This window comes from Hemiscyllium ocellatum, chromosome 17 (genome assembly GCF_020745735.1).
Source record: "Hemiscyllium ocellatum isolate sHemOce1 chromosome 17, sHemOce1.pat.X.cur, whole genome shotgun sequence".
Classification (NCBI taxonomy): Eukaryota; Metazoa; Chordata; class Chondrichthyes; order Orectolobiformes; family Hemiscylliidae; genus Hemiscyllium; species Hemiscyllium ocellatum.
The window spans coordinates 28,635,677-28,707,765 of NC_083417.1; the positions used below are offsets into that span (position 1 = coordinate 28,635,677).

The window sequence follows — 72,089 nt, forward strand, 5'->3', positions numbered from 1 at the left end:
AAGTCTTGCTGTCTTGTTTGCTTGCAGCAATGGTTCAATAGAAAGCTGCATATTAATGACGGGATTTACAGTTAATAAAGTCATTAACAAGGAATAATCCCAACACTGCCTAATGAGAATCTTGGCTTGATGTGAGGAATTTAGTCAAAAAAAATGTATATCATTCCTGAAGTTGAGGTGGGCCTCACAGAACTTGTGCAATTCTTCCACAGTTCTCATCAGAGCCTGTATACAGGCCTGCACAAGTGTTCATTCTAGGTGTCTTAACTCAATATGTCACTGTTTTGATGCAATTTAACTGAAGCATATCATTAGTTGGGCTTTGGATAAGACAAAGATTCAGGCATGTGAATAAGAATTAATTATTTATGACTTGTTAATTAAAATATACATTTACAATATACAACAACTGCTTTGACACCCAGTTCAATTAGTTCACAATCATTCATGTGTTTCTGGATTTAAAATTCAAGGAAATAGCCCTACTTTTAGCATCATTACTCATGGAATTTGCATAATAACGTTCCATTCATAACAATGTTAATGTTATGACCTCTTTCTAATTATCTCCTTGTCTCACAACATGACCTCATCATGTATAGTATTTCCTATGACACACCATTAGAAGGAGTCTCTGGGATATTAAGATACAGGACACATTTCTCATGAATAAGTTATTGCATCTTTTTACCCATAACAGTATTACAGTTATGAAAACATGTAAGCATCAAATATCACATGACTGATCAAGAAAAATTGGGGAATGAATTAGTATCCACACATGGGACAAATTTTCAATGAACTGCATGTTAGTTAACTGGCATATCACCGATGAGAATATCTAGGTAAAAATCACACAATGTGTGATTCCTGAAGAAGGGCTTATGCCTGAAACGTCGATTCTCCTGTTCCTTTGATGCTGCCTGACCTGCTGCGTTTTTCCAGCAACATATTTTTAAGCAAAAATCACACAACACCAGGTTATAGTCCAACAGCTTTAATTGGAAGCACACTAGTTTTCGGAGCGTTGCTCCTTCATCAGGTGATTGTGGAGGGCTCAATCCTAACACACAGAATTTATAGCAAAAATTTACAGTGTGATGTAACTGAAATTATACATTGAAAAATTGATTGTCTGTTAAACCTTTCATCTGTTGGAATACCATGATAATTTCACTTCTTTCATGTGTAAATCACGAAACCTTTGTTTTAAAAAGTTGCATTCTTGGGTTAGCTGTTCACAATGGTGATAACTAGACAATATGTTGAAGGTGTTCTCTGTCTATGCCATGATGTTTAGATTGATTCTAATCCAAAAAGTAAAAGATCGGAGTTCTACATGAATGCATACAGTTTTTGAGCAAAGTACAATGTAACCCTTAAAGTACAAATTCACCCCACAAAATATATGCGTGCATGTGGGTCTTTGTGTGTGTGTGTGTGTGTGTGTGTGTGTGTGTGTGTGTGTGTGTGTGTGTGTGTGTAGTGCAATGGTGATCACTATAATGTGACATGAACCCAAGGTCCCAGTTGAGGCCCTCCCTATGGGTACCAAGCTTAGCTATCAGCCTCTGTTCGGCCACTTTTCTCTGCTGCCTCTCCCGAAGTCCATCTTAGAGGATTGTCACCCGAAGGTCAGAGGCTGAATGTCCTGAACCACTGAAGTGGGAGGGGACACTCCTGATTGTCGTGCGATGCCCATTCATCCGTTGTCATAGTCTTTGCTCGGTTTCCCCAATGTACCATGCCTCCGGGCATCCTTGCCTGCGACGTATAAGATAGACAATGTCGGCTGAGTTACGTGAGTACCTGCCATGTACAAGGTGGGAGGTGTCCCCATGCGTAATAGTGGTATCTATGTCCACACTCTGACACGTCTTGCAGCGCCCACCATGACAGGGTTGTATGGAGTGGTCCTGAGAGCCGGGCAGCTTGCTACGAACAACGATCTGTTTGAGGTTTGGCGGTTGTTTAAAGGCAAGTAGTGGAGGTGTGGGGAAGGTCTTGGTGAGGTGCTCATCTTCATTGATAATGTGTTGCATGTCACGAAGAACATGGCGTAATTTTTCAGCTCCTGGGAAATACTGAACAAGGAAGGGTACCCTGTCAGTTGCAGCATGTGTCTGTCTCCTGAGGACGTCATTACGGTTCCTTGCTGTGGCACGTCAGAACTGGCGGTCGATGAGTTGGGCATTGTACCCCGTTCTTGTGAGGGCATCCCTGAGTACTTCCAAGTGTCCATCACATTGCTCCTCATCTGAGCAGATCCGGTGTACACGTAGGGCTTGTCCATAGGGATGGCTATTTTAATATGTTTTGGGTGGAAGCTGGAGAAGTGTAGCATTATGAGGTTTTCTGTAGGTTTGCGGTAGAGTGTGTTACATATTCCTTTATAAGAGAATATATAGTTGATTACAAGATCCCTAGCTGGGACAGGAGGATTATTCGAAGCAGGTCACACCTTGAGTCTTAATACTGACATAAATGGTTTTGGCAAGTGTTTGTAATCCTGCTAGGTTCCTTCCCTGAACTTTAAAAGTCAGAGGCAATTTGATGACCCATCTAACAGAGGTATGCTGAAAAGTTTGCAACAATATTAAAGTATAACTGAAGCCCAAAACAGCTGGTTGCAGCTCATTTGCCTGTCATGCACCCACTTCCCATTGACTACGATGGAAAAAAAATGATATCTATTTGATATAGTATCCAACTAATCCGAAGTCAACAAATTTGAATAGGAATGAACATCTTAATTATTAATATTAGTTAGAATGACAAATCACCTTATGGGCAGTGTTGATTTGGATGCATTAGTTTTGGAGCGCCACTCCTTCATTAGGTGGCTGATGGAGGAGCGACAGTCTGAAAGCTTGTACTTCCAAATAAGCCTGTTGGACTATAACCTGGTATTGTGTGATTTTTAACTTTGTTCACTCCAGTCCAATACTGGCATCTCCAAGTCATGCCCACTTATGGGCAGCAAATCAGATCAATTATAACTAAGATGGAAGAGAGGATTAATAGTCTATTATAATAATTTACAATTTGTGTCTGTCTGGAATAGTTTGATTGTGAAATTTTACAGCTGTTGACAATTGGGTAGAGAGATATTTTAATGTTTTACTGCAATAATACATTACATTTGTATTGAGCATAAAAACATTTGGGAGACATTTTAACATCTTCTGATTAATTGTAAGCAGACAGCTCAAACGTCAGAAGAGCAGTTCATCAAGCTGTGTCTTTTGAGACCAGCCCTCAAAAAAGAACTTTACTTTTTTGCGATCTTTACTTTATGTCACTGCTGCTTTGAGGTGTAGCTGCTCTGATACAGTGTTGAGATTAGAATGGTGCTGGAAAAACACAGCTGGTCAGGCAGCATTCGAGGATGCATTGTTGACTAGACTGCAAGTGGAGCTGGCAATTGTCGCTCACTGCAGTGGTGAATGGACAGCAGTAATAAGGGAATGGGGGAATGGTATGGAGGGGACAGCATGGGTGGGAGAATGAATGAGCAGGATAGAATGGGTAAAGCAGATGACAAAGGAAGAAGGATGGTAAAAGAATGATGTGGAAAGAATGAGAAGATATGGCATGGAAGTGATAGCATGGGAAGGATGGACGAGCAAAAACAAAACGATCTACTTTTGAAATTAAGATACTAATCTCGCTGCTTGGAAAGCCAGCTTGGCACAATGGGATGAAAGATTTCCTGCTGCACCAATTCTGTGATTCTGTGCAAACCTTTCATGGGTCTCTGCTAGTCTATAATAACAAAAATAATAGCTTTTTTCTGATTAGTTGATTTGATGGACAGAGGCTGGTGCATGGGCTTTGGTTACTGGGTTCCAGCTTTCCCAGCTGTTTTACTCCATGCTGCATGGAGGATAGTGTGGCATCGATAGAAGGAGCAGCATGGGGTAAAACAGCATGTTGTGGTGGGTGGGGTGTTTACATAAAAAACATGAATGGCATGGGATGGGGATTTAAAGTGGTGCAATGTCATAAATATACTAATTTCACTACAAATATTTTTCAGGGCTCTGCTAGCTAACAATTAATAAAGTTGATCAAATCTGAAATGGGTATTCAAAATAATGAGGTGTCTCGATGATGTAGATAGAAAAACTGTTCCCATTGCCATAGGGTCAGGAACATCAGGACACCAACTTATACTGAGTGGCAGTAGAAGCAAAATAGTCGCATGGAAAAGCTTTTGAATGGAGTAAGTGATTAGGGTTTTGAATGTACTGCCAAATAGTGTAGTGGAGGCCATCTCAATTGAGACTTTTAAAACATAATTGCTTAATTAACTCAAGGAATAAGAAGATTGTATTTACTGTGGACAAGGACATGAAGTTATAGAATGTAGGGAAATAGATGGTGACATCTTGAAAATGTCTATATAATAGAGGAGGAAGTGCTGGATGTCTTGAAAAGCATAAAAGTGGATAAATCCCCAGGACCTGATCAGGTGCACCCTAGAACTCCGTGGGAAGCTAGAGAAGTGATTGCTGGGCCTCTTACTGAAATATTTGTATCATCGATAGTCACAGGTGAGGTGCCAGAAGACTGGAGGTTGGCTTACGTGGTGCCACTGTTTAAGAAGGGTGGTTTACATAGCTGATTGGGTCTTGTCTGATCCACAATCAATCTGGCTGGACATCGAGGCCTCTCAAGTAAAATACCCACTTATTAACCTCTTATTTTCAGACAAGAGGAAAATCATTACAGATCACTGTAAAAACCCCATAATACTAAACACAATTAAGGCTTGGAATATAATGCGGCAAAATGAGGGTAATTTACATAAAACATCCCCCTATGCACCGATAGTAGGAGCATGGGGATTCCAACCGGGGTTTACAGATGCCACTTTTAAACTCTGGAGATCCAGGGGTATCTCATGTTTAGGGGACCTATTTAAAGATGGGGTCCTGATGTCTTTTGAACAGCTGCGTCAGAAATTCAGATTACCTAATGGAGACCTCTTTCGATACTTCCAAATGAGAAATTATATACAGAAGAAGACTACGTTAATAGATAGTCTTTATAAATCAGATAGAGAATGTAATGTCCTACAACCAGTGGGGATATCCTCCGTCAGTACTATTTATCATTTACTACATGATGAAGTATCGGGAGATATGGACAATCTGCTTAAAACATGGGATCAGGATTTGGGTCTAGAAATCTCTATAGAAATGTGGAATGATATTTGGGAAAATGCTAGAAGAATTACTTTCTGTAACAGAACCCAGGCTATCCAACTGAAGATACTTCATAGGGCCCATATAGCACCGGCTCGATTGGCAAAATTTAAGGCAGGAGCATCTCTAATGTGTCCCAAATGCAAAATAGAGATGGACACTCTTGTACATTGCCTATGGACTTGTCATAAGATCTGTAGATATTGGACTAAAGTAGTAAGTACCCTGACAGAAATTTTAGGAACGGAAATTAGAGTGGACCCTATATTTCTCCTTTTGGGCTTTTCGAACATTTCCTCCCTGGATATGCACGGGGAGAGACTATTTTCTATTCTCTCTTTCTGTGCAAGGAAAAATATTTTGGTGAACTGGGTGGCTGAGGGCCCCCCTGGACTTTCAAATTGGCACAGATTAATTATGGAATGTATTCCCCTTGACCTCCTTACAAATATGGTGCACCGAAAGACTGAATTATTTCATAAAATATGGCAGGCCTTCTTGAATTATATAAATGCAGATATTTCAGCCATCCTAACAAGGGCTTTTATTTAATGAAGATTACAAACCTGGCTGCTCTGGGGCCCCTTAGGAGAGGAATCCCGCACGAATACGGGTTTTATTACATTTTATGTTAATACATTCCGAGCATGTAAGAGACTTAAGTATACACTCTGGTTAGTTGTAGGTTAGATTAGTAGAAAGTTGAGTTTTGTTTTTTTTATTTTGGTATTTTTTTTTCCTTTGTTAAATTTTGACTATTGTATATTTGATTTAATTGTACATCAATGTTTGTATTTGAGAGTTTTGTTTATTTTTGTAAGCTTGTAAAAATGTTAAATTTCTAATAAAAATATCTTAAAAAAAAAGAAGGGTGGTAAGGACAAGCCAGGGAACTATAGACCAGTGAACCTAATGTCGGTGATTGGGAAGTTGTTGGAGGGACTCCTGAAGGACAGGGTGTACATGCATTTGGAAAGGCAAGGACTGATTAGGGATAGTCAACATGGCTTTGTGCATGGGAAATCATGTCTCACCAATTTGATTGAGTTTTTTGAAGAAGTAACAAAGAGGATTGATGAGGGCAGAGCAGTAAATGTGATCTATATGGACTTCAATAAGGTGTTTGACAAGGTTCCCCATGGGAGACTAATTAGGAAGGTTAGATCTCATGGATTACAGGTAGAACTAGCCATTTGAAGACAGAACTGGCTCAAAGGGAGAAGACAGACGGTGGTGATGGAAGGTGATTTTTTAGACTGGAGGCCTGTGGCCTGTGGCCAGTGGAGTGCCACAAGGATCGGTGCTGGGTCCTCTACTTTTCGTCATTTATATAAATGATTTGGATGTGAACATAAGGGGTACAGTTAGTAAGTTTGCAGATGACACCAAAATTGGGGGTGTAGTGGACAGCAAAGAAGGTTACCTCAGATTACAACAGGATCTTGACCAGATGGGCCAATGGACTGAGTAGTGGCAGATGGAGTTTAATTTAGATAAATGTGAGGTGCTGCATTTTGGGAAAGCAAATCTTAGCAGGACTTATACACTTAATGGTAAGGTCCTAGGGAGTGTTGCTGAACAAAGAGACCTTGGAGTGCAGGTTCATAGCTCCTTGAAAGTGGAGTCACAGGTAGATAGGATAGTGAAGAAGGAGTTTGGTATGCTTTCCTTTATTGGTCAGAGTATTGAGTTGAGAAGTCATGTTGCGGCTGTACAGGACATTGTTTAGGCCGCTGTTGGAATATTGCGTGCAATTCTGGTCTCCTTCCTATCGGAAAGATGTTGTGAAACTTGAAAGGGTTCAGAAAAGATTTACAAGGATGTTGCCAGGATTTGAGCTGGAGGTACAGGCTAAACAGGCTGGGGCTGGTTTCCCTGGAGCGTCGGAGGCTGAGGGGTGACCTCATAGAGGCTTTTAAAATCATGAGGGGCATGGATAGGATAAATAGACAAAGTCTTTTCCCTGGGATGGGGGAGTCCAGAACTAGAGGGCATAGGTTTAGGGTGAGAGGGGAAAGATATAAAAGAGACCAAAGGGGCAACCTTTTCACACAGAGGGTGGTACATGTACAGAATGAGCTGCCAGAGGAAGTGGTGGAGGCTGGTACAATTGCAACATTTAAGAGGCATCTGGATGGGTATATGAATAGGAAGGGTTTGGAGGGATATGAGCCGGGTGCTCGCAGATAGGACTAGATTGGGTTGGGATATCTGGTCGGCATGGACGGGTTGGACTGAAGGGTCTGTTTCTGTGCTGTACATCTCTATGACTCTATGGTGCTATTGGCATTAGACACAGGAATGGGACTAGCTGATTTGTTCTTGCAGTGAGCTGAAAGAGATACAAAGGGCTGAATAGCCTTTTTTGTGTAGTAGCCATTCTATGATTCTATATCTGGTCTCACCTACAATATCTCTCTTTTTATTTCATCCTTTTCTCTTTAACACTCTTTCATGACTGAAACTATTGTGAAATTATAATTCATACAAATAAAACATGACAGTACTTTTATTTGAATCGGAAATATACAGCAAAGTAGTGAAAAAGTTAGAGTAATGTGACCAAACTCTCTTTAAGGAATGCATGGTACATGTAGAATATGTAGCTACTTCATGGTATCCATTTCACTGCCCTGGACTTTTCTGTTTTTAAGTCACACATGTTTTTAGATCCAATATATAATTATCCTGTGAGACTGTGTATCTAGTCTGTTTTTTTTCAAGCCACAATGTTTATAAACTGGCATGACCTGAGACCATTTTGGAAACTAAAGAGTACTATTTTCTTTAATTCACAGCTGATTGTAAATCCCTGTCTATTTTTCAAGGTCAAGACCTACCTTATCCATGATATTTTTAGTCACCTTTCTGATTTCTCCTTTCCAACCCTGGCATCCTTTCCTTTAACTTATTTGCGAATTGAAATGTCACATTCTTTCTTGTAATTCTTTCCAGTCACACTGTTCCAACTCATTGTGAATAACAATACTAGAGACCTACTAAAATATAAACAGAATGAAGGACTCTTGTGGTGTAGTGGTAGTGTTCTTATCTCTAAGCCAGCAGTTCTGCATTCAAGTCCCACCTTGTCAGTGGTATGTCATACATGTTCAAACATCTTAACTGAAAATGAATGTACATAGAATGATTCCAAACTCCCCGAGTCTAGCTCCAGTCCTGCTTTAGAACATGTGGAACAATTCAGCACAGTACAGGCTCTTCGGCCCTCGATGTTGCACCACCCCGTGATACCAATCTGAAGCCCATCTAACTTACACTATTCCATTCTTGTCCATATGCCTATCCAATGACCATTTAAATGCCCGTAAAGTTGGTGAGTCTACAATTGTTGCAGGTAGTGGATTCCAAGCTCCTATTACTCTTTGAGTAAAGAAACTACCTCTGATGTCTGTCCTATATCTATCGCCCCTCAGTTTGGAACTATGCTCCCTTGTGCTATCCATCACCATTCTCAGAAAAAGGCTCTCACTGTCCACCCTATCTAAACCTCTGATTATTTTATATGTCTCAATTAAGTCACCTCACAACCTTCTTCTCTCTAATGAAAGTAGCCTCAAGTCCCTTCACATATCTTAAGTCCTCCCTCCACACAGTAAATCTTCTTTAAACCCTTTCCAAAGCTTCCACATCCTTCCTATAATGCGGTAACCAGAACTGTATGCTATACTCCAAGTGTGGCTGTACCAGAGTTTTATACAGCTGCAGCATGACCCCATGGTTCTGAAACTCAATCCTTCTACTGATAAAAGCTAACATACTGTATGCCTTCTCAACAGTGCTATCAACCTGGATGGCAACTTTCAGGAATCTATGTACATGGACACCAAGCTCTTTCTGCTAATCTACACTACCAATACTCTGCATTTGGTTATTTCTTCCAAAGTGAATCACCTCACACTTTTCAGCATTAAGCTCCATTTGCCACCTCTTAGGCCATCTCTGAAGGTTATCTGTTCCTCTGTGATCTACAACATCCTTCAGCACTATCCACCAGTCCTCCAACCTTAGTGTCGTCTGCAAATTTACTAACCTATCCTTCTATGCCTTCATCTAGGTTGTTTTTAAAAATGACAAGCAGCAGTGGACCTAAAGCACATCCTTGCAGTACACCACTAGTAACTGAACTCCAGGATGAACATTTCCCATCAACCATTATCCTCTGTCTTCCTTCAGCTAGCCAATTTCTGATCCAAACCACTAAATCGCCCTCAATCCCATACCTCCTAATTTTGTGCAGTAGACCATGGGGAACCTTATCAAATGCCTTACTGAAATCCATATACACCACATCAATGGCTTTACCCTCATCCACCTGGTCACCTTCTCAATGAACTCAATAAGGTTTGTGAGGCACAACCTACCCTTCACAAAACCATGTTGACTATCCCTAATCAATTTATTCCTATTGAGATGATTATAAATCCTATCTCTTATAAATTTTTCCAAAACTTTACCACAACTGAAGTCTATAGAAAACTCCCAACAGGGTGACCTCTCCTTTTCCTGTTTCTTACCTCAGCCCATGCTACCTGAGTTGACAAGTCCTCAAACATCCTTTCTGCAGCCATATTACTGTTCTTGACTAACAATGGCACACCCCACCTCTTTTACCATCTTTTCTGTTCTTACTGAAACATTTAAATCCTGGAACCTGCAACAACCATTCCTGTCCCTGCTCTACCCATGTTTCTGAAATGGCCACAACATCAAAATCCCAGGTTCCGACCCATGCTGCAAGTTCACCCACCTTATTCCGGATGCTCCTGGCAATGAAATAGACACACTTGAAACCAACTTTTTGCTTGCTGGTAACTTCATGCAACCATGAAACCTTCTTTTGAACCTTCCTACTCTCAACCTCCTCTATACTTGAACTACAATTTTGGTTCCCATCCCCCTGCTGAATTAGTTTAAACCCACCTGAAGAGCATTAGCAAATATCCCCAGCCAGGATATTGGTACCCCTCTGGTTGAGGTGAAGACCATCCTGTTTGTAGAAGTCTCACCTTCCCCAGAAACAGCCCCAATTATCCAGGAATGCAAATCCTTCCCTCCTGCACCAACCCTGTAGCCACGTGTCCAACTTCTCTCTCTCCTTATTCCTCGCCTCGCTAGCACGTGGCTCGGGTAACAAACCAGAGATAACAACTCTATTTGTCCCAACTCTTAGCTTCCACCATAGCTCGCTGAAGTTTTGCCTTAAATCCCCATCTCTCTTCCTACCTCTGTTGTTGGTGCTTTGTGGATCATGACTTGGGGCTGCTCCTCCTCCCCCTCAAGGATCCTGAAAAAATAATCAGAAATATCACGAACCCTGGCAACACACCAACCGTGAGTCTCTCTCGTTCCCACAGAACCTCCTGTCTGTCCCCCTAACTATGGAGTTCCCAATGACTAACACTCTGTTCCTCTTCCTATTTCCCTTCTGAGCAACAGGGACAGACTCTGCATCAGAGACCTGTGCCTCATTGCTTACCCCTGCTGAGTTTCCCCTCCCAACAGTATTCAAAAAGGTATACTTGTTGAGGGGAATGGCCACAGGGGATCTCTGTACTGCCTGTAGTTTCCATTTCCGTCCCCTGATGGTAACCCATCTACCTTCATCTTTTACTGAGATGTGACTACCTCCCTGTAACTCCTCTCAATAACCCCCTCCACCTCCCGAACGATCCAAAGTTCATCCAGCTCCAGTTCCCTAACACAGCTTTTTGAGGAGCTGGAGTTGGGTGCACTTCCCGCAGATCCAGTCAGCAGGGACACTAGTGGTGACCCTTACCTCCCACATTCTGCAGGAGGAACATTCAACTGTCCTAAAGTCCATTCCCAGTAATCTAAATTTCCAATGAGCCTACTGAAAACTAAAAGAGAGGGGAAAAAAAGACTAGTCACCTTATCAATCCAGCGCACTGAACCTTTTTTTTTGTTTAGAGGAGGAGGATGGTTGGGAGACACCTCCCAAGTAGTGTTTCGGGTAAAGCAACTGCCCAAATATAAAGCCTCACTTACCCAGCAGTCCCATGTCCACTTTAGTAGTTCCAGAGACCATAAGAGCCAAGACTCAGTCCTTTCAAAGACAGCCTTTCAACTTGGTGTCATATATATTTGATCAGCTTCCATTAGGACACAGACCCTTCCATCTATGAACAGCAGTAAGTCACAATACTCAGTCATGTCAAATCTTGTACTTTTTACAATAACCACTTGGATGAAATGCTCAAATGTATGGACACCTTTCCTGATGGGGACTCAGACAATAATGATTCAGTGCAAAAAGCTGGATAAACTGCTAATACAACAAGGTGACTATGTCCAGGTAAACGGATTTTGGAAATCATAAGCAGACTTGTCAAACAAACAGCAACACATTGTTAGAAAGACGCTTTATATTTACTGTGGAATGACACATGGAGGCTAGGGAACTCTGAAAAATAAATATTGATGTCTTTAAAAAGTCCACATTGCAGAAGAAAAAGTGCTGGAGGTCTTAAAAACATAAAGGTGGACAAATCTCCGGGACCTGATCAATTAGAATGGGTGATTTCAAAACCAGGGGCATATTTTTAAGGTGAGAGCAGAAAGATTTAAAAAGACATGAGGGGCAATGTTTTTACACTGAGAGTAGTTTGCATGTGGAATGAACTTCCAGAGGAAGCTGTAGATGAGGGTACAGTTACAAGGCTTATAAGACATTGGATAAGTACATGAATGGCAAAGGTTTGGAGGGATATAGCGAAGGTGAGTTCTGCAGATGCTGGAGATCAGAGTCAAGTTTAGAGTGGTGCTGGAAAAGCACAGCAGGTCAGGCAGCATCTGAGGAGCAGGAAAATCGATGTTTCGGGGAAAACCCCTTCATCAGGAATTCTTTTGCCCGAAACATCTATTTTCCTGTTCCTCAGATGCTGCCTGACCTGCTGTGCTTTTCCAGCACCACTCTAATCTAGGCAGGTGGGACTAGTTTAGTTTAGTTTGGGATTATGGTCAGCATGAACTTACCGGACTGAAGGGCCTGTTTCCATGCTGTATGACTCTATGACTCTAAGTATATCCCAGGACATTATGGGAAGCTAAGGAAGAAATTGCAGGGCCCCCTAGCCGGAATATTTATATTATTTACAGCCACGGATGAGGTGCAGGAGGATTACAGGGTGACTAATCATAAAATCTTACAATCTTGACAGTATGGAAGCAGGCCATTCAGCCCATCAAATCCACATAACTCTCCAAAGAACATCCCACCCACTCTGTCCAATCCTGCCATGTTTTCCAAATGCTCAGGTATCAATTCTTTTAATAAAGATCTGGGTTACCTTCTCCATCCTTCAGTTATTGTCCTTAAGGGATGACATCTGGAAATCGAGTGGCCATATCAATGATAGTAAGGAATATACTGGTGTCCTACGTTTGCTTTCAGCAGAGGTCCCATATAATCCACCAACATATGACTAATGGCTCATCAGAAACTAGTATGGGAATTTAAAGAGGTTTGATTGTATCTTGTGGTTTTCCCACCATCTGACATGTGTGGTTCATTTTATAAAACTATACCAAGTCCTTGTGAAAACCTGGCCAGTAAAGGTGTCAATCACATGTGCATGAATGTTTCAGATTCTGAAGTGTGCTGCCATAGGAATTTCAAAGGTTAGTCTCCTTATTTCCAGAATATATTTAGAATTTGCCACCGTTTGGCGAAAGATCATCCACAGGTTTGTGAGGAGGTCTCCTCTTCCTCTTCTGAAACCCATTTTTGATGTAGTAGCATTCTCGAACTTCCTCAGTTTCAACTTCAATGTGAGATTTTTGGATTATTTTACTTACTTTAAATTGGCTTTCTGCACCTTGATCACAGAAATCTTATTGAATATTTTCTTCAGATGATCAGATAATCAAATATCTGTCTAGTGACAAGTCAACATCCAATGAGGAACAGGAAAGAAGGGCCCAAAAGAGACCACTGTCATGTGATATTAAGTATCTTTCAAAATGTTTAACCTAGTAAGAGTAAGATTTGGCAGAAGAGCTCATAGCTGTGATATGCTTATCCTGCTGTATGTGGGAAGCTAGGCATATTTCTAGTGCCCAGTATGTGGGAAGCTGGGCATGTGTGCAGGAAGTGTCTCCAGATGCAGCTTCTGGAGAACCAGGTTTTGGAGCTGGAGTGGCAGCTGGAGCACCTGTGCAGCTGAAAGAATCATGGATAGCACATATAGGGAGGTGATCACACTGCTGGCTAAGATTCCACAGGCAAAGGATGAGCATGCAGAAGAAGGGAACTAGGCAGGCAGTGCAGGAATCCTCCCTGGCCATTGCCCAGATAAACCACTTTGGATACTTTGAGAGAATGGCCTCTCAGGGGAAAACAGTAATAGCCAAATTGGTGACACCATAATTGGCTCTGCTGCACTGAGGAAGAGCAAAGATTATGGAAATGCAATTGTTGTTCTTCATCAGGATGGTCCCATGGCTGTCTGATTCAACTTCCCCTTTAACTCCTCTCACTTTCTTCAGATCAATGGTGTGACCATGGCATTTTTTTTGTGAGGCACGTAGAACCTTCCTTTTTCCAGTCCTGCTCAGGCCCCCTCCCATAACTCTTTCTCTGCTACATCAAATACATCATCAGCGCGGCTACCCCCTCTCATTCAGAATTGGAAAAGTTTATCAATTTTGCTTCCAACCTGCTCTCACCTTCATCTGGTCTATCTCTGACTCCTTCCTTCATTTCCTCGACATCTGAGTTTCAATTTCTGGGGACAGGCTGGCCATCAATATCCAATACAACAAGGCTAAAGGAATCAAGAGATATGGAGGGAGGGCAGGTTTGATGACCAGCCATGATCATACTGAATGGTAGAGCAGACTTAAGAGTAATAGAGATGTACAGCATGGAAATAGACCGTTCGGTCCAACCTGTCCATGCCAACCAGATATCCCTCCAAACACTTCCTATTCATATTCCCATCTCAATGCCTCTTAAACATTGTAATTGTACCAGCTCATTCCATACCTGTACCACCCTCTGCATGAAAATGTTGCCCCTTAGGTATCTTTTATATCTTTCCCCTCTCACCCTAAACCTATGCCCTCTAGTTCTGGACTCCCCAACCCCAAGGGACTTTGCCTATTTACCCAATCCATGCCCCTCATAATTTTGTGAACCTCTATAAGGTCACCCTCAGCCTCCAACGCTCCAGTGAAAACAGCCCCAGCCTGTTCAGCCTCTCTCTATAGCTCAAATTCTCCAACCCTGGCAACATCCTTGTAAATCGTTTCTGAACCCTTTCAAGTTTCACAACATCTTTCCGAAAGGAAGGAGACCGGAATTGCATGAAATATTCCAACAGTGGCCTAACCAATGTCCTGTACAGCCGCAACATGACCTCCCAACTCCTGTACTCAATACTCTGACCAATAAAAGAAAGCATACCAAATACATTCTTCATTATCCTATCTACCTGCGACTCCATTTTCAAGGAGCCATAAACCTGCACTCTAAGGTCTCTTTGTTCAGATGTACTGACAAATTTGGCAATGTTGGTCAGTTCTGAGAGTCCAAACAAAATGGAATAGTTAATTGCTTGAGCTATCCTTCTCCTGTGCTACTTGTCACTACAGGAGCAATCAGAACAGACAAGATTGGGTCCTCCCCTTTTTTTTCTTGAAAGGGGACAAGGAGTCCCATTTCTGATTATCTTCCTCACAGTAACTACCAGCTCCAATCTACATTTCTAATTCCTCCTCCTCCTCCTTCAAAGTGTGGGGGTGTGAAGGCACACATTCTGCCTCATTCAGCTGAGATCTGACACTAATTTCTCTATCTCTCTCAAACACTTCATCTGATCCCCTGGGCTGTTTTATGTTGTACATTCATAACCGTCTTCAAATCATTGCCATTGCTTTTTCAATGCCTTCTTTCTCCTCGTGATCTTGTGCAAATTCCGCCTCATATTTATCTTTCTGTCTCTAATTTCTCGCACTGTATCCCATACTGTTTCAGGCAGGTGAAATAATTCTCAGCTTTTTCTGTAAGCCTGTTTATCTCTTTTCGTAGATCATTTACCTCGGCTCGTAGCCTCATTTTTCTGCTGACTTTTTCTTTAATCCCACAATCTTTTGCAACTTTTTAAACTTCGTGTCTGGCAATTTCCCTTGGACCATTTCCAAAGGATTTCCCCTGCGGTATTTTCCTAGCCGCTGACGTGAGGAACACACTGTATTGCAGCCACTTCCCCATTAGATACATGTGGAAGAGTCCCCTCCGATCAAAACTCTCCAAGTTCCCAGGCCTTTGACATCCCCTTTGCTTCGTCATCCTGGGTTAACATTGCTTACTTAAGCCCAGACTCTAGTTCTCTCTGGGCTTGGGCAATCAGGTCAGACTGTCTGCCCACTCAATGGAGAGATCTAACCTCAAGCTCACTCACTGTCTCTGTCTGAGACAACAGTTAACCTGAGTACACTTTAACTTCACTCCGACATCGGAGCAGTAAAACTGCTTCTTATTGACACCGACCCAGGTCCGCCAAATTCTGTTGTCTAGTTACCACCCTCGACTATAATTATTAGCTCCACACAAAGAGAAAAAGAGTCATGTCTGCATCAACAAACAATCGACTTTACTGTTCGAACAGACGCACAATTCACACCGTTTGGTTATGAAAGGGTTAAAAGCAGGCATGTAATTCACACAAGACTAAAATTTGTACGCACACCCACTATGTTTCTCAGGTGTTTCCTGACCAACGAATTTAAAGGCTTCAAAGTTAAAAATCACACGACACCAGGTTATAGTCCGACAGGTTTAATTGGAAGCACTAGCTTTCGGAGCGCTGCTCTTTCATCAGGTGGTTAAAGGTTATTTAAAGATGTAATACCCTAGAATTGGAGCTCATGCTGGCTAGATTATTGGATAAAAGCAAATTACTGCTGATGCTGGAATCTGAAACCAAAAGAGCTTTGACAAAGGGTCAGTTAGACTCGAAATGTCAGTTCTTTTCTCTCCTTACAGATGCTGCCAGATCTGCTGAGATTTTCCAGCATTTTCTCTTTTGGCTTGGTCATCACCGGCTACTTGGTGGAATCTCCAAACATTCAAGTGTAGGGTCCTCCACTTCGGCAAGTTTCACTGCTGGCACAGTTGAAATTCTTCATCTTCATCCTTTTTCCTTAGCTTCCTGAACCTTGTCTTACTTCTTATTAGCTAGTGTGCTTCCAATTAAACCTGTTGGACTATAACCTGGTGTTGTGTGATTTTTAACATGGTTCATCTAGTGAGCCTGTGCCTTTTCATTTTAGGCTCACCCCAAGGACGCTGTTTGCATCCAGCGGAGATTCACACGGATGATCCCTGGAATGGCAGGTCTAACATACGAGGAACGGCTGAGGATCCTGGGATTGTATTCATTGGAGTTTAGAAGGTTAAGGAAGATCTAATAGAAACTTACAAGATAATACATGGCTTGGAAAGGTGGGCGCTAAGAAATTGTTTCCGTTAGGCGAGGAGACTAGGACCCGTGGGCACAGCCTTAGAATTAGAGGGGGTAAATTCAGAACAGAAATGTGGAGAAATTTCTTCAGCCAGAGAGTGGTGGACCTGTGGAATTCATTGCCGTGGAGTGCAGTGGAGGCTGGGACGCTAAATGGCTTCAAGGCAGAGATTGATAAATTCTTGATGTCACAAGGAATTAAGGGCTACGGGGAGAATGCTGGTAAGTGGATTTGAAATGACCATCAGCCATGATTAAATGGTGGAGTGGACTCGATGGGCTGAATGGCCTTACTTCCACTCCTATGTCTTATGGTCTTATTACTTCATTAATCTTCCACCATATCACACCTTATGCCATTCCTCTGAGATGACTCGCTCAAACTGGTTCCAGCCAGCACAAGACAGTGGCTGGGGCTTGGTTGACTTGAGTTCACAAGCAACTGTTTTTATGTGTGAGCAGCCTCTAGCCAACAATGTTTTTGTGCAGCATGATGTATGTGCAGCATATGAGACCTTGGAATGTCTTTGTGAATAGTGGCCCAATGGTGACACTTTTAAAGTTGCCTGAGATTACTTCTGCTTCATAGAGATACTGCATGCAATTAATTTATAACTATTAATGACATGGTCAAGTTTGCTTGTGGCTAGGGTTTATATCCCATAGTTGGTCACTGCATCCATTTTAGATCTACTTAACATTGCAGTTGAAGTTAACATGTTCTATGGACCCTTGGAGGGTCTCAAATCACTCAAAAGTAGAGCTTACAGCTTTTTCATAAGAAACCCATCCCGCCATAGACCTATCATTCAATGCTACATCTCCTAGCCTTACACGTGGAGTTGCCTCCATTCATGCTTATTAGCCCCTCTGCATCCCACCATACTGTCTCCAATCTCGCCAATGACTTTCCCAGATTCCCTCCAACAATGGCTCCTGAAACCTCTCTACATCTTTTATGAACAGGGTTTTCTGACTGATGGTGGCAACCCCCACCCCGACTGACCTGGAACAGAAGCCCTGACTGATGAGTGACCATTCTCCTTACCAATCTCTGTGCAGCTCCCAGACTGACTTATTTGGGATTTAGTTGCACTGGACCTGCAGAATTAATTATACTCAACTCACTTGACTGTAAAGACAACCTAGCTGCTTTAAGTTGCCACCTGACGGTGTACAAGCCCTTGACTGAGATCAAATGGTGCTTTAACTTACTGTGCCCTGACTGTCAACAGTTCCCCTTGACTGAGAATTCCACTCCCTAAACTTTGAGACATTTCTATTTGGCTGAAGCATATGCACTATATTGAATCCTAATGTAGCACAGTGTCATACAGCAACGTGCCCATCCCCTTGACTGATCAAGATAAGCTGCCTGGCTTTGTGTTTATGCTAAAAGTTATGACAAAACAGAAGCATTGTGAGCACCCATGTAAGCACAATCTGAGTAAATGCTAAGAAAGCAAAGAAAGAGCTTTGCGATACACCTTGCATGCAAAAGGGCTTGGCACAGCACGGCAATGAAGCATAGAGTTGCAATCCAAAATGCAGCATTTAAATGGGCAACTAAGTGAGTCAGAGATGTATCATGATAATGTGGTGAGCACAGTACCATATTGTCTGTACTGTAATCTTGGCAACTTGAAAATAATAATTAAACACTCAGAACAAATATTATGACATCAAGAAGGGAATATAAAAGTTTTTTTCTTTGTAATACTGGGAAGATGCAAGAATTTAAATGCCATCTCTACAAAATAGTTTACAGATCTATGCCTTTTTGTAAATTGTTGCTTTTCATAAGGCTTGAAGAAATATTAAGCAGCTTTTCTTCCTGATTTCTAACATTTGTTTGGAAATTTATTTTGGATATGTGTAATTCTCAGAGCCCAGTTAGACAATGGTTAGTTTGTTAATATTTGTCTCTGAGAGTGTATCATTATGTACATGCTTTGTTTTTCATTAAAATGAATTGCTTTTGAAATGTAGTCTCTGTGAGTGTGCAGACAAATACATCATGGTCCCTCAAATAATAATGGGCTGAATGAGTGGTGGTAGTCAAATGATGAAATTTGGTTAGGGCATTAGAAGAACTGAATAATTCATAGTGAATACTTCCAAAAGAACTACTGATATCTAATTCGAAAGATGATACCTCTAATGATGTAGCACTTCCTGAACAATAGACTGGGAGTCTGTATGTTATAAATCCTGAGTGGGTGTTTGAATCTATGATCTGGTCATTGCTTTAACAAAGCTAAACCAAGCTAGTACTGTGCTGTCCACATCATAGTGTCAGTCTCTGATTGGATCTGAGCTTCCTCAAGCCTGAAACCCAAAAACTGAACAACTTGGAATGAACTAAGAGAAATATGGCTCTCCCGTCTAAACATCTAAAATATGGCCCTCTCTCTCATTCAGCAGATCATCTCATAAAATAATTTTCCCTACTAAACATTTTTTTTGCTGTGTACAAGTGAAAAATATCAGGAAGAAAGAATCAAAAAATATATTCTGCACATACATAGCATGAAAATGCATTTCATGGATGCAATAAATTATTTTTGTGGTTTGTAGTTTTTGGTTTCTTCTGCTGTGATAAAGTCTATGAGGACATATAGTACTAAAAGGGTTGAGCATTATTTTTCTTCTAGTTTGTTGATCCACCTTTAATATAATCCATGTGCTTTACAGGAACATGACATGCAATGTTCAAACATAAATTATCAGCATCTACTATATAAAGTACACTAACACAGATTAAGAAACAGGAAAATTTACCTGATCTGAATCCATTTAATGGTGGCAGAATATGATATTTGCTCTTTTCTGATAACTGCATATCTTTCTATTCTGTTCCACTTGAAGCAAAATAAAAGTATTAAGTATTCAGTCACGAATAGTAACTTTTTTTTTAAAAAAAATTCTTTCACAAATATAGTTGTCACTGGCCAGGCCATAATTGTTGAGAAGGCAGTTGAGAGTCAACCATATTGCTGTGGATCTGGAGTCACATGTAGGCCAAACCAGGTAAGAATGGCAGGTTCCATCCTTAATGGACATTAATGAACTAGATGTGGTTTTCCTGACAACCTACTTCATGCTCATTATTCAACTTTTAATTCAAGACTTTTATTCAATTCAAGTTCCACCATCCACCATGATTGGATATGAACCCAGGTCCCCAGAACCCAGGTCTTCAGATTATTAGTCTAGCAATAATACCAGTAAGCCATCATCTCCCCTAGGAACTTTTAGGCAATGAGGAATCATAAACCTTTTTTAAAAAAGCAATAATCACAGACTCCCTACAGAGTGGAAACAGGTCCTTCGGCCAAACAAGTCTACACCGACCCTCCGAAGAGTAACCCACGCAGACCCATTCCCCTACATTTAACCCATGACTAACGCACCCATCCTACACATCCCTGAACACTCTGGACAGTTTAGCATGGCAAATTCACCTAACCTGCACATCTTTGGATTGTGGGAGGAAACCAAGCTCCCAGAGGAAATCCACACTGATGTGGGGAGAATGTGCAAACACCACACAGAGTCGCCCGAGGCTGGAATTACACCCGGGTCCCTGGCGCTGTGATCCAGCAGTGCTTACCACTGAGCCACCAGGCTGCCCAATAATGCTTGGCTGGTTACAGGAAAACCAGCATAATGACGGTTTACTCTTGTGTTTAACTGTTTTCTAGTTATTCCTACGTCAAGTTACAAAATCATGATATTTTAGAAAAATGTTACATCCCTACCCATTTTCCAAATACACAGGCAAGATAAGCTTCATCCCAGTATAAAAGGAAGTAGCAGTAGAGATAATGATGCATCGGCAGATATCATTCCTAATTCAAAAGATTCTGGAAACAATTCTGCTGACTGGAAAGTACCAAATATAACCACTATTTAAGAAGTGATGAAGAAAGCAAGTAGCAACTACAGGCCTGTTTGGTTTGGCATGCATGGCAGGGAAAATATTATAGGGAGGAGAAAGTGAGGACTGCAGATGCTGGAGCTCAGAGTCAAGAATGTAGTGCTAGAAAAGCACAGCAAGTCAGGCAGCATCTGAGAAGCAGGAGAATTTATGTTTTAGGCATATGCCCTTCATCAGGAATGATGAAGCCCTTCCTGATGAAGGGCTTATGTCCAAAACATCGATTCTCCTGCTCCTCGGATGCTGCCTGACCTGCTGTGCTTTTCCAGCACTACATTCTGGGAAAAAATTGCAATCTATCAAAAATATATGATAATCAGTGATAGAAAAAAAATGGCAAAATTGGGTAAAGTAAACATGGATTTATGAAACCGGGGAACTATGTTTGACAACTTATTGTAATTTTTTTTTGAGGATGTGACTTGAAGCACGGCAAAGAAGAAACAGTGAATATGGTGTATTTGGACTTTCAGGAGGTTTTTAAAAGGTCCTATACAAGTTAGTAAATAAAATTGGAGCAAATGGGATAAGAAGAAAAAAACTACTTTAGATTGAGAGTTGGTGAATAGAAAACAAAGAGTAGGAATAAATTGTTCATTCTAAGGATGGCAGGCATTACTAGTGACCACAATGGTCAATGCTAGGTCCATAATTGTTCACAATCTATATAAATGATTTCAATGTGGGAACTAATTCTAATATTTCAAAACTTGCTGATGACACTAAATTGGGAGGGAACATAGTTGTGAGGGAAGTGCAAGGAGGTTTTAAGAAGACTTAGTCAGGATAACTGAATGGGCTAGAATATGACAAATAGAATAAAATATAAACAAGTCTGAAGTTATTCATTTTTGTAGGAAAAAAGCAGAAAACTAGAATATTTCTTAAATGGTGAAAGTTTGGGAAATGTGCGTATCCAAAAGAATTTGAGTGTCCTTGTCCATGACTCACTAAATTCTATAATACTGCTTTAGCATGCAATTCGAAAGGCAAATAGTTTTAGAGTCATAGAAACAGACTCTTCGGTCCAACCCGTCCATGCTGACCAGATACCCTAACCCAATTTAGTTCCACATGCCAGCACCCGGCCCATATCGTTCCAAACCTTTCCTACTCATATACCCATCCAGATGTCTTATAAATGTTGCAATTGCACTAGCCTCCACCACCTCCTCTGGCAGCTCATTCCAGACATGTACCACCCTCTGCATGAAACAGTTGCTCCCAATCTTTCCCCTCTCACCCTAAACCTATGCTCTGTAGTTCTGGACTCCCCTAACCCAGGGAAAAGACTTTGTCTATTTATCCTATCTATGCCCCTCATGATTTTATAAACCTCTGTAATGAGAATTCAAGGGAATTTGAGCACTGAAGTAAAGATGTGTTGCAACAATTGTGTACAGCCTTGGTGAGAACTGAACTAAGGAATTACGTATAATTTCAGTTTCCTGGCTTCAGAGGAAACAGAACAAAATTAATCCCTGTAAATGGTGGGATTGTCTTATGACTAGAGATTTGAGGAATTGAGTCTGTATTCTCCAGAGTTTCAAATAATGAGAAGTGATCTCATTGAGGCGGGATAGGGTGGTCAGTTGTTCCCCGAGTTGGTATCTCTTCAGCCATGATCTCACGGTAGGGGGCAGGTCATTTAAGATGGAGATGAGGATCAATTTCTTTGCTTGGTTGTGAATCTTTGGAATTATCTACCTCAGAGGATAGTGCAAGCTCAAACATTAAACAGACACAGGACAGAAATCTACAGGTTTCTTGACACTAATGGCATGAAGGCAAGTGAAGATAGAGTGGGTATATAGCATTGAAGAGATGATCTGCCATAATCTAGATGAATAGCCAACTCCTCTTCCTGTATTCCTAAAAGGCATTAATTTACTCTGGCCTTTAACTCTCTCTTCGTCAATGTGGCAGTAGTTTTTACAGCCTTTTTTCTTAAAAGATCACCTTAACAAACAGTTGAATCAGACACAATGAGGAAATTCAGTCCACTGTACCACTACCAGCGCTTTGAAACAAAGATCCAGTTACTTTTATTAGAGGGAAAATTGGGTAGGACATAGTTAACCACATGAATTTCCAGCTGGGATTAGAATGAGATAGAGTGTTTTAGTTAACATTATAAATCATTTAAGATTAATTTTCACTTATTCTTATTCAAGAAATTAGTCAGGTATAAAGAAAATTATTTAAACAGCATAAGATGAATCGTGAAAGATTCGATGTTGATGCAGAAGACAGAGTTTCTGTGTAGCTGCCAGATAGCTGAACCAGCATTAACCCTGAGGGTTTGTTTAGGAGTGGATTGTGAGGATGAGCCAAACCAAGGAATACAAAGCAATGGGGTTTAGCAAGGATGGGAATGAAGCACAGAAGATAGAGGAGAGGATAGCACAGGAGAGGAGACAGGATGGCACCTGGAAAGATAGGGAGTGGTGAGACTAGGTAACAGGTACTGTGTCATACTGCGTAAAACAAGATGTTTGTCCAAAATAGACTCTTTTGGAATTTGAGTAATGTACTGTCTATGTGACTTATAATGTATCTGATGAATCCTCGTTGAATTAGTGCTCTCTCAGTATATTTTCTGGGATGAACATTTTCAATGTTGGCTCAATAAACCTCAGTTGTTGATCTGAGGTTCCCACTGCCTTGCAATCTCTAACACATTCTAAATGGAACTGGAAATTCATGTGGAGATTTACAGGTTAACTCCCATTACACCCAAATATACTCCTTACAGCACTTATTGAATTGCAAATTTTTCTTTCTCCGATTTGCAAGTTGCTGTTGAATATAATGCTACCAGAGGCAGTGCATTCCAGATCATAACAACTCAATGCAAAAAAAAAATCCAACTCGTTAACACCAAGCCCTATTAAATCTTTTGCCAATATTAATCCATGAGATGTGGGTATTGCTGGATAGGCCATTGCCCATCTTTAAATATCCTGAAGAAGGTAGTGGTGAGATGCCTTCTGGAACAGCTACAGTCCTTGAAATGTAGGGACACCCAACAGCTATTAAGAAGCCAGTGAAAACAACATCACCTCACATACATTGTTAAAACTGCTCATAATATTGAAAAGTAGCAAATCATGGATTCGAAAATGGAAGGTATTCAGTTTATTGAATCTGTGCCAGCTTTGTTGAAATAATCCAATCAGACCTTTCCTCTTTCCCAAAGTTCCTGCAATTTCTCAGCTTACATCTATTTATCCAATTACCTTTTTGAGAATATCACTGAGTCTTTATCTAAGACTCTAGCAGGCAGTGCATTCCAAATTCTCATCACTTACTGCATTAAAAAAAATGACTCACTAGTTCTTTTGCCAATCAGGTCAAATATTTGTTTCATGTCATTGATCCTTGAACCACTGGAAACAGTTGGATGTAATACCCTGAGTGGTGTTAAAGTAAAGTTGTTTGAGACATTGATTAACTTCCTGACTTTTGTATTGTGTCTCTGTTTACAAAGGCCTTGATTCCAAATGCATTCAACTCTCCTAAGTCTTTTCTCCTTTAAAGAGAACCATCTTAATGAAGTCCCTCATTCTATGTACCATCGAGTAGATCTCTTCATCCACTCCAAGGCTTTGACTTCCTTCCCAAAATGTTAAGTTTAGAAATGAACACAAAATACTTCTAAAACTTTGTTAATTCAAGATGTGTTGTATTGTACATCCTGTCTTTCTCAAAATATAATTTAATCAAGGATCACTTCCTCTGCAAACCTATGCTATCTCTTTAGTCTATGTATTGAAAGTGATATCTACTATGACTTCTTAATATAGATTGCAGAAGTTACCTTAAATTTTGAGGCGTTTATCATTTCCATTATAAGGGCCTGCTCTTCCTGAATAACGAGTTCCATACCTGACCAGAGTGTAACATTTACACAATTCTACTTTCTTTAAATTTGTCAAAATTTTGATTAATACTTTTATTATCTGCTCCTCAATCTCTGAGACACCCATAAGACCTTAGATGTAAGATACAACTCTAAGAGCAGATGTAGGCTATTTAGCCTACTGAGTCTGATCTACCATTCAGTGAGATCACGGCTGATCTTACTCGCAATTCCACTTTCTAACCTTTTCCCCACAACCCTTGATCCCTTACTGATTAAAAATCTGTCTATCTTAGCCTTGAATATAAATGACCTGGTCTCATCAGTCCTGTGGTATATATTTTCAAAGATTCATGAACCTTTAGAGAAGAAATTCTTTGTCTTAAATCTGCAACCCCTTATTCTGAGATTACACCCTTTGGCTCTAGACTCACCCATAAGGTAAAAACAACCTGTCTGCACCTTCCCGGCCAAATCTTTCAAGAATCTTGTATGTTTCAGTAAGGTTATTTCTTACTCTTATAAATTTCAATAAGTGCAGGCCCAAACTACACAACCTGTTCTCAAAAGACTGTCCTCCATTCCTGGGATCAAGCTAGTGAATCTTCTATGGACTGTATCCAACACCAGTACACCTTTCCTTCAATAAGGAGCCCAAAACTGTTCACAGTATTCAAGCCAAGTCTGATTAATGGCTGATATGATTTTAGCAAAAACCTCCCTACTTTAGTACTCTATTCCCTTTGAAATAAAGGCCAAAATTCCTTTGGATTTCTTATTACCTGCTGAACTTGGAAACAAGCTTTTAGTAATTTATGAATGAGGACTCCCAAAATACTTCTGTTCTGTAGCTTTCTGCAGTCTCTACCTATTAAAATAATATCTGGCTCCTCTATTCCTGCTGCAATAATGCACAACCTCACATATCCCCACATTATATTCCATTTTCCAAGTTTTCACCCATTCACTTAACCTGTCTATATCCCTTTGCTGACTCTTTGTGACATCCTTACCATTGTGTCATCCAGCACAGAAACAGACCCTTCAGTCCAACCATTCCATGCCAAACATAATGCCAAACTAAACTAATCCCACCTGCCTGCTCCAGTCCCATATCTCTCCAAATCTTTCCTATCCATCTACCTATTCTAATGCCTTTTAAATGTTGCAATTATACATCCAACACTTCCTCAGGAAGTTTATTCTACACAAAAATCACCCTCTGTGTAAAAAATTTGCCCCTCATTCAATTTTTAGATCTCTCTCTTTTCTCACCTTAAAAATGTGCCCCCAAGTCTTGAAATCCCCATCCTAGGGAAAACAAAACTCTCAGTATTTTATAAACTTCTATCAGGTCACCTCTCAACCTCCTACACTCCAGTGAAAAAAGTCACAGCCTATCCAGCCTTCTTTTATAATTCAAATCTTCCATGTCTAGCAACATCCTGGTAAATCTCTTCTGAACCCTCTCCAGCTTAATAATTTCCTTATTATAATTGAGCAACCAGAACTGAATACAGTATTCCACAACAGAAGGATGTTGTGGAACTTGAAAGGGTTCAGAAAGGATTTACTAGGACATTGCCAGAGTTGGAGAATTTGAGCTATAGTGAAAGACTGAATAGACTGGAACTGATTTCCCTGGAACACTGGAGGCTGAGGGGTAACCTTACAGAGGTTTATAAAATCAGGAGGGACACAGATAGGATAAATAGACAAGATCTTTTTCACTGGTGTGGGGGAGTCCAGAACTAGAGGCATAGGTTTAGGGTGAGAGGGGAAAAATTTACAAGGGACTTAAGTGGCAACGTTTTCACACAGAGAGTGGTGCATGCATGGAATGAGCTGCCAGAGGAAGTGGTGGAGGCTGGTACAATTACAACATATAAAAGCCATCAGGATGGGTAAATGAATAGGAAAGACTTATAGGGACATGGGCCAAGTGCTGACAAATGGGACTATATTAGGTTAGGATATCTGATCGGCATGGACGAGTTGGACTGAAGAGTCTGTTTCAGTGCTATACATGATTATGCCTCTAAGAGTGCTGTATCATGTAATGTCCTGTACACCTCAACATGACTTCCCAACTTCTGTTCTCAAAGGACTGAGCAATGAAGGCAAGTGTGCCAAACGCCTTTTTAACCAGCCTGTCTATATGCGATGCCAACTTCAAAGAATTATGTACTTGTCCATCTGTTCTACAATACTACCCAAGGCCCTACCATTAATTGTACAAGCCCTACTAAAATGCACTCTTCATATTTATCCAGATTGAAATCTATTTGCCATTTTTCATTTCAGAAAACCTTCTTCACTCGCTACTATGCCACCAATTTTGGTCTCATCCACTTGCCCACCCATTTTTCTTCCATTTGCAAACTTGGCTATAGTATGATTGAGTTTTGAGGAGATTTGTAGCTCAGGTTGAGGTTTGCTCGCTGGAAAGTTCATTTTCAGACGTTTCATCACCATTATAGGTAACATCTTCAGTGAGCCTCCAGACGAAGCACTGCTGATGATTCCTGCTTTGTATTTATATGTTTGGGTTTCTTGGGGTTGGTGATGTCATTTCTTGTTCTTGTTCTCGGGGGTGGTAAATGGGGTCCAACTCCATTTGTTTGTTGATGGAGTTCCATTTGGAATGCCATGCTTCTAGGAATTCTCATGCATGTTCTTTTTGACTTGTTCTAGGATGGGTGTGTTGTCCCAGTCAAAGTGTTATCTTTCCTTATCTGTATGGAAGTGAGAGAGGGTCATGTCATTTTGTGACTATTTGATGTTCATGTATCCTAGTGGCTAGTTTTCTGCCTGTTTTGTCCAATGTAGTGTTTGGCTATAGTACATTCACTTTCCTCATCCAAGTCATTGATATATATTGTAATTAATTGCAGCCCCAGCACTGATCCCTATGTACACCAATAGTTACAGGATGCAATCCTGAAAATACTTTATCACAACTCTATTAATTAGCCAACCCTCTATCTATGTTAATATCACACCTTAAACATTATGGGCTTTAGCCTAATGCGTGGTACCTTATCAAATACCTCCTGAACTCCAAGTATACTACACCCACTACTTCCCCTTTATCTATTCTGCATGTCACCTCCTCAAAGAATTTAGTCAATTTGTCAGGCATAATTTTCTTTTTATGAAGCCATGCTGACTCTGTTTGATCACTTCATGTATTTATAAATTCTCTGCTCATCCATCCTTTACAATTTTCCCAATAACAGGTGTGAAGCTATCAGGTCTTTAGCTACCTTTTTTGTCTCCTTCTCTTCTAAATAAAGCTTTTGGATTGGTAGTGTTTCACTCCTTGGGAACATTCCCAGAATCTAAGGATTTATGGAAAATTACTATTAGCGCATTCACTATCTCTGTAACTACGTCTTTCAATATCATAGGATGCATTCCATCAGCTCTAAGTGACTCATTAGTCTTTGGTCCCATTAATTTCCTTTGTACTTTTTCTTCTAGTGATAATTATTGTATTTATTTCATCTCCCTTTGTGTCCCTTGAAATGTTTGTATTTGGAGGAAGCTATTAGTGTCTCCTACCATAACGAGTGAAGCAAAGTACTTATTTCAACTCCTCTGCTATTTCCTGGTTCCTCATTATTTTAGGTCCCTTAGTGAATGAGGCTGGGCGTGTTCACTTTTGCTTATGCCCTCCTTATATATTTAAATAAGTTCTTTCTGTGCAACTTGGTAGGACTTGTTCGTTTATCCTTAAGGGCTTTTGTTGGTCATAGAGATGTCTGCAGGTTGAATCAACACTCGCAGCACAGCGACCATCCAAGCTGTATTTGCTCTCCCAATACCATTCCTTCTCAAGCGGAAGCGTCGAGGGTTAAAGGCTAAAACTTCCGTGAAATTCTGTTTTGCTCCAGCTCTCTGCTCTGTTTCTTACTGATGTGACACACTTTCACCCTGACTCCTGTCAATATCAATATCCACTAAATGCAGATTAATCTGTTATCTGCTCCAGGCCAGACCCGTCCAAGATAACGCCCCATCGAAAGACACTTGCGTCACATCCGGCGTGGAGGTGGGGGAGGTCAGGTGACCACTGACATCACCGAAACACACCAGGTGACCGCTGACGTCATCGAGACACCATCAGGTGACCGGAAACGTGACGGAGGCTCTGTCGGTGGTGTATTGTGAGGTGAGTGAGAGTGAGGGGGGGGAATGGAGTGGGACTCTCGCTTGCTGCACCAGGCCCTGCTGCCTCCCCCCTCCCCAGTCCGGTCCAGTCCAGCCGAGCCTCAGACACTTCTCCAAGTGTGGTTTCTTAGCATCCCTCAACTCACTTCCGTGTTCCCATACTCAAGGGGCTCTTAAGGCCTAAAGTAAATAACTTACTGAAGCCTGTGTCTTGTAAATAAAGTTTGAGGATTGGATCCAGTTTAGCTGATTTTTTTTTAGCCTCGCTCCTGTGATCAAGTTTGAAATGTGCGACCCTGGCTCTCACGTCGGCTCTGATTGAGCTGAGAAGCTTTACATTCTTTTGTCGGCGTTAAGGGTTGTTGTTAAAACTTTTTTTTTGGTCGATGCTCCTTCAACTGGAATTAAAAGCAATCTTGTTTGGATCAGTATTGCCTCTCAGATCAGAATTTTAGGCGTAACGCTTGCAGGGTTCAAAACCCACTTGATGCTTGGGAAGGAGAACTGAGACCAGATGCTGGGACTATTTCCACTGAAACTGGAAAGGGCTAAGTAGAGTTTTGTAAATGAATTGGGAAGGACTATCTTCTGGGTTGGGATGTGAGATCAGGTGATTAAAATTATCTCTGCAGAATTGGTGGAAACAAACTTCGCATTATATAATAGATTTGATGGTTGAAGGGAACAAATGACAGGCACATGAGATAAGCACAACTGCTCTTGAAGGATAAACACTGGTTGGGTTAAATGGTCTTATTTTAATTTTGTGATTTCAATGTAAGAGAATATTGTTTAACTTAACCATGAAAATACTTAGCAAGGCATCTTATGGATGGGCATAAGAAATGTGGACTGCTGCAAATGTGTTGCTGGTCAAAGCACAGCAGGCCAGGCAGCATCTCAGGAATAGAGAATTCGACGTTTCGAGCATAAGCCCTTCATCAGGAATAAGAGAGAGAGCCAAGCAGGCTAAGATAAAAGGTAGGGAGGAGGGACTAGGGGGAGGGGCGATGGAGATGTGATAGGTGGAAGGAGGTCAAGGTGAGGGTGATAGGCCGGAGTGGGGTGGGGGCGGAGAGGTCAGGAAGAGGATTGCAGGTTAGGAGGGCGGTGCTGAGTTGAGGGAACCGACTGAGACAAGGTGGGGGGAGGGGAAATGAGGAAACTGGAGAAATCTGAATTCATACCTTGTGGTTGGAGAGTTCCCAGGCGGAAGATGAGGCGCTCCTCCTCCAGCCGTCATGTTGTTGTGTTCTGCCGGTGGAGGAGTCCAAGGACCTGCATGTCCTCGGTGGAGTGGGAGGGAGAGTTAAAGTGTTGAGCCACGGGGTGATTGGGTTGGTTGGTTCGGGCGGCCCGGAGGTGTTCTCTGAAGCGTTCCGCAAGTAAGCGGCCTGTCTCCCCAATATAGAGGAGGCCATATCGGGTGCAGCGGATGCAATAGATGATGTGTGTGGAGGTACAGGTGAACTTGTGGCGGATATGGAAGGATCCCTTGGGGCCTTGGAGGGAAGTGAGTGTGGAGGTGTGGGCGCAAGTCTTACATTTCCTGCGGTTGCAGGGGAAGGTGCCGGGGGTGGAGGTTGGGTTGGTGGGGGGTGTGGATCTGACGAGGGAGTCACGAAGGGAGTGGTCTTTGCGGAACGCTGATAGGGGAGGGGAGGGAAATATATCCTTGGTCGTGGGGTCTGTTTGGAGGTGGCGGAAATGGCGGCGGATGATACGTTGTATGCAGAGGTTGGTGGGGTGGTAGGTGAGAACCAGTGGGGTTCTGTCTTGGTGGCGGTTGGAGGAGCGGGGCTCAAGGGCGGAGGAGTGGGAAGTGGAGGAGATGCAGTGGAGGGCATCGTCGATCACGTCTGGGGGGAATCTGCGGTCCTTGAAGAAGGAGGCCATCTGGGCTGTGCGGTGTTGGAATTGGTCCTCCTGGGAGCAGATGCGGCGGAGACGAAGGAATTGGGAATATGGGATGGCGTTTTTACAGGGGGCAGGGTGGGAGGAGGTGTAGTCCAGGTAGCTGTGGGAGTCAGTCGGTTTATAATAGATGTCTGTGTTGAGTCGGTCGCCCGAGATAGAAATGGAAAGGTCTAGGAAGGGGAGGGAGGAGTCTGAGACAGTCCAGGTGAATTTCAGGTCGGGATGGAAGGTGTTAGTAAAGTTGATGAACTGTTCAACCTCCTCGTGGGAGCACGAGGCAGCGCCGATACAGTCATCGATGTAGCGGAGGAAAAGGTGGGGGGTGGTGCCAGTGTAGTTGCGGAAGATGGACTGTTCCACATATCCTACGAAGAGGCAGGCATAGCTGGGTCCCATGCGGGTGCCCATGGCAACTCCTTTAGTTTGGAGGAAGTGGGAGGATTGAAAAGAGAAGTTATTCAGGCTGAGGACCAGTTCAGTCAGTCGAAGGAGGGTGTCAGTGGAAGGGTACTGGTTGGTGCGGCAGGGAAGAAATGTGGACACCATCCCAAAAATAAATTAGGAGAGGCTGTTTCAGTTTAATAAATAAGTCATTTTGAAAAGATTGTTAATGACTAAGAGAATTGGAGAGGGAGTTACAGAAAAGTAATAATCAGAGGAAAGTGATATTCACTCTGAGTTATTGGTTCTGAACATTTTTTCAAAGATCGGTTTGGATAAAACTGTGGAAAAAATAATTTACTAGGATGGAATTCATTGATAAGTTGAACTAGCAAAGAGATGGAAGGATAAAACCAAAGCAAGTGTTGTGTTGCTAGCTGGCATAGCTAATTATTATTTAGAAGTGGTATCAATATTAAAACTTAGCTGAAACCTTTTCTTTCTTTTGTTGGTTTCTTTGAGTTTACTCTGTTTTAAAAATTCTGCAATGTTATTTCAGATTTCAAAGTCCAGTTATGCTGCGATCAGGATTTAGACCTGAACGGTTGCGGGTCAACTTACGGCTTGTTATCAATAGGCTCAAGCTATTGGAGAAAAAGAAAAGTAAGTACTTTGTTTTGTGTGAAATAATTAGTGATTTCCTGCTTGATATAGTTAATTGTTATTATTCATGTGGTCTCAATAGCTAATTCATAAAGTATTTCCTGTATACATTGGAGTTAGACCACTATGATCCACTTTAGATCATGATTTATAAATAGACCTGGCATATAAGGCAACCACATCTTTTTGGCACTAAGATTCATGTTTAATTCTAAACAAATTAACATTTCCTTTTCTGTGAACAAATCGGTACTTATTAGGAATGGGTTATTCCTCAGAGGTCTGTTTCCATACTGTAGGGAATCTAATTTAATCAATGTATGCTTTATTCACCTTACATCAGCATATAGGATCAGCAGGCCATATATGTTGTCAAGAAAATGTATAGGAGTTCAAGACATGTCCACACAGGAAGCTGGGCCTGGTGAACAGAATAAGTCCCCAAGCAGTGCAAACAAAGTACCAAGCTGGTTTCAAGCTAGAAGTCGTAGCATTTGCCAGCTTATCAAATGACTGTGCTGCAGTGAGGGAATTCTGTGTTACTGAAAAACGTTTGGGGATGGAAAAAGAGGGAATTCACTCTGAAGATGCTGGAGATGCAATGCTCCATGAGGACAGGAACTAACCGATGTACTATGGTATTATCAGAATATGTTCTTGGAAAATTTGGAATAATTACAGATTCATCTGAAATGCAATGTGTATAGGTTTTTACAATTCACTCATGGAATGTGGGTATTGCTTGCTGGGCCAGCAGTTATTGTCTACCCCTAAGTAATTGTCTGCCCTTGACAAGCTGGTGGTGAGCTGCTGCCTTGAATGGCTGCAGTCCATTTGTTGTAGGTACACCCACAATGCCATTAGGGAGGGAGTTTCAGGAATTTGACCCAGCAACATTGAAGGAAAGATGATATATATACTCTTTCCAAATCTGGACAGTAAATGGCGTAGTGGAAAATTTACAAGGAGTGATGTTCATCTATATCTATTAACCTTGTACTTTGAGGAGATTGTGGTTTTAGGAATGCTGTCGAAGGAGCCTTGATGAATTTCTGCAGTGCATCATATAGATGGGGCTCGCTGTTTTCTATTGAATCTGGAGGCACTGAGTATTTGTGGATGTGGTCCTGATCAAGCAGGCAACTGGGGAATATTCCATCACACTTCTGACTTGTGGTTTTAGGTCAGGAGATGAATTACTTGCAGCAATGTTCCTAATCTTGGAGTCATATTAAACCCTGTATCTAGCAAAAAATTTAGAACTTTAGTTGATGTAGCTATTTTATTGATAAGATCAAGGTTTTAATAGAACAGATGGCAAGTTGATGAAGAAAATGTTTCCATAAGAGTTACTAATATGTATACTGCCTGACATGATTGTATGATTTCATTATCAAATCATGGGATTCTATTAGAACACAAGTCATCAGATTGTTAAAATCATGTGGAATATCTAATTCAATGATTTGAAGAGAGTGGCAAGGATAGAGAATTGGCTGATGGACAGGAAATAGCTAGTGGAGGTAATGGAATCTTGTTCAGGTTGGTGACCTGTAACCATTGATTTTAGTATGAATTAGTATTGAGTTTTTCTTATTTCAAAATGTCGACAAATTACACCAACCTGGGTGGCTCATAGTTCCTGATGTGCTTAAATCGGCCCTTGATGTTGGAAAGATTCAAACATTGACTCATTTGTTGTGATGTACCGAAACTGCTGATGTGTAATGAATTTTTACTTTCCAGCTCTGGTAAGTAGTTCAATTACCTGTAATGTAAAATATTACATGTTTAATTAAAAGATGAATTTTGAAAAACATTTCACCATTTGTTATTTGGTTTCTTACAGCTGAGTTAGCACAGAAAGCCAGGAAAGAAATTGCAGATTATCTTGCAGCTGGAAAAGATGAAAGGGCCCGAATCCGTGTTGAGCACATCATTCGAGAGGATTACTTGGTGGAAGCAATGGAAATTCTGGAACTGTACTGTGATTTGTTGCTTGCACGCTTTGGCATGATCCAATCAATGAAGTATGTAGCAACTATGACTCAAAGTTGTATTATTGCAATAAACATGCAGACTTTTGGTTGTGTATACTGTTTATCCACTAGTCTTATGTCATATGTCGCTGATCAACAAAGTATTGAAGTGCTGCTTTTGAATGAAAAGTGAAAAGTCACTTGATGCTAGTTTTAAATTTGTAATAGAATGTTTGAATTGTTGCTGACATTTATATTCTGCCAAAACCATACAATTGTTAGTCACCTCTCCGAAAATCTCGATACTAACAATAGTTACTGTGTTCATGTCTTGGGACAGATCATTTATTTTTGTGTTAATTCTTAATGATTACAAAGGCCCAGTATAACTGAGTTTAACAGTGGAATAATTTATGGTATTTACTAATGGTATCAACTTTTTCTGTGAAGCATATATTTATTACCTCCATATGTATGAATACTAGAATTATCACATCGGTTCACAAAATTGTGTATAAATGTTAAGCTGATGGATTTGTATTGCACTTAGTTGCATATTTTTATTTACCACTATTCTTTATTTGCTGATTCAAAGCAGTACTCTGTTAGGGTTTGAAGTTGTTTTCTGGCAAGAGTAAAATTTGTTCTACTTATAACCATTGAGAACCGATTTGAATCTGTGCTTGTCACTTGTCTGGCAACTAGCTATTGAATACTTGGTTTTGGAATTTTAGCAATGGGGGATGGAGGTGTGGTGAGTAGTTGTTGAATTAGTTATTGGGGTAAGGAAAGGTAAACTGGGTTAGTTGTTTATAGCAAACTCAGATATCCAGTATTTTAACCAGTTAGGTTAGTATTCCAGGTTGTTAGTAATAACTGACTAGGCAGTCTAGCTCAGTAAAAGCTCCTGGAAGAGTAAAAACGTCAGTTTATCTCGGGTTCTTCCCATTTGAAACTTTGCAAGCTGTTCCCCAGTACATAACAAGGTCAGAGTTGGGCAAATTTATAAGCAGTCCTAACTGCTGTAACATGTATATTTGAAATTAGGAGCTGAGCATTGCATTTTTCAAACTAGGTGACTCTGATTTGAGTAGTGGGTGTATCCCTTCTGGAAATGTGTGCGCATTTCTTAGTTGGTTTAGCTACAATGCACATTTCTTCAATGGAATTGGCTATAATGTGATTGAAGAATTTAAACCATTATTTGTAGAACGTAAACTTTTCTTATCTGTATTGGCCAAAAGGCAATTCGGATCTTATTGGTTTAAACGGTGCTGCTGTTACACGATTTTCTTATAACGGGGATCACACTGGAACAGAACAATTTCATTATATCAGAACAAACTGCATTGAGAAAACAAAACCTCAAGGTGATTTTTCAGTTTGATTTGCAAGTGTAGGTCAGCAACTAACTTTTTTTTAAAACAAAGGGTTGTTGGAGCACCACTAAAGTTAAATAAAGTGAGGAATCTTTTGCAAAAGGATATGTTTATTTGTACTCTTCATTTTTCCTTCTGTATACATGTAGGGAACTTGACACAGGCCTCAGTGAATCTATTTCCACTCTGATTTGGGCTGCTCCACGTCTTCAGAATGAAGTTGCTGAATTGAGAGTTGTAAGTAATCTTTTAAAGTTGACTACTGATGAGTTGTGGTTTCCATCTGCCCCTTTTCATTCAGGGAACTCGACCCAGGCCTGGCAGAGGCAGTTTCTTCATTAATCTGGGCTGCCCCAAGGTTTCATTCTGAAGTAGGAGAATTGAAAATAGTAAGTAGTAGAGATTGGTGGTGGAGGTAGCCAGGCTGCAATATCCTGCTGCTGTTTTGCACGTGTTCTGCATGTCCACGTTTGCAGTGAGGTGCTAGTGGTAACTTGTCAGTTAGTGACTAAGTAGAGCATAGAAAATACTTGTTTTTTTTGTCATGGAATTTGTGTAGTATAAAGTATTTGTGACTAAGTTATTTTGTTTTCCTTTTTAGCTCAAAAGTGATGTGTGTGAATGATTGAGCTTCCCTAGATTCACTTGTGTAGCCAACTGAATGCAATTATTGTTATATCCTAATCTGTTTGCAATTGTAACCTTTTTCTTACTTGCCTTAAGTGGAAAAGACAAGTTCTGTACTTTTCATTATATTTACCAATCTGACGTCAAGGCAGACTAAGAAACCACTTCTGTTTCTAATTCTTTTGAATTTTGATATTCGATTTTATGCCTGGAGTTAAGTTTATTATTAGCTTTACATCTAGAATTAGAAATTTTAGAATTTGAGGGTTACAAAGACACATTGAACAATCCTATGTCTGCTCAAGGAGCCCTTCTCAGTGGGAGCATGGTTCAGAGCTAGGGCTGTTGTACTAATACTCTGACCCATGGTTCAGTGAGCAAGGTACCTTAGCATATGATCATTGAATAAATTGTATAATTTACTGAACCAATACCTGTATTTTGGTTGAGGAAAATCTATTGGCAGAAGAATGCTCTTTAAGTATATTTTTAGATGGCTTCTTAGATTGCCCAAATTATCTTAAATTTGAGATGTTAGTGGTTATGTTTACTGTTTAGGGCGGCGCAGCGGCTCAGTGGTTAGCACTGCTGCCTCACAGTCCCAGGTTCGATACCAGCCTTGGGTGACTGTCTGTGTGGAGTTTGCACATTCTTCCAGTGTCTGCGTGTGTTTCCTCCCACAGGCCAAAGATGTGCAGGTCAAGTGAATTGGTCATGCTAAATTGCCCATAGTGTTAGGTGCATTAGTCAGAGGGAAATAGTTCTTGGTGGGTTACTCTTTGGAGGGTCGGTGTGGACTGGCTGGGCCGAAGGGCCTGTTTCCACACTGTGTAGGGAATCTAATCTAATCTTGTGATCATTAGTAAAGGTGCTACAGGTTTATGTTAACCATACATAAACTTTCCAACTGGAAGTGATTGTAATTTTTGCAAAATGTTAATAAGTTATCATTATTGAAATATGTTACCATGTTTGATTCTACACATGAAAAATGGGAGTAGAATTGTAGAATAGATTACATTTTTCCAAAATATTACATCGGACTTTTCTACCTTTTTAATTTTTGATCTGTTTATCAATGTTGTTTTTTTAACCATGTATCATTTTTCTTCCTCAATAATTTGATCTTTAAAGATGACGAGTAAATAGTCTGGGAAGGGTAAATTTGTAGCATAGAGAACAGTACTTAAAAAGCCTTCTAATTCATTCATTCAACAAAAATGCGATTAATCCCCGAAACTAAATTTAGCATGCTATGATTATTTTAAGCAAAGGAATCTCATTATTTTTAATAATGCTCCAAACATTTTGTTTTTTTTTTCTTTAATGGATTTTGACCATTATTGCTATTGTTTCTCATTAATTTCTGTAAAACTTTTTGTATAAGTACTACTCATTTTCATATTTTGTATATATATATTTTCATGATTTATGAATTGTGATTCGCATACTAACCAATTACTATATGAACAAATTGGGATCAGTTTTTTAAAAAAAGAACAGTAGCGAAGAAATTAGTGGGACTGAAAGTTAATACATACCCTGGACCTGATCTATGTAGCTAAGTCATCGAGTCATACAGCACGGAAACAGATCCTTCAGTCCAACCAGTCCATGCTGAACATAATCCTAAACTAAACTAGTCCTGTCTACCTGCCTGCTCTTGGCCCGTATCCCTCCAAACCTTTCCTAATCATGTATCTATTCAAATGTCTTAATTGTTGTAATTGTACCCACATCCACCACTTTCTCAGGAAGTTCATTCTACATGCAAGCCACACTCTGTATAAAATTTGCCCCTGATGTCTTTTTAAAATCTCTTTTCTCTCACCTTGAAAATGTGTCCATGGTCTTGAAATCCCTCACCCCAGGGAAAAGACAATAACCATTAATTCTATCTATAACCTATCATTAATTTATAAACTTCCAGCAGATGGTCTGTCAAACCTTCGACACTCCAGTGAAAAATGTCCTAGCCTATCCAGCCTTTCTTTATAACTTAAACCTTTCATACCTGGCAACATCCTGTTAAATCCCTTCTGAGCCCTCTCCAACTTGAAAATATCCTTCCTGTAACTGGGTGGCCAAAAGTGGACACAATATGCCAGAAGAGACCTCACCAATGTCCTGTAGAACATCAAAATGACTTCTCAACTCTTATTCTCAAAGGAGTGAGCAATGAAGGCAAGCATGTCAAATGCCTTTTAGATCACCCTGACTATATGTGATGCAAACTTCAAAGAATTATATACTGCGACCCTGGGTCCCTCTGGTCTACAACACTACCCAAGAGGAGAAAGTGAGGTCTGCAGATGCTGGAGATCAGAGCTGAAAATGTGTTGCTGGAAAAGCGCAGCGGGTCAGGCAGCATCCAAGGAACAGGAGATTCGACGTTTCGGGCATAAGCCCTTCTTCAGGAATGAGGAAAGTGTGTCCAGCAGGCTAAGCTAAAAGGTAGGGAGGAGGGACTTGGGGGAGGGGCGTTGGAGGGGCAGTGGAAGGAGCTCAAGGTGAGGGTGATAGGCCGGAGTGGGGTGGGGGGCGGACCCAAGATCCTATCATTAGTTGTGGAAGCCCGACCCTTGTTTATTGTGTTACATGGGTAAACCCTCCTGCTAAATTTAAAACCAGCAACACAGAAAAGATTTATCTCCTGCAGTAATCTGTAAAAAACATTGAGTAGCCAAGAACTATTTAAAGTAAAAATTAACAACTTTTTTCTAAAAGTATAACAGAGAATAATTAACTAACCACTATTTACAATTCCTTCCTCTCACCTGTCTTTTACCATCCCTTCTATACTAGTCTGATAAAACTCCCAATTAAGAATTACAAAACCATACTTCTTACAACAAAACCAGACAGCTTTTGTTATTCTATTCAGATCTTCGTGTATCGTCCTTTCTTCTTCTTAGGAATTTCTGCGTCACGGGTTACTGATCGAAAAGGTACCTTTTTTAGGGGCTATTTTTTAGACAGTTTATTTACACGCTAGGCTTGTCAGTTCTCCTCTCAATTGTTCAATTTTCCCTGATTTTATACCCCAAAACATCGGATTGTGTCGTTGGTTTTTAAGATTGTCAATCTACTCAATTCAAACTGGATTGGAGTTTGATATTTTTCAGAGCATAATTTAAATTGATTGGCCAAATTCAAATTTGTTTTGTCTCCTGGCGATGAGCTAGTAGAGTTGCTCGAGCAACGGTTACATTGTTGCCTTACTGAGAACAGTTGGTGCTGTGTCTGGCAGTTCTGCTTTTAGCTCTCTTAAAGTACACACACACCTTAATAATTGTATCAAAATTCCATGGCAACACTGAAGTGACTGAACTATTTGCTTAACATCATTAGCAAGCAAAATGTTAGAAACTATCAGAAAGGATGTTTTAAGTGGACAATCAGAAAATAATGGTTGGAATCAGCTGAATCAACCTGTATTTATCAAAGGAATATGGTGTTGTTGAATTTTGATCCTTTTTCTCTACAAGTTACTGCCAGACCTCTGAGTTTCTCCAGCTTTTTTTTTTGTTTTTGTTTTTAGTCTTCACGTTTCGCACTAGTTCACTTTCATATCTATTTTCTCTTCCTTTATCAACTTCTTGGTCCCCCTTTGTTGAATTCTAAAATGCTTCAAAGCTTTCAACTTATTACTTTTTAGTGACTTTGTAAGCCTCTAATAATCTTTATAATCTTTAATTTCTCGTGCTAACTATGTTTGAATCACCTTTTCTGCTATCTTTTTGTGCCTCAAAATAATGTAAATGTATTGTAAACTATGTAATAATTATTAAAATGTTAGGGATTACCTGTCCACCATCACGCCTTTTATTAGAAACAGCAAATAAATGCAGGTGTGGGCCATTCAGCCCTTCAAGCCTGCTCTGCCATTCAATATGATCGTGGCTGGCCATCCATCTCAGTTCACTATGCTTTGATCCCTTTAGCTGTAAGAATTATATTTACCTCCTTCTTATAAACAATCAATGTTTTGTCTTGAACTGCTTTCTACTGGAGAGAATTCCATAGGCTTACCACTCCTCAGGTGAAGAAATTTCTCCTCTTCATCTCTGTACCCTTAAACTGTGACCTTTAGTTCTGGACTCCCCAGTTATCAGGAACTTCCTGCATTTATCCTGTTTGGTCCTGTTAGATTGTTATAGAATATATATAGGAGAAAGTGAGGATTGCAGATGCTGGAGATCAGAGCTGAAAACTGTGTTGCTGCAAAAGCACAGCAGGTCAGGCAGCATCCAAGGAGTAGGAGAATCGACGTTTCGAGTGTAAGCCCTTCAGGGGGGTGTGTGTGTGTGTGAGATATAGAGCGAGAGAGAGATAGATATATCTATATATATCTGTATATATAAATAATCTTCCCCTCATTATTTTATACTTCAGTGAAGAAACATACAAACTTTTGTTTACATTATAATGATTCTTTGTTATTAACAGACAAGTTTTCAGTTACATTGTTTTATACCCAGTATCCCATGATTCCCATTAAAACAACCTTTAACCAAGCAATACTAAAATCCTGCCATTTGCTTCGTATTTTGAGTCCTCCAGGTGATTAAGTTTTTCTTACTTTCCCGTTTAGGATTTCTGAGACTTGAATCTACTTAGCAACATTTGATAATATTTTCTTTGTTTGTAGGTCTCCGATCAGCTGTGTGCCAAGTACAGCAAGGAGTATGGAAAACTTTGCAGAACAAACCAAATAGGGACTGTGAATGAGAGGGTAAATGCAATCTAATTTTTTTATAAAGTACTTTGCTCAAAGGAGCATCACTACCATTTCATTACAAAACAACAAGTTTTGACAAAGTGAATGCTTACTGCAAAGTTTAAAAAAGCTGTAGCCCTCAAAGTTAGATGATGCAACATTCAGCCATCCATTAACTGCAGTTTGCCAATAGCCTTTGTTCTATGGATCGGTGAATATAATTATGCCCCAACATTTAGTTATTAGAAATTACTACAATGATAAGAATAACTAAAGAAGTTGATTTATCCCATCAAACTTGCCCCTTCTGTATAAACATATGGTTTTCTTATGTTACTAAAATATGAATAAACAATGGGAACATTTAATGAATAAAATTTTCAGATACTGTATTAGCCATTCCAAGATTTTTTATTTCTTTAGGTTGACTGACTGTTTTTGGTTTAAAATGCATAAACGTTTGCTCTTAACATCTTCTGAAATTGAGAAGCACTGCAATTTTCTCAGTCTACCATTTAAAATTAAGTATTTTAATCTGGTATTGATGCTTAGCAGGGTTTAGATTCTCCTGATTCATCAATAGTTTTCCTTACAACGTTTTAAAAGTGTACAGTTAAAGTTAGCCTATTATGAATTTGTTCATACAGAAGTTCTGATTATTTGATAGCTTGCACTAATCTAGCAATAACTAATTTTGTATTGCATTATTCATGTACAAACTGCTGTGATAGTTACTTGGAATTCCCAAGATTTCACCTTTTTGCATGTTTTTCTCATTGATTGAATTCCTTTTCAGCTAATGCTCAAACTAAGTGTTGAGGCACCACCTAAAATCCTTGTGGAGAGATACTTAATCGAGATAGCAAAGAACTATAATGTTCCATATGAGCCTGATGCTGTTGTCATGGTATGTACAAAGACCGTTCCATCTACAACAGTTCTAAGGTACAATCTGAATTGTTGCTCCAAGTCACAAGTTGTACAGTTTATTGATAGTTGCAAGAGTGGGTAATCCTATCAAGAATGTAGTGTAGTTTGTTTTGAAATGAAGTTCAACTGAGTAATTATTTAATTAGGTTTTAAACCTATTCATATGATGTCATTCTCGGCTGTAAACCTTGCTTTCAATGTCATCAATATATCCTGCTTAATAACTGAAAGACATTCTCTTGATCAAAGAAAATTAACATGGATTTGTTAAAAATGGATCATGTGTACTGAAACTGATTTGAAGTTTTTGACAAGCTAACTGAAGGAGTGAGAATGTCTGTGCATGTTACTTATGTGGACTTGCCCCTTAAATCAAGAACTAAAGAACACAGATTTAATGTGATTGGCAAAAGAGCCAAAAAAAACCCATGGAGAACAAGTTTTTAATATAGGGAATAGCTATGGTTGAGAGGGTGGTGGAGTCTATCAAATCTTTTATTCTCCAAGAGAATTGAGTAAGTACAAGAAGAGAGAAAATTGCCAACTACTGAGAAATGGATAGGGGAATGACATTAGCTAGGTTGATCTTGGCGAGATACGTCTTAAACTGAATGACTACTGCCTGTGCTGTAAACATTCTTTGGTTCCTTAAAATATCATATGCTAACTTTGAAACTCATGACATTATTGACTTTGACTTTGTTAGGAATTTGGCTGCATGTAGGTGATGGAGTAAAGATAATGGACAAGCACCCTAACTGGCAGTATGAGGTTAGTGGTGATCTGCAAGGATTTGTGTTGATGTCTCAACTAATCACCATATTTATCAATCGCTTAGATGATAGGATAGAAACTTTCACCTACATTTGCAAATGGCATAAACATAAGTGATCTTGTAAACCCTGTAGGTGCAAGCATTAAATTCAAAGATAAATTGTTAGATTAAATGAATGGATAAAACCCTGGCAAATGGATTTCAGTGTAAGCAAAGATGTATTATCCATTTTTGATTTAAAATCAATAGATCAGGATACTTTAAGTGATGGATAACTAGTAACAATGAAGTCCAAAGGAACATGGGAGTCGGGTGCACAGATCTATGAAATGGCATGCACACATGCAGAAAATAAACAAAAAAGGCTAATTGAATGCTGGCATTTGTATCTAGGTGACCTGAATAACTACAGTTAAAAGTTATGCAAAGTTCTGTTTAGGCCATACCTGGAGTATTTTGAGTAGTGCTTGGTATCACGTCCAAGGAAGGGATATGTTGGTTTTGAAAAGAGTGCAACACAACTTTAACTGAATGTAACTGAGCTTCAAGTTAAATGCAAGGAGAGGTAGCATTGTATTCCTTGAAACTTATATGGTTAAGGGGTGATTGATGACCTTTTCCATTTATTCTGGGCAGCAGATAGAGTGGATATTGAAAAACCTTTATTTCCTAGATGGGGCTTCGTGACAAGGATCACTGTATAAAGGCTAGAACCAGATCATTCAGAAATGAAATCAGGATCACTTTAATATGCAACTGATGGGATAAGATTGAACTTTCCTCTGCAGATGACAGTTTTTTAATTGCATATATTAAATTTGGGAATTATTATACAAGGATATTTAGAGGCAAAAGTAGTTTACAGATCAGCTGTGGTATTACTAAATGACAGAATAGGCACTAGGGGCTAAATGGTTTACCTACCTATTTGTGTCCACAGCAAATTACAAAGATTGATAACACATTGTGAAAACATTTCTCTTAATCTTGGTCCTAAATAGCTAATTCTGGTGCAGTTCTGGTCCGTCTGCTGTGGGAAAGATGTTGTTATACTTGAATGGGTGCAGAAAAATTTCCAAGGATGTTTTTAGAATTGCAGGGCTTGAGCTATAGGGAGAGGCTGAATAGGCTGGGGCTATTTTCCCTCGAGCATCTGATACTGAGGGGTGAGCTTATAGAGGTTTATAAAATCATGAGGGGCATGAATAGGGTAAATAGACAAGGTCTTTCCAGCATAGGAGAGTCCAAAACTAAACGGCAGAGCTTTGAGGTGAGAGGAAAGACTTAAAGGGGACCTAAGGGACAACTTTTTCATGTGGAGGGTTTTGCATTTATGTAACGAGCTGCCAGAGGAAGGCATTTAGATGGATATATGAATAGGAAAGGTTTAAAGTGATATGGGCCAAATGCTGACAAATGGGACTAGATTTATTTAGGATATCTGGTCAGCATGGGCGAGTTGGACCAAAGGGTCTGTTTTTGTGCAGTACATCTCTGACTCTATGACTCTAATCTCTTATTCTCAGATTGTGATTTGCAGTTCTAGATTTATTAATATCTACCCGCAATCCCTTTGAGAATTTTGTTTCGGTGAAATCACTGTGCGACTCTTTCTTCTAATTTCTGGAAAAATATAGGCCGAGTCTATTCAGTTTGTCTTTGACACAGCTCCCCATTCCAAGAGGCAGTGTATTGAATCTATCTTGTGCTGCTTCTGAGCCAGGTTTGTGCTGCTTTAACCAAAAGTGTGTACTGTACACCAGGTGGTTTTGCCTGTGAATGATACTATACTTTACAATGTCCCTCCCGGTTTACCTCCTTATTAAGCAAATTCTCCACACATTAAAATTACTTCATCATGTCTAATGATTCATAGTCATCGATGTACAGCACAAACTCATCCATGCTGACCAGATATCCTAAATTAATTTAGTCCTATTTGCCAGCACTTGGCCCATATCCCTCCTCAACCCTTCCTATCTTTAAGTCTGTTCATTTGCATAGTATTTATATAAGATTTAGAACAACTGACACATCCTTCCATATCCAGATGATGCTATTGATCTTGTGTATTTATTAATGTGCTGAATATGCTGCTTTTTCAGTAAATCATAGTGTTGAAGAATAAGCTAATGGTTTTAAATTATAACACTATAAAATGAAGGTTGTCTTCTTACTGCTGTGGCAATGAAATGAGTATTCATTTCAGCAAAGTCTGTGCTTGGAAGTTATAGTTGAGATTGGAAGCTCTCTGCAAGTTGATTATTTAGAAATACACACTAGTATGCAGGCACTTTGAAAAAAAATCCAAATAGTTCTACTCCCCTGCTCTTTCCCATAGATCTTCATTTTCTTAATATTTATCAGCATATTTTTAATTTTTACTCATTGAGGATGTGGCTTTACTGATTGGGCCAGTATTCACTGCCCATTCCTAAACTTTTACCCAACTCCCTTTTTGAAGCTGTTTTAAGCCGTGCAATCTAAATCCTAACTCGTGTGTTTTAAAAAAAAAACCTCCTGATTTCTCTTCCTGAGGCTCTTCTAATTCTTTTCAATCTTTGTCCTTTGTTTACTGACACTTCTGTCAGTTTCTTACTATTCACTTTATCAAAACCTTTCTGTTAAATATTATCTTACTGTTGTTTTAAAGAACACCAGTTTTTCATCCTTGATATCCCTAGTACATCCTTCCCATTGCATGAGTGTTTCAATGACAAGTTCCAATACAACATACATTGTAGTTTTTTTGGGTCTTGTGGGTAAGTACTTTGAGAATTTTTAGTGCTTTGTTATGTAATACAATTATATTTTTCACAATTTGAAATATTTGCTTATTACTTCTAGGGTGAAGTCCCAGTAGGAGTGGAAGCAGATTTGATTGATGTGGATAATGGTGATAAAAAGGGTGGCCCTGGTGGGAGAGGTGGTGGAGGATTTACAGCACCTACTGTAGACAGTATGCCAATGCCTATGCCAATGCCAACACCATCTGTACCATTTTCATACCCACCAAGGAAAGGGCCAGTAGTAAGTATGTTCGTAAACAGTTTGCCCTCTAATACTGTGTCCAATGTTATTCAGTTCTGCCCAAAGAAAGAACTTTGACTTACTTTTTTTTCTAAAGGATATGAAGTATCCTAAGAGTCCTTCACAGAAATATAATCAGACAAAACTAATTAGTGAGATGCGCACAGAACGTATTAGGTTAAAAGCTTTGGCAAACAGGAGAGATTTAGAGACCTACACATGGAACAGGAGAAGCAAAGGGTGGAAAGAAGAAATTTCACATTGTAGTTTTGAGACAACTGATGGTAGTTATGAAGCAAACTGGTGGGGAAAAGTGGAGTGGAATGCAAAAGGAAGTAATGGGTCTGAGATTTTTTTCTCAGTTAAGAAAGAGAAAACAATGAAGGAATTTAATCACAAAGATTAAAATTTTATATTTATCATATCAGGCTGTGGGAGCCAATGTGATGCTGAAAAACATGGGTAATAGATGAATGGAATGCTGTAGGATTGGATGTGGACAGCAGATGTTTGGATAAAATGAAATGAAGACTGGAGGCTTGACAGGAGAGTGAATCATGAATAGAATCATGTGTAGAATGCAGAGTACAACTTAAATCGTAAAAGCAAAATACTGTGGATGCTGGAGATCTTAAAAACGAAGTTTCAATATGAATTTGTTCCTGTCTCTGCAGGTGTTACCAGACTTGCAGAGTTTCTTCAGCACTTTATTTGAATACTGCCTTTGTGATTCTAAACCAGTTACAGTTGTATTGGTTTTTTTTAGTTTGGGCGTAAATACTTTGGATGGGTTATTGGTAAAAATAATTTCTGAAAGAGTCTATGAAAAGTTAGTTGGCTGTTCATCAAATCTAGTTGAAATCCGTATTGTTAAGGGTTCCTTTTTTCCTCTGGTGCATGTAATAATCTGCTTGTTTCTGAAACTTCTGGTTTAAAGTGTAGTTCTAAATTCTTTAAACAAACATTTAAGTTGCTTGAATGGCATATTTTCCATAGGCAAAGGATAGTATGTATTCTTTTGCTTCAACTAGACTAATTGTTTTTATTGCTTGCTAAATCTTGACATGGTGATTGACACTCTTTATATGAAATTACATATTTAATTTTCAGTGTATCAAGTATATCCATTCAGTGGTCACTGGTTCACTTGCTAATCCATAATCTGCAATATATTAAAAACAACAATATTTAGTGAAGTAAATGCTTCAGTTCTCCCATGAGATTAATAATTTGTAAAGAGTGTGATTGATCATATTTGATCTCTTAAAGTCCCAACATGTCTCTGAAATGGAGGTGGAACACTGAGTATATTGGTAAAATCTCATTCTGTGCAGTCAGTTGTGTGAAGAGTCAATTAGTTGGTAATTGTATGGTGTGTATCTCTGACATGACCAAGGTATGAAGCAATTATAAACAATCCAATTTGAGGTGCTGGAAATTCCTGGTGAAATGTGTATTGTAGCATTGAACATGCCTTCTGATTCAGATGTATTCTGTGATCCGAATTAGTGGTTTTGGATGGCACTGTAGAGTTAAGATTGCACATCCCTAATTTACTCCTTTTGTGGGTGTGGGGAGAAGGTATGGAAAATAATGGCTCCTAACCAAGCTGGTTAACATACAGTGAACAAGAATTGTTAAAGCCAAATTACATAATCCTGCTGATTTGATAGTGTGGATGCTCATAGACTTGATCATCAAAGTTGCAATGGGAGGTGTGATATGCTTGACGTTGTATTGGATTGAATCTTGTCTTTTTTTTAATTTCATCTAGGATAACAATCTACCAGTGGACACTTACCAGCCATTCAACAACTTCCAGCCACCTAACATGGGGGGTAACCCACCCCCAATACCAACACAACCACCAACATATGAATCTGTAAGTTGCTGAGGTTCTTTTGCAGCAGCAAGACCTGAATATGGCAACTGGGGAGAATGGATAATCAGGAAAGATGTTTCAGTTGTTCTTTCAATGCTTTCAGCCATGCACTAATAGTATTAACACCATTGCCCAAAGCTATGCTCGATTGTGCTTAATGTTAGAGTCACTATTCCTACTCTTATGTTTTAAGGAATGTAAACTATAAGAACATCCAAAGTATCAATTTTTTCACAGTATTCCATGGGTCCCCTAAAACCTCTACTGTACTACCAAACAACCTTTTTCAGCACTGGAAATTAGTGTGAAGTCCCATCTCTTCAGGTTCTAATTGTTTGAAATTTTAAATGAATGCTGTCTAAAGAACCTTGGTGAATTTCCTCAGTGTGTCTTGTAGACACTGCTGCTTTGAATGTTATTGGTGGAGGGATTAGATGTTTGTCGATGTAATGCTTGTCATGTCGACTGTTTTCGTCCTGGATGGTATTGAGCTTTTTGAGGGTTTGTGGGAGCTGAACTCATCCAAGCAAGTAGGGAGAATTCTATCACTATCCTGACTTGTGCCTTGTAGATGGTGAACAGGCTTTAGAGAGTTAGGCATGATGCTTGCTGTCGGTTCTTAGTTTCTGCTCTGCTCTTGTAGCCACTGTATTTATATAGCTGCTCAAGTTCAATTTCTGGTTAATAGTAGCTCTCGGGATGTTGATGGTGAAGGATTCAGCAACAGTTGTGCCATTGAATGGATGATAGTTCGGTTGTCTCTTATTGGAGATGATCATTGTTTAGCACATGTATGACACAAATGTCACTTGCCACTTGTCAGCCCAGGTCTTGCTGCATTTGGGCATAGATTGCTTTAGTATCTGAGTTGTGAATGGTGAATATTGTGCAATCATCAGCGAACATTCCCACTTTTGGCATTATAGAGGAAAGGCCATTGATGAAATAGCATAGAATAGAAATTTATTGTCATGTGTACTTTTACATGGAAAATAGTGCAAAGTTTTAAAAGTCAACCTATCGTGGCACCTCTATTAATGATTGAAGTCATACATCATAGGTAAAATTAAGACTAAGTTTATCACAGTTTGGCTAACAGTTAAATAGCTGAAAATGGTTGGGCTGAGTATACTACCTTGAGGAATTTCTACGTAGATGTCCTGGAGCTGAGATGACTGATCTACAGCAACCAAAATCATTATCTTTTGTGCTAGATATGACTAGCCAGCAGATCTATTTCTCCCTGCTTCCCTTTGTTTCCAGTATTCCAGCTTCTTGATAGCACACTTTATTAACCATGATCTTAATGGCAAATGCAATCACTCACCCCATGCCTCTGGAGTTCAGCTCTTTTGTCTATATTTGAACTAAGCGTATAATAAGGTCATGAGTTGAGTGCCCCTGGCAGCACCCAAGCTGTTCATCAGTGCAGTATGCGTTCTAAGTGGTAGCACTGTTGGTGACACCATCATGTACTATGATTGAGAGTAGATTAATAGGTTAATAATTGGCCAGGTTAGATTGGGCTGCTTTTAGTGATAGTTGGCCACATTGGTGTGTAAATGACAAAATTGTAACTGTACTGTAACTGCTTGTTAAGGAATTATGCAAGTTATTGAGCACAAACTTCAGAATTGTTGATGATTTATTGTTTGGTCCCATTGCCTTTGCAGTATCTAGTACCTCTGATTATATCTTGAAGTTAATCGGAGTGAATTGAATTGGTTGAAGACTGGAGACTGTAATGCTGTGGTCCATGAAAGGAGAACACGATGCATCTCCCACTCGACCTCTATGGCTAAAGATTGAGGAACAGTTTCAACCTTGTCTTTTGACCTGGGTTTCCCCATCATTGAGAATGGGGATGTTTGTGGAACCTTTTCCTCCAACATGTTTTTAGTTGTATACCACATTCATGACTGGATGTAGCAGTTTTACAGAGTTTAGATTCAATCTGTTAGTTGTGCACTCACTTAGCGCTCTCATTGCTGCTTATGCTGTTTCATACACAAGAATTTTTAAAAAATTGTTGTAGCTTCACCAAGTTGGGCATGTTCATCTTAGATATGCCTGATGCTGTTCCTGGCATTCCCCCTTGCACTCGTCATTGAAATGGTTGATCTCCTGGCTTGATTGTACCGGTAAAGTGGGAAATATGGCAGGATAATTTATTCTGTAAATTTTACAAGATCTACAAATTTGCTACTGCTGATGGTCCACAGTGCCACATTGATTCTCAGTGTTGAGTTGCTAGATATATTTGAAGTCTACCCAACTAAGCAGCTGCACAATGTGAAGATTGGACTTTGTCTTCACACAAACTGGGGAGTGGTCACCCTTGCCAAATTGTCATGGATAGATGCATCTGCAGAAAGCAGGTTGGTGAGGTCAATGATGTTTTTCCTTCTTATTCGTTTTCCCATATACTACCACAGACATAGTCTAACAGTTATGTCTTTCAAGACTTGACCAGTTTAGCAGTAATGCTGGTGGATATTGAAATCCCCCATCCAGAGTACATTCTGTCTCCTTGCCACTGTCAGTGCTTTCTCTAAGCGGTGTTCAACGTGGAGGAGTACTAATACATCAGCTGAGAGGGTGTGGTTTCTGGGAATCAATAGGAGGTTTCTTTGTCCATGTTTGACCTAATACCTTGTGATTTCATAGGGTCAGAATCAATGTCAAGGACTCCCAGGGCAACTCCCTCACTCAATGCCATTATACCGTCATCCCCACTGGGTCTGTCCTGTCTGTGGTACAGGACATTCTCAGGAATAGTGATGGCATTGTCTGGGGCTTTGTGTATAAGGTAAGAGCTGAAAATGTGTTGCTGGTTAAAGTGCAGCAGGTCAGGCAGCATCCAAGGAACAGGAAATTCGACGTTTCGGGCTAAAGCCCTTAGCCCGAAACGTCGAATTTCCTGTTCCTTGGATGCTGCCTAACCTGCTGTGCTTTAACCAGCAACACATTTTCAGCTCTGATCTCCAGCATCTGCAGACCTCACTTTTTTTTACTTGTATAAGGTAAGACTCTGATTATGACACTGTCAGACTTTTGCATGACTCGTCTGAGACAGCTCTCCCAATATTAGCTCTAGCCCAGATGTTGGTAAAGAGGACTTTGCAGATAATGGGCCTGAGTTTGCCATTGTTGTTTCTAATGCCTTCATTGATGCAAGGTGGTCTATCCAATATCATTCCAGTTTTGAGATTTGTTTAGTGGTTGAAGCAACTAAGTAACTTGTTCAGCCAGTCCAGAGGATAGTGAATAGCCTAGTGCATTGCAGTGGGCTCACTGTTACATGTAGGCCAGACCAGGCAAAGGTGACATTTTTGCTTCCTTCAAGGACGTTGGTGAATCAGATTCATTTTGACAGCCTGCAAAGGTTTCATGGTTAGCATTAGACTTTTAATTCCAGATTTTCATTTAATTTGAATTCCACTATGTACTGTGTGGTGGAATTTGAACCAGAGTCGCAGAACATTGTGGGTTTCTCTAGTATTATTCCAGTGACAATACCATTTTGCTGTCACATCCCAAAATCTGCCTAAATTTTTCTGGGACCCGTGGCCAGGATACTGGCATGTATAAATGTAGACGAAAGCGAGGACTGCTGATGCTGGAGATTAGACTCGAGAGTCTGGTGCTGGAAAAGCACAGCAGATTAGGCAGCATCCAAGGGGCAGGAAAATCGATGTTTTGGGCAAAAGCCCTTCATCGGGAATGAGGCTGGGAGCCTCGGGGGTGGGGAGATTATAAATGTAGGCCCATTAATTATTCCATTGTGCTTATGTGTTTAATATAGAAAATTATTTCACTAGCAAGTTTGCCTCATTTTTCTTTTGAAAAGCCCATTAATATTAATATGATCAAGAAATAAAAGGTTCCCTTGTGTAAAGTCAAAGCTATGGTTAGATGAAGTAGAAAAGAAACCATTGAGGAGCATAATCACTGCCATTAACTGACTAGTTGGGCTGAATACCTATTTGTGCGTTGTACGTTGTGCACTTCTATGCAATTACTGTTTTCAGGGAGTTTGAGTTGATGCAAATAACATTGCTTTCTTTCATGAGTTAATGTCGACTTTCCAACAACATGTGTTTGATTGGGACCTTTTAATATAGAAAAAAATCCAAGTTGGTTCACAGGAGGAGAAAACCCTAGCACTGAATCTTTCAAAATGTTTAAAGAGAAATGGCTGCAAGTTTGTGTAGTAGGATATTTTGAAGAGGCTTTGAAACATTTGACAAAGGCTTCAGGAAGGAAAGGTGAAATGGAAAGCATGGTACAGGTCTAAATCTCTACATTTTTAGAAGAGTAGAGAGGGCCAAAGATCTTTAGAGAGTTTTGATATGGGGAATTATGGTAAATGTTTTAGGAAGATGTACATGCCCAACCTGAGCTGAAAATGTGTTGCTGGAAAAGCGCAGCAGGTCAGGCAGCATCCAAGGAGCCCGAGAGTCGATGTTTCGGGCATGAGCCCTTCTTCAGGAATGAGGAAGGGCTCGTGCCCGAAACGTCGACTCTCCTGCTCCTTAGGTGCTGCCTGACCTGTTGCGCTTTTCCAGCAACACATTTTCAGCTCTGACCTCCAGCATCTGCAGTCCTCACTTTCTCCTATGCCCAAACAGAGAAAATATTTCAATAATGAACAAAAGCAAACAAATGTTTCAATCACTTCACCTCCTTTCTAAATCTGAAAGGACAAAGGTCCATTCTGTCAATCTCTCTGCATAAGAGAACCCTATTGTCTCAGGAATCAAGCTGGTGAACCTTTGCACTCTCTCTGTCAAGAATATCCTCCTTTGTATAAAAGGACAAAAACTGCACACCAGTTGAGGATGCTCTTACCAAAGCCGTTGAATTGCAGCAAATCATGCTTGCTGTTGTATTTGAGCCTCAGTCTAACAAAGGACATTGTTTGTTATTTGTCTTCCTAATTATTGTGTGCCTGTAGGCTGACTCCCTCTGATACAAGGACACCCAGTAATCTCTCTGCAAAACAATGTTTGCTTAGTGTCTCATCTTTTGAAAATATTCTGCTGTTGTATTTCTTATGTTTTCATATAGAAGTACTAACTGTATTCAGCAAATATCATGTTTAATGAAGATGATTGAAGGGTCAGCTGTTCAGTAGGCTGAAGGTGTACTTGGAGAGACAGGTTTTGGATCCCTCGTTACAGGAATTACCTCTAGTGCTTAACCATCAACAGCATGAAGTTTGCCAAATCTGTAACTCACTGCTTACCTGAATGAAATCATCCTGTGTGCTGGGCATTAATTTCAAGGATAATATGGAGTTGAGTGGGAAATGCTTCCAGCTTCTGTTAGTGAATACTTAATTCAGGTCATTATATTTCAGCCATTGCCATGAAATACTGTAGATAGCTTGTCATGGATATTTGATTATCAAGTCTAGTTGATTTTACTAAATGCTTCTAACAGAATTCAACGCAACAATCTAGACTTACTTATCATGAGCAGCATATTACAGATCCTCGAGTGACATACCTGGTCTGAAATTGACCTTTTATTGGATTAATGTTGGAAAACCTTCCAATAAGCAAATGCTTCTCTGACAGTTTGCATAGTGACATTTCTTTCGTTAAGTTGACTTGATTGTATTACTGATAATTGATATTGTTTAACAGATAGATGATGTTAGCAGTACTGACACTTGTTTGCCTTCTCCCAAGCTTCCTGGTAAGTCAATACAGATTTGATCTATTTGTACACTTTGAAGATGTTTTTTTGCGATGTGACACTGCACTGCATAAATTTTTAAAATTATTTATATTGTGTAGGTCCTTCCGTCCCAATACCGGCACCTCGACAGTTGCCAGGACCTGCTTCTACTCCAAGCAACTTTATTTATGATAGCGTGATAATACCCGAATTGCCTTCTGTGCCTGACACCCTACCAACAGCATCTATTGGTGGCACTTCCACAGCCTCAGAAGATATTGATTTTGATGATCTGTCTCGTAGATTTGAGGACTTGAAGAAGAAAACTTAGTTTACTGATCAAGAATGTTGTACTTTAATTTTCATGGAGCAATTCTAAACTCACTGGTTTATCTCTACAAGAAACTGTAAGGCTTTATAATGAACCAGATGCTATGTATGCTGGTATATTAACACTCCTCCCTTAAAATATTATTTGAATTTCTCTTGATAGTTGGTATACTGTACTTTCAGACAATATTCTAATCCTGTCCCTGGTTATATTTATGGGGAAGGGAATTCTGGCAAAACATAGGGTTAATGGTTGAACATGGATTCAAATGCAATTTTGGCTCATGAATATTCTAATTTGAATCTAATTTTCTTTCTCAATGCTCCAAATAATCAGGGATGACCGTTGGAGTTGAAAGAATAAACAGTATGTTACATAGTGAGATTGCATGTGATTTGAGACTAATGTAAGGGAAATAGCTGCCTTGACAAAATTGTCAGTAACATTTGGTAAAAGGGTAAATTGTTTTCAAACAATCATTGGTCACGTATCTTGTGTATTCCAAAAACAGTAACATACACCTTCCTATTCACAGATGGAAAATTCCTATATTATTTAAAATCTAATTTAAAACTCATCTGTAATAAAGCATCTGTAACTTGTCATGATTCATTCATATTAGAATAAAATTTTTGAACTTCTAGTGTAGCAAATGGTATGCTTGGTATACTTATTAGTGATTACCAAGAATGCTTGAAAGATGTCTACATGTCAACTTTAAGAGCATACCAATTGAAGCTGTTAATACAGTTTTCTTTCAATAGAAAGCATAAAAAAAATGAACTTTTATGTTGCAGTTTTAAAATTATGATCTAGGTAGTTGGGGGATGGTGATGATGAAAATCTTAAACAATAGCTTACTCACAAGTCACTTCAATGCTGTGGGAATTCCATCTTATTTTTAACAATGACATATGCATTGCTTATATATGGCATAAATACCAACAGAAAATGGAACAATCAAATCAGTGAGTTTTTGTGTGCTTGTTGGATTCCATATACTTAATATGTAAAATTCTTTTCTCGAGAAGATTGTTAGCATAAAGTAGTCGTCTAACAGTTTTGTTGTAGAAGACGACATCTTGCTTCACTGTACAGCCAAAAGGATGGATGGATTCTATGGTGCAGTACCTTTGCTGTTGCCTTCCAGTACCAATGAACTTAAAATTTTTACTTGCTGATCAGTCCTTTGCTCCAATCAGAAGCATCCAAGACTGGAGCATTCAGTCAAAGATGTAAATTGAGCCCCTTACCCTTTTGATTGGGCTGATGTCTGAAGGGGTTAGTGGAAAACTAGAGTAACTTTTTGAGAGCCCATAACTAAGGCAATAATTCTTCGAGTCACTGACCATGTTTTTGGTGGACAAGGTGTGTGATACAGTGAAATTACTTGAGACAAAATGGGATAAAATACATCTCTCCCTCCCAAATGCCACAAGCAGTCTTTTTGAGTAGCTGCTATGTCTCCCAAGTTCCTGCAATCACAAAATTTATAATCTGGAGAATGTAGGTGAACGCTACAACAGAACCATGCTAATACGTTGCGTAGTCTGTAATGACAGGTGAGTGCGTGTGTGTGTATATAAAACAGGATAAATGATTAAAAAGGCAGACCAGTGGCCTGAGCTTCGTAGTTTCCTGCATCGTCATTAATAAGCTTTTCATGGAGCGAAATTGTAAACGTCCTAAAAGTTTGAAGTGATTGAATATTGTTTAACTTATACATTTTATCATATAATTTAAAGTGGTTTACATTAGCTACTAAACAAACTAGATACAGCAACAATAGTAATGAACTCATTCCTGGGACATGTGAAATAGTAATGATTTTGCATGCACCTAGGATTGACATCTCAATGTACGTGAGGGCTGGACACAGTCAAAATAACTTTCAAACAGCATGTCCAGCCAGTAATCATCTGGTAGTCCAAGTTATTAATGGGTTAGGAATAACCTTTTGTGGAAGTAATGCATTGTTATAAATCATCATAACTATACTTTCAATGCAGATTGATCTTAAATTTTCACCTTGCAATGTGTTGATTTTCCATTCTTCTGCTCATAATTAAACAATGTTTTGAAAGCCTTATTTGTCAAATTGGGGTCCTTTACAAAAATGTATACAATCTTGGTGTACTTGATATTCTTTATGTTTAAACATTGCTAAATAAAACAACTTTTAAAGGGTTTCTCTGGTTGAAGTTCTGTTAATTCAGGTAGCATCTAGAATGTTTGGTACCAATGAGTTTAATGTGGATATTTACTATGTAAGATTGTATATTAGCACAACCTACTTGTACAGCTGATAATAGACTATTTTCCATCTGTTAGTTTGGTTAAAACAATGGAATCCTGAAAGTCCTTGTAACCACAAGACTGTCCTGTCATTTTAATACTCCAACCTTGGGGCTGTGGTCATTAGCATAGTGGGCTCGTGTCCATGCTATTTTGCTTTAGAATGATTTTCCTGTGGGAAGTATGTAGGGTTCTGTATACACTACAAAATAAGCTTGTATTTGCTGCTACCCTAACAGTAATTGATTACTCTTGTGAATAATATAAAATTGTGAAATGTAGGCCCTGATATTTACCAAAACATTTTGTTGAGTTCTTAATGTTTAAAATCATTTTTGGTTTGGAGCTGAGAGTTGAAGGTGATCTTTGGACTGAGAACAGTAGCTTGTTTTCACTTAAATAAAATAGAGAACAAACAAAATGACATTTGTTTGAGGCCAGGCCTGGAAGTTATTTGAAAGTTCATTCTTGTTAAAAGTACTCCACAGGCATCTTGACTGCAGAGACATTTTTACTGTAATGACAGGTAAGTGTATGTATGTATGTGTATATATAACAGGATAAATAAAGACAGACGAGTAACTCCAGGTCTGGAAAATTACAGACCAATTAACCTAACCTCTCTCATGGGTAAGATCCTGGAATCCATTGTGAAGGATGAGATTTCTCCATACTTGGAAAATAGGGCAGAGTAAGCATGATTTCATCAAGGGGAGGTCATGCCTGACAAATCTGTTAAAATTCTTTGAGGAAGTAACTAGCAGATTAGACCAAGGAGAACAATGAATGTTATTTACCTGGACATCAAGAAAGCCTTTGACAAGGTGCCCCACACAGGAGATAAGATAAGGATCCATGGTGTTCAAAGCAAGGTGCTCGTATGGTTTGATTCTGCTCTATCTGGCTGAAAGCAGAGTGTGGGGATAAGAGTCCTTTTCAGGGTGGCAGCTGGTGACAAGTGGTGGTCCACAAGACTTGGTGTTGGGAACACAACTTTTACTTTATACATTAACAATCTCGATGAAGGAACTGAGGCCATTCTGGCTAAGTTTGCAGATAATACAAAGATGGGTAGAGGAATGGGTAGCTTTGAGAAGGTGGGGAGAGTGCAGAAGTGCAAAGAGATTTGGGAGTTCTAGTCCAGGATTCTCTCAAACTTGCAGATTGCATCAGTAGTTAGGAAGGAAAATGCAATGATTAGATTACCTACAGTGTGGAAACAGGCCGTTCAGCCCAACAAATTCACACAAACCCTCCAAAGAGCAACCCACCCAGACTCATTCCCCAACATTTATCTCTGACTAATGTACCTAACACTACAGGCAATTTAGCATAGCCAATTCATTTATGCTGCACATCTTTGGACTGTGGGAGGAAACCCACGCAGACACTGGGAGAATATGCAAACTCCACACATAGTTGCCCGAGGCAGGAGTTGAACCCGGGTCCCTGCTGCTGTGAGGCAGCAGTGCTAACCACTGTGCCACCGTGCTGCTGATGGCATTTATTTTGTGAGGACTTCAATATAAAAGCAGGGATTTACTTATGAGGCTCTATAAGCCTCTGGTCAGGCTGCACGTGGAGTATTGCATGCAGTTTTGGGCACCATGTCTCAGGAAGGATGTATTGGCCCTGGTGTATGGAGGCAGGTTTTCTACTGCAATACCGCTATATTTAAACTAAGTAGCGGGGGGGACAAACTGGATGTTTAAAAAAGAAATTGAAGGGAAAGAACAAGAGAAGTCAAGAAAGACAACTGTATCACTGAGGCAGAAAACTCGAAAGGGGATCATGCCGTAAGGTTGAGTGAAATAGCGGTTGATGGGAAGGGTGAGGGCAGTAACAAATTAAAAATACTGTATATGAATGCACGAAGCATTAGACATAAGATGGATGAGCTTGAGGCACTTTTGGAAATTGGCAGATACAATATTGTGGGGAAAACTGAGACGTGGCTTCAAGTGGACAGGGCCTGGGAAACGAATATTCAAGGCTACACGTGCTATCGTAAGGACAGATTGACGGGCAGAGGGGGTAGGGTGGCCTTGTTGGTAAGGGAGGATATTCAGTCCCTTGCACCGGGGGACCTAGAGTCAGGGGATGTAGAGTCAGTGTGGATAGAGCTGTGAAATACTAAGGGTAAAAAGACCCTCTTGGGAGTCATCTACAGGCCCCCAACAGTAGTCTGGATGTCAGATGTAAAATGAATTACGAGCTGAAATTGGCCTGTCGCAAAGATGTTACTACAGTTGTTATGAAGGATTTTAACATGCAGGTAGACAGGGAGAATCAGGATGGTATTGGACCTCAAGAAAGAGACTTTGTGGAGTGCCTCAGAGATGGATTCTTAGAGCAGCTGGTGCTGGAGCCGACCAGGGAGAAGGCAATTCTGGATCTGGTATTGTGTAACGAACCAGAATTGGTCAGAGACCTTGAAGTGACGGAGCCATTGGGAAGTAGTGACCATAACACATTAAGCTTCAATCTGCAATTTGAGAGGGAGAGGGTTCAGTCAGAAGTGACAGTACTTCTGTTGAAAAAAGGGAACTATGGAGCTATGAGGGAGGAGCTGGCCAAAGTTCAATGTTGCAATACCTTAGCAGGGATGACCGTGGAGGATCAATGGCGGATATTTCTGTGTATAATGCAGAAGTTGCAGGATCAGTTCATTCTTAAAAGGAAGAAAGATCCCAGGAGGAGGCATGGGCGGCCGTGGCTGACGAGGGAAGTTAAGAAACATATAAAGTTAAAAGAGAAAAAGTATAACATAGCAAAGATAAGTAGGAAAACTGAGGACTGGGTAGCTTTTAAAGAGCAACAGAGGATTACTAAGAAGGAAATATGCAGAGGAAAAATGAGGTATGAAGGTAAACTGGCCAATAATATAAAGAAGGATAGTAAAAGCTTTTTTAAATATGTGCAAGGCAAAAAATGATCAGGACTAAAATTGAGCCATTGAAGACAGAAACAGGGGAATATATTACGAGGAACAAAGAAATGGCAGAAGAATTAAATGGGTACTTCAGATCTGTGTTCACTGGGGAAGACACAAGCAAACTCCCTGAGGTAGCAGTGGCTGAAGGACCTGAACTTAAGGGAATCTATATTTGCCAGGATTTGGTGTTGGAGAGACTGTTAGGTCTGAAGGTTGATAAGTCTCCGGGGCCTGATGGTCTACATCCCAGGGTACTGAAGGAAGTGGCTCGGGAAATCGTGGATGCGTTGGTGATTATCTTCCAGAGTTCGATAGATTCGGGGTCGGTTCCTGAGGATTGGAGGGTGGCTAATGTTATATCACTTTTTAAGAAAGGTGGAAGAGAGAAAGCAGGAAATTATAGACCAGTTAGTTTGAATTCAGTGGTGGGAAAGATGCTGGAGTCTATTATAAAGGATGAAATTACGGCACATCTGGATAGTAGTAACAGGATAGGACAGAGTCAGTGTGGATTTATGAAGGGGAAATCATGCTTGACTAACCTTCTTGAATTTTTTGAGGATGCATCTCTGAAGATGTACGAGGGAGATCCAGTAGATGTAGTGTACCTGGACTTTCAGAAAGCTTTTGATAAAGTCCCACACAGGAGGTTAGTGAGTAAAATTAGGGCGCATGGTATTGGGGGCAAAGTACTAGATTGGAATGAAAATTGGTTGGCTGATAGGAAACAAAGGGTATTGATAAACGGCTCCATTTTGGAATGGCAGGCAGTGACCAGTGGGGTACCGCAGGGATCCGTGCTGGGACCGCAGCTTTTTACAATATACGTTAATGCTATAGAAGATGTATCAGCAATAACATCAGCAAATTTGCTGATGATACAAAGCTGGGTGGCAGGGTGAAATATGATGAGGATGTTAGAGATTACAGGGTGACCTGGACAAGTTAGGTGAGTGGGCAGATGCGTGGCAGATGCAGTTTAATGTGGATAAATGTATGGTTATCCACTTTGGTGGCAAGAACAGGAAGGCAGATTACTACCTCAATTGAATCAATTTAGGTAAAGGGGCAATACAGAGAGATCTGGGTGTTCTTGTACACCTGTCAATGAAGGCAAGCATGCAGGTACAGCAGGTAGTGAAGAAGGCTAATAGCATGCAGGCCTTCATAACAAGAGGAATTGAATATAGAAGCAAAGAGGTGCTTCTGCAGCTGTACAGGGCCCTGGTGAGACCACACCTGGAGTACTGTGTGCAGTTCTGGTCTCCAAATTTGAGGAAAGACATTCTGTCTATTGAGGGAGTGCAGCATAGGTTCTCGAGGTCAATTCCTCAAATGGCGGGATTACCTTACACTGAAAGATTGAAGCGAATGGGCTTGTATACGCTTGACTTTAGAAGACTGAGAGGGGATCTGATTGAGACATATAAAATCATGAAAGGATTGGACACTCTGGCAGCAGGAAACATGTTTCTGCTGATGGGTGAGTGCCGAACCAGAGGACACAGCTTAAAAATATGGGGTAGACCATTTAGGACAGAGATGAGGAGAAACGTCTTCACCCAGAGAGTGGTGGCTGTGTGGAATGCTCTGCCCCAGAGGGCAGTGGAGGCCCAGTCTCTGGATTCATTTAAGAAAGAGTTGGATACAGCTCTCAAAGATAGTGGAATCAAGGGTTATGGAGATAAGGCAGGAACAGGATACTGATTAAGGATGATCAGCCATGATCATATTGAATGGTGGTGCAGGCTCGAAGGGCTGAATGGCCTACTCCTGCACCTATTGTCTATTGTCTTTTGTGTATTGTCTATAAAAAATCATGCAATTGAAATCATGGGGCCTCTGGGAAAAACCAGGCTTGAGGTGAACCACCAAAAATACCAGTAAAAATTTCAGCAAAAATAATAGTTAGCCTAACACAAACGATAGCACAGTCCAAGTAAATTTTGATGCTTTGCAACTGTTGTGTGCTATTATATAGTGTAAGTCATCAGAATCTTCAACAGATTATTCTCAATTGACATCTATACCTGTTGGCTGCACTAAATTCTAGCCAATCTTCTGTTCCTACCCAATGATAACACTGGACAGATGCTGGAATGAAACCTGTCTTGATAGATCAAGGGCTGAATCTTAATTTGCTAAGTGTCAGCTTTGTCAAGTTTTCAGAGGGTATCACATTGTGATGCTTGAGGACATCTGTCACCTTATTTTACAAATCTGCCTGATTTATTACCTACCCCACCCTTTGCATGTCTTTCACATTCTAGCATTATCATACCATATGCCATTTCCAACTCACCACTTCCTGGATATGCCAGAATTGACCAACATTTGTGGTGCAGCGTCATCTTTAAAAATATATTGTTCAACCACACAAGAGCTGTCAGTCCGGAGCTATGCTGCATAATTCCTGACATTGGCCCTGGACATGGCAGGCAATGGAAAATTGGTGCCTCTCTTTTTGGGCTGGTATTGGGAGATGCTGCTTTTGGGGATGGGATGATGCAGAGGCAGGGTGTCTTTTTCTCCCAGACCAATAGAGGACACTATTCTACTGGAACTGCGCCAACCTGGAGCAGGGTTACCATCCAGGCCAGTGCAGTCTCAACCATCGGAAGGAATGCACAGAATGTAGGAAGAAGATCAATGACATTCTCCACTCTGCCAGTGTAAGCGCCACTATCATTGATACCTCACTCTGTCTCTGCTACTGTACCCATCATTTCCTGCAACATCTTCCCCACTTAATCTCATCTGCACTAACATCTGAACCTGACTAACCCTGAATCTCTTCTGCACAGCCTACTCAGCCCCTCATGACATCTCCACACATGCATCAAAAATAACTGTGTGCCACCAATCTTTCTCTCTGTCACCCATGTGCAGAGTTTCCTGACTGACCACCCTGAGCAGTTGACTGACCATGTCCAAACCCCTGTACTGATTTTTTTGTTGTTGGTTAGTCACTGAAATAGAATCACAAGGGTCTGCAGATATTCTTTAACACCTAAACATATTTTTTAAACAAAAAGAGAAAAAAGCTGTGGTACAAAAAAAAGGGCCAAGTTTCTAACTGCTCCTCAACACTGTCCTTTTACTGTTAGTCAATTCCTGTGAAATTTCACTATTATCTCAACTCTAAGTATTTGAATTAACAGATTGCACCCAGCTTCTTTCATAATGCTTTTCCAAGTCCACTAGTACAAACATTTCACAATACTGTACCTGTCACAAAGCTCTTCAGGAGAAAGTGCACAAGCCAATTGATCACGTGATGCTGGCATATAGTCTAGCCTCAGCACACCGCAACACCCAGTTTCGGCGATGAGAATCATGTAAGAGCGAAAGTGAGTTCCCTTTGTAAGAAAAAGGTTGGCAATTCACATATCGCATTACAGATAAATCACGTGTGTTACAGGAGAACGACCTGTAAAAGAAAATGATTCAATTGAGTGATGCACATAGGTGTAAAAATCTAGGTTCATAAGCTTCCCCCAAACTGCACTTTAACCAGCGATAAATGAATAGCTGCACTGATTTTATGAAAATGTTTTAAAATGTGCTATTTCCTAAGAAACGAAAAATACAGCAGGTCAGGCAGCATCCAAGGGGCAGGAGAATCGACGTTTCGGGCATGAGCCCTTCTTCAGGAACCGGCTCATGCCCGAAACGTCGATTCTCCTGCTCTTTGGATGCTGCCTGACCTGCATTGCTTTTCCAGCAACACATTTTCAGCTCTGTTCTCCAGCATCTGCAGTCCTCACTTTCTCCTTTTTCCTAAGAAAGCCTAGAATGCCTTGTTTTAATCAGTAATGCAAACTGATGCCACTATTTTGGTTTGTGCTTCACCACGCTAGAATTATGACAGAGTGCTGATGAAGAATTACATAAAGGAAAGTATAGATATAAAGAAATGAGTTATCATTTCCCCCATGAAAACCTACAATCCCAGTAACACAGCATCCAAATACCTGCTGAATATAATAATTATTGTTAATCCTGAATTTGCTTTTTACTGACAATATCTCCTTGTCTTATACTTGTAATTTAATTCAAAGATATATTTGGATTATCTATCTGTACATTTATAAAATGCCCAGTTGTTCATTGTCACGCACTGCCTTTAAAGGTTGCAGTTGTACATTTTTTACGAGTTCCTCCTTCAACATAATGGATCACTGAAAATAAATGCAAAATACATTTTGGACTTCAATTTCAGAAATTTGATCCATCATTGTAGTCTGACATGCCTGAATTAATTCTTTATTACTGATTAAGTCAGGCGGAATCACATGGCTTATAAAATTATGTTTGTGAGATCACTTCTGATCTTTATGTTTTGCTGAAGGTTGAAGTATGGAGTTCCAAATATTTCTTGTAATTGCTATTTATGCTTGTTATCAGACTGATGCAATACCTTGCCTGAGAAAGCAAATTGAGTTTCGAAAGTCATGCTATGAATTTGTGCCAATGCAACTCAACTTTTCCAGTGCCCAAGGATGGTGCAAGCAACATGGTGGGCATCTCGCCTTTGTCAAGGATAATGCAACAGACATATTTCTGAGAGACCACATTACAGATAATACAACTGCATGGATTGGTCTGGCTTATTTGAGACATAGTTTGATTCCTAAATTCAAAAATCCAGGTAAGAGAAGTAAATCAACAATTAAATGCAAGTTTAAGGGCTATATATGATAGCTGTATAAAACAAAATTACAGAAAACATCAGCAAATTAAAAGTGAGAAGAATTAGGAATTTAAACACAGAGGCTAATGTTTGTTGTCTGACATAATTTGGTCCAGATTACTGCTTGTCTGGGACTATGAATGTGCTTGATCATTAATTGTACAGTGTTTAAGTTGTTGATACACTAATGTGACAGCATTGCTCGTGTGAAGCATAAATCCAACACAAATGTGTTGGTCCGAATGGATTTTCAGTAATTTTATTCTATGTTAAATTCTGTGATGATATTTCCAAATGTATGAGAAGTGAAACAAAATAGTTTATAACAAGTATTGATAATTTGCTCTATCATCTTTTCAATTTGTAAGTATCCATAAATAATAATGTAGCAATGCAGTCACTTGTATAAAGTAACATACAGATTGTTTTTTCATTATTATCTTTCATCAGGAACTCAGTGAAATAGCAGCAAGCAATTACAACGGAGTATTTTATCTGTACAAGATATTTTGAAATGCGATAAATTTTTACAGTTCATTTTTAATTTAGTTTTGTTTTGCATTTTACAAAGTGTAATTGCATGTATTTTTTTGTGGTTAGCATAAAGAAAGCATAACTTAGATACCTCATGCACAGAAATGTGCAGTTTTAGTTTATGTTGATGCTAAATTGGTGGGTGGCACGGTGGCACAGTGGTTAGCACTGCTGCCTCACAGTGCCAGAGACCCAGGTTCAATTCCTGACTCAGGCGACTGATTGTGTGGAGTTTGCACATTCTCCATGTGTCTATAACTATATCAGGTATATTGGATGAAAATGTACTTATGGCAGGTGGGGTAATAAAGTTGCTGGACAGATGATAGCTTTCAGATTTTTACAGTTAAGTAGATTGGCTATGTGAATTTAATTTATCAGTGTAGAATGAGCTGAAGATTTTCAATAGGTTAATTAATATATTTTTGCTTTTCAGACAATATTTGCTGAATAGACTTTTCAATCTGCAAATATATGGCATGAGAATCTGACTAAGGCCTTACATTTACTGTAAAAGCATTTAAATAGAAATAAAGTACAAATGTAAGCAATTAATTTATTTTAATTAAAGTGCCTGAAAACATTCTTGTGCATGTGCAAACTCCACACAGTCAGTCACCTGAGTCAGGAATTGAACCCAGGTCTCTGGGTGACGTGACGCCCACCAATTTAGTATCAACATAAACTAAAACTGCACATTTCTGTGCATGAGATATCTAGGTTTTGCTTTCTTTATGCTAACCACAATATAATTGCACAATTTGATTTGTCTTTGCATTAAATGTGTGCAAAGTAAGACTTTACTTTCACTATTTGGGTATTAAATATTCAGAATAGATTGCTGCATTTTTTATAGAACCCACCTAATTTTTTTCTAGTGGTAACTATGACTAAGCAGTCTATCTTGATGTATGGTCATGAGTTTGACCACCAAAATGACCTATAGGTAATAAAATTATAATCAACATTGTATGATTTAAAGAGGCATTACCTCAAAGGAAAATGTTTGAAAAACTCGTCACACTAGGCCAAGAAATCTGTATGCTATCTGTGTCATGGTCATGCCATTGCTAATGTTATTTTTGAAATGAGTTTCATAATTTTTGTTTTGTAGTATTAACAAATTGAAATAGTTTTTTAACATCAGTCATATACTAAATACATTAATGGTGGAAGTATTCATTCAATATGCAGTGATGGATGTAAGAAATTCTGTGTCTCATTGAATCTTGAAAACATCATGAAAACAGACCTTTCAGTCCAAGCAGATATCCTAAATTTATCAAGTCCCATTTGGCAGCACTTGGCCCTTATCTCTCTAAACCCTTCCTATTCATGCATCCATCCAGGTGTCTTCTAAGTGTTGTCATTGTACCAGCTTACAACCATTTCCTCTGGCAGCTCCATACACTCATACACTCATCACCCTCTCAGTGAAAAGGTTGCCCCTTGGGTACCTTATAAATCTTTCCCCTCTTGCCTTAAATGTTTTTCCAGATATAATATTCTGATCTTACTGATTCTTTTCTTCACATTGTTTTCTTTTGCAAGTTCTTTTCCCATTTTAATGACACTGCAATCTGTCTGTTGAAAAGATAATGGTACCCAAACCAGAACAAATTTCATATTGCTGTCCTATCACTATATTTGATGAAGTGTTTATTGCATGAGTTTCAACTTTCAATGTATATATAGTTGATATGCAGGCCCTTCAGTTATTGGCATTAGCAAAATGACTCAATCACTGCAACCTATTCACTAGTAAATGGATGTAAATGTTATTTCATCTAGCCTCAGAAATCTGTTGACATAACAAACTTGCATCAAAAAGTGGCAAGTATCTAGCCACAATGTTTGTCGGTTTTCAATGTATTCTGCTAAAATCTAGAAATGCCTCCCAGCCAACTGTTTATTCAGAAGTTTTACATTCCTGAAAGTTTTGTACAGAATTTAAACCAAAACTCTTTGTATTTCTTTTTTCAGCTCTCACTTGGTTAGATGGATCTTGCCTAACCTACAAAAACTGGCTTGTACAGCCATCCTCTTCTCCAGAGGATTGTACCTATATTCGCAAGGCAGGTGGATACCTGAATTGGCTCATGACCAACTGCAACAGCATGTTTTCCTTCATCTGTGAATTTGGTATGAATACTTTGATACCAAACTATGGTAGAAAGCCTTGTTAATAATGAAGAGTAAAGAAATGCTTTAGGGTGCTATTTTATGGGCCCCACTGTTAGTTGTGTGAGATGAGAGTCATAATTCTCCAGGTGGATTTCCTGCAATATATGCACCTGCCAGTGGTCATTTTTATAATAGAGCAGTGAATAAGGCCTAATGGATTTGAAGACGAATGGCGACTCAAGGGTTGTGTTCCTACTTGGTTGCAATTTTGAGGGTAGTGGAAGGAGTTCAGTGACAGTAAGAAGCCTGTCATGTTGCCCTCCTAGCCCTTGAGCAGGAAATGGTGCTCACTCCCTTCATGGCCACCATGGGCTGAGCCCCTGAATCCTCCTTACTCAGTGAGGGGAAACTAATTGGAGTGTTGGCTGTGGGGCTGTCAAGAGAGCGATTAGCTTTGAGGAAATAAAGGAAGGGACACTTTAACCATGCTGGTGATATCAGGACTCAAGTGTTGCATCAGATCTTCTTACAAAATGAGCTCATGCACTCATTCATCAGCCCCCTCTCCCCAACTCCTTCCTCACTGATTCTGTCTCTGAAATTCCTTTTAAACTTGGAAGACTTTTTAACTGTTGGATTTCCATCATGGAGCACGTCTTTCCTGTTGGAACAGGAACCTGCTCTCATGCAGGATAACGTCATAAATTTCCTTTCTGGTGCACAGCTGTCACGTTAAAATATGCTTTCATTTTTGCAGTATCCTGGATTGCCAGCCCAGGCAATTTCTTCCTCATAGTATGCTGGATATCTAAGCCACGTAAGTTCTTCTTGACCATGTCTTGAATTGTTGGACATTGATCATCCATTCTCAGAGGTGACTTCCCTCAAGTTGTTCACACCATGTATCCAATCTGAGTAAACAGAGTTTACAATTCTTAATCTGTCAGTAGATCTGTCCTGAAGTGTGTAGACTCCTTACTTTAACTTATTGCTTAACTCAACTCTTTCATTTGATATCACTGATTGTAGTATTTGTGAAACCAGCATATTCACTTCCTAAGTCGTCTTATTTGAGGATTGGTTCATACTTAGCATAATGTTTTTATAGGTACTGAGGATTTTTCATTGAAAGCTAAGAAGCTAAATTATTTTGCTTAACTTGACTCTGCTCAGAACCTGACCTCGCTATTGTTCACAATGCCATGTTGCAGTTTGAACGTTGGAGGTTCATGAATGAGCTCAAGTAGGTATGCTGCTCATAAATTATCATTGTTGGTGTTGCCTTACAAACGTTGTTGACTCTTGCAGGCTGAATTCTCCTCCATGTTGACAGCAACAGAAAACATTTTTGCTAATCCAGCATAGTTGCAGGTTGTCATCTTGCTGAGAGTATGCGACACATTTCTTATGTCAACCTAGATAATCTCAACAGAGTCTGCCTCCCGTGTTTATTCCATAAGATTAGACCAGGTCACCTACCGTATGGAAACAGGCCATTCAGCCCAACAATTTCACACTGACCCTCCGAAGACTAACCCACCCAGACCCATTCCCCTACATTTACCCCTGACTAATGCCTAACACAATGGGCAAATTAGCATAGCCAATTCACCTAGCCTGCACAACTTTAGATTGTGGGAGGACACTGGAGGAAACCCACGCAGACACAGATAGAATGTGCAAACTCCACACAGACAGCTGCCCAAGGCAGGAATTGAACCCACGTCCCTGGTACTGTGAGGTAGCAGTGCTAGCCACTAAGTCACCACACATCTTGTGAAGGATTAGTTCATACTTCGTGGTGAGTCTTAGAGAGTTTTATGAAGTTCCAATATTCTTTGACTGGTTGTTCCACAACTGATTGTTCAGTAACCAAATGTTCCTTGACCTCTAATTCTGTAGCTAATTATATCTAGACCACTGATGTTTTCATTTGAAATAGTTTGACTCCTTCTACCATTTGAAAAGGATTGAGATCAAAATATTAATGGTGATCATTATTAATAGTGATCATTCTTGATTGTGAAAGGCATGTGAGTTCTCTACTATCTGATGTCCCTTATAATGGAGAGTTGCTTGTAGTGTACCTTTAATCTTAAATTCTATGCCTCTTGGAGCTTATAGTTGCACAGCTGATTGCTGTAGACAGTGTGGTTTCAAGCATGGTACACTATCTGCTAATATTGTGACACTCCTCCTTGAATTGGTGTAAATGTAGTGAGAATCCTATTGCCATAAAATCCCCTTGCTAAAAGGCTAGGTGTGAATCACTTATTTTAGCCAGAGAAAGTTTCGGTGATGAAGTGGGTTTGGTCCACAATTCCTTGAGGAATAGATGCTGAATTCCTCTGTTATATCCTGCATTCTCAAGAATTTTATTTGTTCTGATATTGAAGTAATTGCCAAAGGCTTTCATACTTTATAAAATAATCTATTGCTTCTTTGACACATATGCACTTTAACTGAACTCTAGATGGAAAGTAGTATATTAACTTATTCAGCTTCAGATTTAGCGTTTTATTTGAAAGTTATTCTGCATCTCAAGATCTGATTTCTTCAAAATATCTAACTCCGTGATATATTGGGTCCATTTCTGAAATTGTGTCTTCCTGGCAATATTATTTCTAATGTCATGTATTCTTAATATGATTATTTACTTTCCTTGATTTAAAGGCTTCTAACTTTGAAATATAGCACTCCTGCTGCTTTATACCTCTGTACTAGAAGGGTTTACCATGTTTCTGCAATCAAAATGGAGCATTTCCACCTTCTGTTAGTTAAATGGAGGATCTTTGTAGCTTCTCAGATGAATCCTGATGGTCACAACCTCAATAAGTGATTTCTGTTTCCATCACATCTTTCTAGAATAAATCCCATTGCTTGCAGCTTTACCAGACAATCCATGTTCTGATCATAGTTTCAGTAAATTACTTCCACTATTTGCAGCTTTATGAGATGAATCCTACTCCTTTAATTTATTAGATTAGATTACTTACAGTGTGGAAACAAGCCCTTCGGCCCAACAAGTCCACATCGACCCGCCGAAGTGCAACCCATCCAGAACCATTCCCCTACATTTCACCCCTTCACCTAACATTACAGGCAATTTAGCATGGCCAATTCACCTAACCTGCACATTTTTGGACTGTGAAAGGAAACCGGAGCACCCGGGGGAAATCCACACAGATGCGGGGAGAATGTGCATTCTCCACACAGTCAGTCGCCTGAGGCGGGATGAAACCCGGGTCTCTGGCGCTGTGAGGCAGCAGTGCTAACCACTGTGCCACCGTGCCGTTAGTTCTTTTCCTAGGTGACTGCTGATGTCTCTGGCTCTAAAATACAATCCCTATTGCTTTCGTGTTTGTTTTTACATGGATGAGTGCACAAACTGAATTCTGATTAACTATGTCCTGCCTTCAATGCAGTTTAAATGATGGACCTCCTGCCTTTTCTGTAGCCTCAATAGTCACCTAACTTTCTTCTTCCATTTAAACCTTGTCAGCGCAGGCTTTGAAAATGCCCATTTATTGTTTCAATTCTGGCTTTGCAATGTTCCTGGGTCTGAACCTTGTTTTAAATTGCTTTTCTGGCTTTTGATTCCCCTTATTATAGATGTGCCTTGTCAAAACTGTTCAATCCGAGCTGTTAGAAAGGCTCTACTTGTCACTTTACTAGCCGAAAAATGCTGTATATTTTTTAACGTTTTCTCTTACCAACACTTCAATCACAGAGCCTCCAATGTCCATTTGTTGGATGGCTGATTGCCAACTTGGGACTGCTCCGACAGATTATTTTACCCAAAACCTTGTGACTAATGGTCCAACTCCATGGCGCTCCTCAATCACACTTGTTGTGATTTGTCTCTTACTAGGTTTGAAATGCTTTTCAACATTGTAGATTCTACCTTATTGAATCTTGTCACAAGATTCTCTTCTTTTGAATGTGCAGCTGTTCCATCTGCACATTCACTTTAGTCCCAGTGACATCACTAAGATGTGGTCCTGCAGTCAGAATTTAGGGAGCTAAGTATATAAGAACTATGTACAAGAGTAGGCCATCTGGCCACTTGAGCCTGCTCCACCATTCAATAGGATCACAGCTGATCTTTTCATGGACTCAGCTCCGCTTAACCCCTCACACACCACAACTCTCAATTCTTTTACTGCTCAAAAATCTGTCAGTGCTTTAAAAATATTCAACGACATAGGCTCAGCTGCTTCACTGGGCAGACAATTCCACAGGTTCACAATCCTTTGGGAGAAGTAGTTCCTACTCAACTCATTCCTAAATCTGCTCCCCCTTATTTTAAGGCTATGCCCCCTTGTTCTAGTAGGTAGAAAATTAGCAAGCAGGATTTCTCAAAAGCAGTAATCCCTGGATCAAACCTAGTACCATGTACAGTGCATACAGAAATAGGAAGATGAGGCAGGTGAATGCAGAACACTAGGATTACCTCTGGGGTGGACCTGTACAAATGAGGTGTTCGCAGCTGAGTGGAGCTAGCAGAGTTTCTTGTGGAGCATTTTGCTGTTAGAGAAGCTTTAATCTAACAGCCTAGGAGTGTAAGAAACAGGCGAGAATAATAGAGTTAATAGCAGTATGCACAAAATAGAGTTGGTTCTGATATAACGTGTAAGTTCCGTTCTTGTGTGACATCGAGTTATAAGAAAATTGTGCAATAGCCGCACCATTTAGACTAATGGGACTGGAATCTTGCTATAGCCAACACAGGTAAGGAGAGTTTGCGTTCTACAAATAACGGTCTACATTCTTCAATTTGTGTTGAAGAAACCCACGTTATAGCAGTACCGACTGCACTGCGAGAGATAGAAAGTACTAGAATTGAGAACAGTATATTAATAGGTGGGGTCAGAGCAGAGGAAAAATTAGAGTTTCCTAAATCAGCATTGCACTACATGTCTGTTGTTGTACAGAGAATAAAAACCTAATGTTGGTGAGTTATAGGCACAGATTGTGATGTGGAATTATGATGTTGAGATGACAATAGCTGACTGAAGGAAAAGCGGGATGGTGTGTTAAATATTCCTGGTTTCAAGATGCCCAGGAAAGACAGCAAAGGCAAAAAAGGAGAGGTGGTAGCCTTGGTTAAGGAGAGCACTGCAGTACTTGAGAAATAACTTGTCCTAGACTGGTCAAGGACAGAGTCAGTTTGGTTTGAGCAAAAGAGCAAGCATTGTGCAATTATATCACTCTGTGTCATCAACAGCCAAGCGACTGGTGAGAAAGATGTAAAAAAAAAGTACAAGCAATATGGTGTATTTATAATGGGTAAAGTATAGTTGCCCGAATATAGTGTTAATGGGATAGTGGTAGTGTTAATTGTAAAGGGGCAAGAAATCTTAGATTGTGATCAGGAGAATTTCTTGCAGCACGATATGTCCAGTCCAACAGGAAAGAAAGCATGTTATACCTGGTTCTTAGAAATGAAGTTGGCCAATTTGATCAAATGTCAGTGGAAGGCCATTTAATGGACACTGACAATCGTATTGTAACATTTATGATGGTGTTGGAAAGGATATTGGACATCAGAGTAAGAATAAATTACTTATGGTAATAGGGGGAGGCAATGATGTAAATGTAAAATCATCATTGTCATGTCAGACCATAGAGCTGCTCTTCCACTAGAGAGAGAGAACTGGTGGTTTAATCTGAGGATCACTAAGCCTCGGTGAGGGGAGAAGTTGAGAAGCAAAGTCCTTCGTGGTGACATCAACTGGTGTGGGAATTGCACCCATGCTTTGGCATCACTCAGTGTCACAAACCAACTTTCCAGTCAACTGACCTCCATTACAAACGGTGACACGTATTGCAGTGGCACCAATAAAGGCATATGTGATGGGAAACAGCTCCATTCCCTATTTCTAACTAGTCTGCTTCAATTAGCACAGAATTCTATTAAATATAAAAATCAAACAGGTACAAGGCATTTTCATGATATTCCACCTAACTTAGCTAAATATTATTAAAATAACTATTGATGTCTCATGTGCTAAGAAGAGCTGGGAGGGGACATGAGAAATCATTGGCAGATAGGATCAAGGAAACCATAAAGCTTTGCATGGGTATATCAGAAATAAAAGAATGACTCGCGTAAGATTAGGGCCAATCAAGGACAATAGTGGGAAGTTATGTAAGGAGTCCGAGGAGACAGGAGAAGTGCAAAATGTTTTTCGTCAGTATTTACACCGGGGAAAAAGACAATGTTGTCAAGGACAATGCTGAGATACAAACTACTAGACTAGATGGGATTGAAGTTCTCAAGAAGGAGGTGTTGGAAATTCTGGAAAGTGTGAAAATAGATAAGTTCCCTGGGCCGGATAGGATTTATCCTAGGATTCTGTGGGAAACCAGGGAGGAAATTGCAGAGCCTATGGCTTTGATCTTTATGTCGTCATTGTCTACAGGAATAGTGCCAGAAGACTGAAGAATAGCAAATGTTGTCCCCTTGTTCAAGAAGGGGAGTAGAGACAACCTGGTAATTATAGACCAGTGAGCCTTA

At 39.9% G+C, this 72,089-nt stretch overlaps 1 protein-coding gene across 1 annotated transcript; it reads left to right on the plus strand.

Moving 5' to 3' along the window:
• Positions 1-28,591: 28,591 nt before the first annotated feature.
• ist1 (IST1 factor associated with ESCRT-III) lies at positions 28,592-54,193 on the plus strand. The gene is made up of 10 exons (XM_060838020.1): positions 28,592-28,690; positions 31,547-31,650; positions 33,500-33,680; positions 35,158-35,245; positions 40,287-40,370; positions 41,152-41,262; positions 44,908-45,090; positions 46,865-46,972; positions 52,624-52,675; positions 52,777-54,193. The coding sequence occupies exons 2-10, from the start codon at positions 31,563-31,565 to the stop codon at positions 52,986-52,988; spliced, it is 1,107 nt and encodes a 368-aa protein (XP_060694003.1). The 5' UTR covers positions 28,592-28,690; positions 31,547-31,562; the 3' UTR covers positions 52,989-54,193.
• Positions 54,194-72,089: the final 17,896 nt, after the last annotated feature.

Excerpts from the sequence above, each read along its gene's own strand:
- ist1 (XM_060838020.1), top strand. The coding sequence starts at position 31,563 with ATGCTGCGATCAGGATTTAGACCTGAACGGTTGCGGGTCAACTTACGG. Across the intron at positions 40,371-41,151 it reads TAGGGACTGTGAATGAGAGG|CTAATGCTCAAACTAAGTGT; the intron begins GTAAATGCAATC and ends ATTCCTTTTCAG. Across the intron at positions 45,091-46,864 it reads CACCAAGGAAAGGGCCAGTA|GATAACAATCTACCAGTGGA; the intron begins GTAAGTATGTTC and ends AATTTCATCTAG.